We start from the raw sequence: 72089 nt of genomic DNA, 5'->3' as shown, positions 1-72089 counted from the left end.
CATAATCTTTTCCTCAAAGAAGTTCATGAATTTATCACTGCTAAAGTGAAAGTCATCTTCTCTTGGGGAATGCTGCTTTTTAGTTAGCTTTGCAACAGTATCAAAAAGGAATTTCGGATTGTTCTTATTTTCCTCAATTAAGTTAGAAAAATAGGATGATCGAGCAGCAGTAAGGGCTCTTCGGTACTGCACGGTACCGTCCTTCCAAGCTAGTCGGAAGACTTCCAGTTTGGTGTGGCGCCATTTCCGTTCCAATTTTCTGGAAGCTTGCTTCAGAGCTCGGGTATTTTCTGTGTACCAGGGAGCTAGTTTCTTATGAGACATTTTTTTAGTTTTTAGGGGTGCAACTGCATCTAGGGTATTGCGCAAGGTTAAATTGAGATACTCAGTTAGGTGGTTAACGGATTTTGTCCTCTGGCGTCCTTGGGTAGGCAGAGGGAGTCTGGAAGGGCATCAAGGAATCTTTGTGTTGTCTGTGAATTTATAGCACGACTTTTGATGTTCCTTGGTTGGGGTCTGAGCAGATTATTTGTTGCAATTGCAAACGTAATAAAATGGTGGTCCGATAGTCCAGGATTATGAGGAAAAACATTAAGATCCACAACATTTATTCCATGGGACAAAACTAGGTCCAGCGTATGACTGTGACAGTGAGTGGGTCCAGAGACATGTTGGACAAAACCCACTGAGTCGATGATGGCTCCGAAAGCCTTTTGAGTGGGTCTGTGGACTTTTCCATGTGAATATTAAAGTCACCAAAGATTAGAATATTATCTGCAATGACTACAAGGTCCGATAGGAATTCAGGGAACTCAGTGAGAAACGCTGTATATGGCCCAGGAGGCCTGTAAACAGTAGCTATAAAAAGTGATTGAGTAGGCTGCATAGATTTCATGACTAGAAGCTCAAAAGACGAAAACGTCATTTTTTTTTGTAAATTGAAATTTGCTATCGTAAATGTTAGCAACACCTCCGCCTTTGCGGGATGCACGGGGGATATGGTCACTAGTGTAGCCAGGAGGTGAGGCCTCATTTAACACAGTAAATTCATCAGGCTTAAGCCATGTTTCAGTCAGGCCAATCACATCAAGATTATGATCAGTGATTAGTTCATTGACTATAATTGCCTTTGAAGTAAGGGATCTAACATTAAGTAGCCCTATTTTGAGAAGTGAGGTATCATGATCTCTTTCAGTAATGACAGGAATGGAGGTGGTCTTTATCCTAGTGAGATTGCTAAGGCGAACACCGCCATGTTTAGTTTTGCCCAACCTAGGTCGAGGCACAGACACGGTCTCAATGGTGATAGCTGAGCTGACTACACTGACTATGCTAGTGGCAGACTCCACTAAGCTGGCAGGCTGGCTAATAGCCTGCTGCCTGGCCTGCACCCTATTTCATTGTGGAGCTAGAGGAGTTAGAGCCCTGTCTATGTTGGTAGATAAGATGAGAGCACCCCTCCAGCTAGGATGGAGTCCGTCACTCCTCAGCAGGTCAGGCTTGGTCCTGTTTGTGGGTGAGTCCCAGAAAGAGGGCCAATTATCTACAAATTCTATCTTTTGGGAGGGGCAGAAAACAGTTTTCAACCAGCGATTGAGTTGTGAGACTCTGCTGTAGAGCTCATCACTCCCCCTAACTGGGTAAATAACTCTCTTGGTAAATAATGTGGTCTACAGCTTATCATGAGATACTCTACCTCAGGCAGGCAAAACCTTGAGACTTCCTTAGATTTCGATCACCAGCTGTTGTTTACATAGATATATATAGACCTCCACCCCCTTGTCTAACAAGAGGCCGCTGTTCTATCCTGCAGAAAAAGTTTAAAACCCACCAGCTGTATGTTAATCATGTCGTTGTTCAGCCACGACTCGGTGAAACATAAGATATTACAGTTTTTAATGTCCCGTTGGTATGATATACGTTCTCGTAGTTAGTCTGTTTTACAATAGATTGATTGTTCGTTGACTAATAGGACCGATGGTGAAGGTAGATTACCCTCTCGGCGACGGATCCTAACAAGGCACCCGGATCTTCGTCCACGATACCTCCGTCTCTTTCTGCTGCAAATGACAGGGGTGAGGGCCTTGTCGGGCGTCGGAAGTAAATCCCATCCAACTCATTGAAGAAAAAGTATTCCTCCAGTACGGGGTGAGTAATCGCTGTCCTGATATCTATAATCTCTTTTCGGTCATGAGACATGGTGGCAGAAACATTATGTACAAAATAACTTACAAATTACGCAAAAAAATATACACAATAGCACAATTGGTTACAGGATCATAAAAACGCAGCCATCTCCATTTGACCATTCTCGTTCACGGATGAATCCCTGTTTCAACTGTACGGGGCAGCTGGCAGAGTGCGTGTATTGCGTTGTGTGGGTGAGCAGTTTGCTGATGTCAACGTTGTGAACAGAGTAGGGCTGTTATGGTGACTGTATTACTGCCACACCGGCGGTCACAAGTCATGACTGCAATCCAATGCCACATGACCGTTTAGTCACCGTAATTAGGCTTCTCCAAGCTTTGATGCTGCTGATGGTCATTAGTAGCCTACCAAACTTGCTAAATGTCTGCTACTCACTACTCTATTGTCCCTCTAATCACTCTGACATCAATGCAAATGTAATGGAAAATCTAATCAAACACTTCATGAGAACCCATGAGCTCATGTTGCGCAACATTTCTATAGGCAATGCATAAGAAAACAGAGTGATGGCCTCTAATAAAAAGAGGAGGATCAGCTTTATATAGGCTATGCCTTCTATATTTATTTCTCAACTTTCCTAATATTAAGCATGTTGCTTCTCTTTACAACAGTAGAATAGCGTACCTGGCTGGCATGAAAATAAACATCAGGGGAAAGTGTCCTCCGTTTGCTATTTAAGTTTATAGATTACTTTTTTTCCCATGCTGCTCCTGTGTTGATACAGGTGCATGATAATTGGCCATTCTAAATCCAACAAATTTCACACATATATTATTTTGTAATCAAGAATAGTCTGATGGCTGACAATATTAGCCTATCACTTGTGAATTATATACTGTATTATCACTTGTGAATGATGCCCAGCATAAGAAACAATGCCTTTTCTTTGTGATTAAAAAAAATCATAGTCACACATGTAGCCCAGCCTATAGGCCTACATGTTTTGATAAGGTTTGTATCAGAACTTAAGTGCTGAAATAACTTCTTAGAATTAAGCAGATTAACCTGCTTTACAACGGGTGTAGAGTCTAACTGGCATACATGTATGAGTTTCAAGTTTGGGGAAATCAATTTCACCTTAAAAATGCATCATTTTATTAAAAGCATTACTTGCATAATCGCATTTTGGTCACCTTTGATAATGGTGTTTTTCTGCTAATGGAACATTCACACTTATAGCCTACTGCCATATGTGCATTGCCGCGCTTATAATGTGAAGAAATAGTTTAATAGTATATCAGCATTTTTAGATAAATGTTCTGATCTGTTGCATCAGGCTCATTGCTTAAAACAGGTTTTTTTTACGCTAGTGGTTGTATTAATTTGGGATGTATCGCATCCCACAACTGCCCCAGACTATGGGAACAGCAGCAGCACTCAGGGAGAAGGGAACAACAGCAGCACTCAGGGAGAAGGGAACAACAGCAGGGAGAAGAGAACAACAGCAGGGAGAAGGGAACAACAGCAGGGAGAAGAGAACAACAGCAGGGAGAAGGGAACAACAGCAGGGAGAAGGGAACAACAGCAGCACTCAGGGAGAAGGGAACAACAGCAGGGAGAAGGGAACAACAGCAGGGAGAAGGGAACAACAGCAGCACTCAGGGAGAAGGGAACAACAGCAGCACTCAGGGAGAAGGGAACAACAGCAGGGAGAAGGGAACAACAGCAGCACTCAGGGAGAAGGGAACAACAGCAGGGAGAAGGGAACAACAGCAGGGAGAAGGGAACAACAGCAGGGAGAAGGGAACAACAGCAGCACTCAGGGAGAAGGGAACAACAGCAGCACTCAGGAGAAGGGAACAACAGCAGGGAGAAGGGAACAACAGCAGCACTCAGGGGAAGGGAACAACAGCAGAACAACAGCAGGAGAAGGGAACAACAGCAGCACTCAGGGAGCAGGGAGAAGGGAACAACAGCAGGGAGAAGGGAACAGCAGCAGCACTCAGGGAGAAGGGAACAACAGCAGCACTCAGGGAGAAGGGAACAACAGCAGGGAGAAGGGAACAACAGCAGGGAGAAGGGAACAACAGCAGCACTCAGGGAGAAGGGAACAACAGCAGGGAGAAGCAGGGAACTCAGCACTCAGGGAGAAGGGAACAACAGCAGCACTCAGGGAGAAGGGAACAACAGCAGCACTCAGGGAGAAGGGAACAAACAGAAGCACAGCAGGGAGAAGGAACAACAGCAGCACTCAGGGAGAAGGGAACAACAGCAGGGAGAAGGGAACAACAGCAGCACTCAGGGAGAAGGGAACAACAGCAGGGAGAAGGGAACAACAGCAGGGAGAAGGGAACAACAGCAGCACTCAGGGAGAAGGGAACAACAGCAGGGAGAAGGGAACAACAGCAGGGAGAAGGGAACAACAGCAGCACTCAGGGAGAAGGGAACAACAGCAGCACTCAGGGAGAAGGGAACAACAGCAACAGGGAGAAGGGAACAACAGCACTCAGGAGAAGGGAACAACAGCAGGGAAGGGAACAACAGCAGCACTCAGGGAGAAGGGAACAACAGCAGGGAGAAGGGAACAACAGCAGGGAGAAGGGAACAACAGCAGCACTCAGGAGAAGGGAACAACAGCAGCACTCAGGGAGAAGGGAACAACAGCAGCACTCAGGGAGAAGGGAACAACAGCAGCACTCAGGGAGAAGGGAACAACAGCAGGGAGAAGGGAACAACAGCAGGGAGAAGGGAACAACAGCAGCACTCAGGGAGAAGGGAACAACAGCAGCACTCAGGGAGAAGGGAACAACAGCAGGGAGAAGGGAACAGCAGCAGCACTCAGGGAGAAGGGAACAACAGCAGGGAGAAGGGAACAACAGCAGGGAGAAGGGAACAACAGCAGCACTCAGGGAGAAGGGAACAACAGCAGGGAGAAGGGAACAACAGCAGGGAGAAGGGAACAACAGCAGCACTCAGGGAGAAGGGAACAACAGCAGCACTCAGGGAGAAGGGAACAACAGCAGCACTCAGGGAGAAGGGAACAACAGCAGCACTCAGGGAGAAGGGAACAACAGCAGGGAGAAGGGAACAACAGCAGCACTCAGGGAGAAGGGAACAACAGCAGCACTCAGGGAGAAGGGAACAACAGCAGGGAGAAGGGAACAACAGCAGCACTCAGGGAGAAGGGAACAACAGCAGCACTCAGGGAGAAGGGAACAACAGCAGGGAGAAGGGAACAACAGCAGGGAGAAGGGAACAGCAGCAGCACTCAGGGAGAAGGGAACAACAGCAGGGAGAAGGGAACAACAGCAGCACTCAGGGAGAAGGAAATTATAATTATTATATTCATCACAATGGCCACTGGCTGCAAAAGGCCTGGATTTTTTTAGGGGACATTACAAACAAACAAAGGGGATGTCACCAGGACAATTTGGAGGCATTATCAAGTGCTTGTCAAATTGTGAATGAGAGAGACTGATAAAGTGCACAAATGAAAGCAGAGCTCATTCCTTTCATGCGTCTTTTTCAAAATCATCGTTAGAGTCGCATCATGCAGCCGTAGAATGTATTAAACATATGTCCCAACATTTGTATCGCAACTAAAGTTACATACAGTAGATAGTTCTAAAGGGCTAAGGGACTTAATAATATCACAACTCAGGATAAGACCCAGATGTAGACACAGGAAGCAGACAGTTTGAATCGCAGATGTTTATTACACAACAGGCGGCAGGCAAACGGCAGGTCAAGGCCAGGCAGAGGTCTGTTATCCAAGGCAGCATCAATCAGGGACAGAACGGCAGGCAGGCTCAGGGCAGGCAGAATAATCAGAACTAGAAAACAGAAACTAGAGATACTGGAAAACAGGAAAATATGCTGATAGGACTTGACAAGACAAATTGGCAACAGACAAACCGAAAACACAGGTATTAATACACAGGGGATAATGGAGGAAAATGGGAAACACCTGGTGGGGGGTGGAGATACCTGGTGGGGGGGTGGAGACACCTGGTGGGGGGGTGGAGACACCTGGTGTGGAGATACCTGGGGGGGTGGAGACACCTGGTGGTGGGTGGAGACACCTGGTGGGGGTGGAGACACCTGGTGGGGGGTGGAGACACCAGGTGGGGGGTGGAGACACCTGGTGGGGGGTGGAGACACCTGGTGGGGGGTGGAGACACCTGGTGGGGGGTGGAGACACCAGGTGGGGGGTGGAGACACCTGGTGGGGGGGTGGAGACAAGTACAAGACAGGTGAAACAGATCAGGATGTGACAAATACAATTGTATTCCAGCCACATGTGAAGCCCCATGGGAAATAAATATGAAAAGTTTAAGTGGAGAGGAAGAAAAACAAACCAAAAATGCTGTAAACTGCTGTTACATCTTGCTGTCAGGATTACAATTCACCTTTCACCTTGGAGTTTCTACTATAAACTCACAGACAGGGTAACAAATTTGGAGGTTGCCACATGAGTAGGACAATGAGTCAAGAGAAGGAAACGTTGTTGGATGAAATCGAACAGAGTTTATGGACTTTAACTGAGGACAATTTACAGAACCTGTGTGTAAATTGTGGAATACGAGGTGTAGATGACTGTAATCTTTTACTATAACTATGTAATAAGGCATTTGACTTCCATATATGGCCTGAACTGAAGTGGCTCACATCTCACCTCTTCTGATGTCAGAGCTGTTTCTTTCTTCTGATGTGAAAGGAGGTGATCCATAGGAGTTCCACAGCTGTCCCAGTTTATCTTGACTGTTAATCTGCAGTCCCAGTTTATCATGACTGTTAATCTGCAGTCCCAGTATATCTTGACTGAAGTAAAAGTTAAGAGTCATCACGCATTGCAGCACAAACTGATTGAAGATTACTGTGAAATGTCTTGGCTGCTTCAGTAGAAACTCTGAGGATTCTGTAAAAACTCTGCCTTCAAGTCCCAGCCAGTTGGTGCCAATGACGCAAGTGTACAGAGAACCCAGCGGAGAGGCAGGAGCAGGACGAAAAGTGGAGGCTCCTCAACCCAGCAGAGAGGTGTGCCCAGCCACAGAAAGGCACACACCACAGAGAGAGAGTGGAGTGAGTATGACGATTCATAAAGACTTTAAAATCCATGGACAGATCAGAATCAGAAAGATAAGTTCAGCTTCAGCAGCCTAGAACATCAGATTGAAAATGGACTGAGAAGAGAATACAATGAATTAGACATCCTAGAAGCAGTAATCAGAGCTGTGAGCGCAGGGCTTAAGATAAGGAGTTATCTGGAGGGAAAAACACACAGTACACACTAAGACAAATCATGAGGACACATTATGCAGAGACGGACGCCACTGAACTGTATCACAAGTTGACTAAGGCAACACAAGAGCCGGGAGAGTCTGCCTTGGACCTCCTGGTCCCAGTCTTCCTCCTGAGACAGAAAGTGTTATCAGCCTCTGCTCGTGCCCAGTCAGGACTGAAATATGAGTCTTCCTCCTGAGACAGGAAGTGTTATCAGCCTCAGCTCGTGCCCAGTCAGGACTGAAATATGAGTCTTCCTCCTGAGACAGGAAGTGTTATCAGCCTCAGCTCGTGCCCAGTCAGGACTGAAATATGAGTCTTCCTCCTGAGACAGGAAGTGTTATCAGCCTCAGCTCGTGCCCAGTCAGGACTGAAATATGAGTCTTCCTCCTGAGACAGGAAGTGTTATCAGCCTCAGCTCGTGCCCAGTCAGGACTGAAATATGAGTCTTCCTCCTGAGACAGGAAGTGTTATCAGCCTCAGCTCGTGCCCAGTCAGGACTGAAATATGGCACAGTTAGTCAAGAGCCAATACCTGTAGGCCATCATTACAGGATTAACAAATGATAATGTCAGGGCAGAGATTTATTTTTAATTTTTAATTTTACCTTTATTTAACTAGACAAGTCAGTTAAGAACAAATTTTTATTTTCAATGACGGCCTAGGACCAGTGGGTTAACTGCCTGTTCAGGGGCAGAACGGCAGATTTGTACCTTGTCAGTTCAGTTCCGGTTACTAGTCCAACGCTCTAACCACTAGGTTACCATGCCGCCCCAAATTTGTCACTCCCTTTGGTTCTTCCTGCCTGATAACCTTCCCTATATCCATCACTCTCTTTGGTTCTTCCTGCCTTATCATCCTCCCCTATATCCATCACTCTCTATGGTTCTTCCTGCCTGATCATCCTCCCCTATATCCATCACTCTCTATGGTTCTTCCTGCCTGATTACCTTCCTTATATCCATCACTCTCTTTGGTTCTTCCTGCCTGATTACCTTCCCTATATCCATCACTCTCTTTGGTTCTTCCTGCCTGATCATCCTCCCCTATATCCATCACTCTCTTTGGTTCTTCCTGCCTGATAACCTCCCCTATATCCATCACTCTCTTTGGTTCTTCCTGCCTGATAACCTCCCCTATATCCATCACTCTCTATGGTTCTTCCTGCCTGATCATCCTTCCCTATATCCATCACTCTCTATGGTTCTTCCTGCCTTATCATCCTCCTCTATATACATCACTCCCTTTGGTTCTTCCTGCCTGATCATCCTCCCCTATATCCATCACTCTCTTTGGTTCTTCCTGCCTGATCATCCTCCCTATATCCATCACTCTCTTTGGTTCTTCCTGCCTGATAACCTCCCCTATATCCATCACTCTCTTTGGTTCTTCCTGCCTGATAACCTTCCCTATATCCATCACTCTCTTTGGTTCTTCCTGCCTGATAACCTCCCCTATATCCATCACTCTCTTTGGTTCTTCCTGCCTGATAACCTCCCTATATCCATCACTCTCTTTGGTTCTTCCTGCCTGATAACCTCCCCTATATCCATCACTCTCTTTGGTTCTTCCTGCCTGATAACCTTCCCTATATCCATCACTCTCTTTGGTTCTTCCTGCCTGATAACCTCCCCTATATCCATCACTCTCTTTGGTTCTTCCTGCCTGATAACCTCCCTATATCCATCACTCTCTTTGGTTCTTCCTGCCTGATAACCTCCCTATATCCATCACTCTCTTTGGTTCTTCTCCTCCCCTATATCCATCCTTTGGTTCTTCCTGTCTGATAACCTTCCCTATATCCATCACTCTCTTTGGTTCTTCCTGCCTGATAACCTTCCCTATATCCATCACTCTCTTTGGTTCTTCCTGCCTGATCATCCTCCCCTATATCCATCACTCTCTTTGGTTCTTCCTGCCTGATAACCTTCCCTATATCCATCACTCTCTTTGGTTCTTCCTGCCTGATAACCTTCCCTATATCCATCACTCTCTTTGGTTCTTCCTGCCTGATAACCTTCCCTATATCCATCACTCTCTTTGGTTCTTCCTGCCTGATCATCCTCCCTATATCCATCACTATATCTCTTTGGTTCTTCCTGCCTGATAACCTTCCCTATATCCATCTTTGGTTCTTCTCTGATTTGGTTCTTCCTGGTTCTTCCTGCCTGATAACCTTCCCTATATCCATCACTCTCTTTGGTTCTTCCTGCCTGATAACCTTCCCTATATCCATCACTCTCTTTGGTTCTTCCTGCCTGATAACCTCCCCTATATCCATCACTCTCTATGGTTCTTCCTGCCTGATAACCTTCCCTATATCCATCACTCTCTTTGGTTCTTCCTGCCTGATAACCTTCCCTATATCCATCACTCTCTTTGGTTCTTCCTGCCTGATAACCTCCCCTATATCCATCACTCTCTATGGTTCTTCCAGCCTGATAACCTTCCCTATATCCATCTCTCCCTTTGGTTCTTTCCCCAGAGATGTATTGATTCTGTTGCGTTGTTTCATGTCTGTCAGCTACCCGTGTTTCATGTCTGTCAGCTACCCGTGTTTCATGTCTGTCAGCTACCCGTGTTTCATGTCTGTCAGCTACCCGTGTTTCATGTCTGTCAGCTACCCGTGTTTCATGTCTGTCAGCTACCCGTGTTTCATGTCTGTCAGCTACCCGTGTTTCATGTCTGTCAGCTACCCGTGTTTCATGTCTGTCAGCTACCCGTGTTTCATGTCTGTCAGCTACCCGTGTTTCATGTCTGTCAGCTACCCGTGTTTCATGTCTGTCAGCTACCCGTGTTTCTTGTTTTGTTCCCTGTGTTATGTGTTATTAAAGTCACTCCCTGTACTTGCTTCCAGACTCCCAGTGGTATAATGGTTATGTGTTATTAAAGTCACTCCCTGTACTTGCTTCCAGACTCCCAGTGGTATAATGGTTATGTGTTATTAAAGTCACTCCCTGTACTTGCTTCCAGACTCCCAGTGGTATAATGGTTATGTGTTATTAAAGTCACTCCCTGTACTTGCTTCCAGACTCCCAGTGGTATAATGGTTATGTGTTATTAAAGTCACTCCCTGTACTTGCTTCCAGACTCCCAGTGGTATAATGGTTATGTGTTATTAAAGTCACTCCCTGTACTTGCTTCCAGACTCCCAGTGGTATAATGGTTATGTGTTATTAAAGTCACTCCCTGTACTTGCTTCCAGACTCCCAGTGGTATAATGGTTATGTGTTATTAAAGTCACTCCCTGTACTTGCTTCCAGACTCCCAGTGGTATAATGGCGCCGGAGGTGATGGCGTTTTACGGGCTCCTAACCAACTGTGCTATTTTGTTTGTTTATTTTCATTTATTTTTACTAATTTTGTTGCTGCTACCGTCTCTTATGACCGAAAAGAGCTTCTGGACATCAGAACAGCGATGACAAAGGTTTTTTTCTTTAATTAGTCCGACGTGAAGGATATACTGCTTTGTTGAGACAAAGCCCTAATCCCTGTCACCAGTATGAAGAAAAGACACAGAAAGGGAGAGGACGGCAAGGTGCCTTGTAAGAATTTGCCAACAGTAGGTAAACCACCATTACCCTCAATAGTATTGGCCAACGTGCAATCATTGGAAAGCAAACGGGATGAAACGATTAAGACTATCCTACCAACGGGACATAAACACTTTAATATCTTGTGTTTTCACCAAGATGTGGCTGAACGACGACATAGATAATATAGAGCTGGCTGGGTTGTCCATGCATCAGCAGGACAGAGCAGCTATGTCTGGTAAGATGAGTTGCGGAGGTGTGTGTCTATGTCTATATAAGATGAGTAATAACTGCTGGTGCGCAATGACTAATATTAAATAAGTCTTGAGGTATTGCTCACCGAAGGTAGAATGTATTCATCTATATTCCTCTGGTCTGTGTATGGAAAAACGATGGGAGTTTATGACTTTGTGTTGAATTTCTTTCTTTCTTTATTTGACTGTTATTTTACCAGGTAAGTTGACTGAGAACACATTCTCATTTACAGCAACGACCTGGGGAATAGTTACAGGGGAGAGGAATACAGTGGATTGAACAAGAAGACTGTTCTGGACAGGCATCCCAAAACCCATATACAGGAAATACTTGATGGTTTGGAGGAAACTCATGATTTACAGTTGTACATCAATGAAAGGCATATCACCAAGGCTTTGTAGGGGAGGAGAACAGAAAATACACTGCCTAAAGCATTCCTTGGATTTTTTATGAATGGATCAGAATTCCCTTTGGCTTATCAAACAGTCCATCTGCCTTCGAACGAAGCATGGAGGAAAGTCTAGAGGGCACAAGATAATCTGTACACCATATTTGGATGATTTATTTTTATATGGGAGGAGGCTCATCAGACAGGCTCCGCCCCACCAGGAAGTTATATGGGTGGATGCTCATCAGACAGGCTCCACCCCACCAGGAAGTTATATGGGTGGATGCTCATCAGACCGAGATGAAGTGCAGGTGCATCAAAGCTGGGACCGAGAGACTGAAAAACAGCTTCTATCTCAAGGCCATCAGACTGTTAACCTGTTGCTTCTACCCGGGACGCTTGCGTCCCAACTAGAGCTCTGGAAATGCAAATGCGCTACGCTAAATGCTAATAGTATTAGTTAAAACTCAAAAGTTCATTAAAATACACATGCAGGGTATCGAATTAAAGCTACACTCGTTGTGAATCCAGGCAACAAGTCAGATTTTTAAAATGCCCGAAAGCATGAGAAGCTATTATCTGATAGCATGCAACACCCCAAAAGACCCACAGGGGACGTAAACAAAATAATTAGCATTTCGGCGTTACACAAACCGCACAATAAAATAGAAAACATTCATTACCTTTCACCATCTTCTTTGTTGGCACTCCTAGATGTCCCATAAACACTATTTGGGTCTTTATTTCGATTAAATCGGTCCATATAAAGCCTAGATATCGTTATATGTAGACTGTGTGATAAACGAAAAAAAACATCGTTTCAAAACGTAACGTCATTTTTTTAATTCAAAAAGTCAACGATAAACTTTCACAAAACACTTGAAATACGTTTGTAATGCAACTTTAGGTATTAGTAAACGTTAATAAGTGATAAAATTCATCAGGAGGCGATGTAAAGATCATTAGCTGTCCGTCTGGAAAAATGTCCGGCTAGAAACTCAACGAAAATATCCGGTCCTAGGAGTTAGATATGGTGTCCTGTATGTGTTTGACCAAGAAAAAACTCGAAGGAAATGACAAGACTCTAGACACCCTGTGGAAGCTGTAGGTACTGCAACCTCAGTCAATTAATTGTGGTTCACGTTCATCAATGGGTTCAAGTAGCGCATGGATATATTTTCCCCATTTTCAGTGATCAGTTTTTCCTGTGCTTTTCGATGTAAATGCCGTTCTGGTAAAGCCACAGCAGTGATTTAACCAGTTTTTTAAACGTCTGAGTGTTTTCTATCCACACAGACTAAGCAAATGCATATACTATATTCCTGGCATGAGTAGCAGGGCGCTGAAATGTTGCGCGATTTTTAACAGAATGTTCAAAAAAGTAGAGGGTCGACTGAAGAGGTTAAACAGCCACCACTAACATTGAGTGGCTGCTGCCAACATACTGACTCAACTCCAGCCACTTTAATAATGGGAATTGATGGGAAATGTAAAACATATCACTAGCCACTTTAAACAATGCTACCTAATATAATGTTTACATACCCTACATTATTCATCTCATATGTATATGTATATACTGTACTCTATATCATCTACTACATCTTTATGTAATGCATGTATCACTAGCCATTTTAACTATGCCACTTTGTAGACATACTCATCTCATATGTATATACTGCACTCAATACCATCTACTGTATCTTGCCTATGCCGCTCTGTACCATCACTCATTCATATATCTTTATGTACATATTCTTTATCCCCTTACACTGTGCCTATAAGGTAGTAGTTTTGGAATTGTTAGCTAGATTACTTGTTGGTTATTACTGCATTGTCGGAACTAGAAGCACAAGCATTTCACTACACTCGCATTAACATCTGCTAACCATGTATATGTGACAAATGACATTTGATTTGATTTGATTTGAACTTATATGGGAGGATGCTCATCAGACAGGCTCCGCCCCACCAGGAAGTTATATGGGAGGATGCTCACCAGACAGGCTCCGCCCCACCAGGAAGTTATATAGGAGGATGCTCATCAGACAGGCTCCGCCCCACCAGGAAGTAGATCTAGATTGGCTAGTCCACCTGTGCTTGCTGACCCAGATTTCCAGGACCCTTTTATTCCGCACGTTGATGCCTCTGAAGAGGGAGGTGTGTTACACCAAGGACAAAGTGGTAAACTGACAGTCATTGGATATGTCTCCTCACCCTGACACAAACAGAGAGAAACTATCACCTTCACTCTGGGAAACTGGAATTCTTGGCCCTCAAAATGGGCAGTGACTGAGCGGTTCTGAGATGACCTCCTTCATGCTCCCTCTGTGACAGTGTACAAGGATAATAACCTTCCTCCTTCATGCTCCCTCTGTGGATAATAACCTTCCTCCTTCATGCTCCCTCTGTGGATAATAACCTTCCTCCTTCATGCTCCCTCTGTGGATAATAACCTTCCTCCTTCATGCTCCCTCTGTGGATAATAACCTTCCTCCTTCATGCTCCCTCTGTGGATAATAACCTTCCTCCTTCATGCTCCCTCTGTGGATAATAACCTTCCTCCTTCATCTGTGGATAATAACCTTCCTCCTTCATGCTCCCTCTGTGGATAATAACCTTCCTTCTTCATGCTCCCTCTGTGGATAATAACCTTCCTTCTTCATGCTCCCTCTGTGGATAATAACCTTCCTTCTTCATGCTCCCTCTGTGGATAATAACCTTCCTCCTTCATGCTCCCTCTGTGGATAATAACCTTCCTCCTTCATGCTCCCTCTGTGGATAATAACCTTCCTCCTTCATGCTCCCTCTGTGGATAATAACCTTCCTCCTTCATGCTCCCTCTGTGGATAATAACCCCTTCACATACACTATGTAAGAACTACAGTGAGACTGACCGGTCATCGTTGGGTAGCAAAGCTGTCTGAACTTCAATGTCACTGAATTATTGTCCTGGAAAGGTAAACACTGACTGAAACTTTCTGTCAAATTCTCTTTTGCTGAACATGGAAGACAGAGCACAGAGAAACACTCACCTGAGACGGTAAAAGCAACACTCAATAAGGTTCAGGCACAACGGCATGACTGTGTCTCTTGGATGTCCACAGTCCCACTAAGGCCATCAGTGCAAGAGGAGCTGTCAAGGTCGGGGTTACAGACTGACTGTCTCCATACCATCTCATAAAGGCTCAGTTAAATAATGCAGCTGTATGGAGGGGTATTGGAACTGAAAAGGCGAAGGACTCAAGCCAAAACCAACAGAATGTCAACAGCAGTCAAGCCAAGTTAAACAGTTACTGCAAGAGTGGAACAGGCTCCGTGTCTCACCAGATGGATTATTACAAAGGAAAACAGCAAAAAGGACACAAGTTGACGTATCATGTCAGTACAGAACACTGATTTACAAGGAACTTACACACTGAAATGGCCCATCTAGGAACAGGAGGAGTGTTGAGCACGAGAAGGCATTTATTGGCCGCGCATGCAACATGACATTGAACACTTTATCACTAAAGTGTGTAAGTGTGTCAAGCAAAAGAAACCCAGTGTAATAACTAGGGCCCCAATGCAACATGTACGAGCTACAGCTCCTTTTCAGATGATTTCTATTGACTATGTTTATTTGGAGAAAAGCAGAGGGGGCTACGAGTCTATTTGAGTTATTTTAGATCACAAGCCCCCAGCACAAAATAAGTCAGCAAAACAACTGCATCAAAAAGCTCTGTGGATTTTTTCCCAGAGTTATTTACTTATTTTCCACCATAATTTGCAAATAAATTCATTAAAAATCCTACAATGTGATTTTCCTAATTTTGTCTGTCATAGTTCAAGTGTACCTATGGTGGAAATTACAGGCCTCTCTCATCTTTTTAAGTGGGAGAACTTGCACAATTGGTGGCTGACTAAATACTTTTTTGCCCCACTGTACCTTAACGTAATCCTGAGGCCCATTGTCGTACCATTCATCCGCTGCCTTCACCTCATGTTTCAGCATTATAATGCACTGCCACATGGCGCAACGATGAAATACTACAACCCCCCAAAGGGAAGCGATTCCTAAACCTTCCGTTACAAAGCCATCACCTACAGAGAGATGAACCTGGGGAAGAGTCCCCTAAGCAAGTTGGTCCTGGGGCTCTGTTGACAAACACAAACATACCCCACAGAGCCCCAGGACAGCAACACAATTAGACCCAATAAGAAGATCAATACTTGGCACGTTGGAAAGAATTAACAAAAAAACAGAGCAAACTAGAATGCTATTTGGCCCTAAACAGAGAGTAGACAGTGGCAGAATTCCTGACCTCTGTGATTGACCCACAAATAAGGAAATCTTTGACAATGTACAGTGAGCATAGCCTTGATATTGAGAAAGGCCGCCGTAGGCAGACATGGCTCTCAAGAGAAGACATGCTATGTGCACACTGCCCAGAAAATGAGGTGGAAACTGAGCTGCACTTCCTAACCTCCTGCCCAATATATGACCATGTTAGAGACACATAATTCCCTCAGATTACACAGACCCACCAAGAATTAGAAAACAAATCCAAATTTGATAAACTTCCTTATCTACTGAGTGAAATTTAGAAGGTAACTACACCCTGCACTGCCCTCTAGTGTTAGAGAAGGTAACTACACTCTGCACTGCCCTCTAGTGTTATAGAAGGTAACTACACCCATGCACTGCCCTCTAGTGTTATAGAATGTAACTATACCCTGCACTGCCCTTTTCTATTTCAGACTTTAATCACATAATTGGTACTATATATGAGGAAATTATTCTAGCTGTTAAAGAACATGTTCTTCCTTCTCTCCCAGGTAGTTACTCCCAGTACTGGACACCAGACAACCATATTGGTACATGATGGGTAGTCTCTGAAGCACAACACTAATATTTATGAGAAGTATGTTACAGAGGGGACTGTTACTGAGAGGACTGTTACTGAGAGGACTGTTACTGAGAGGAACGTTACTGAGAGGAACGTTACTGAGAGGACTGTTACTGAGAGGACTGTTACTGAGAGGACTGTTACTGAGAGGAATGTTACTGCCAGTGGGGACATGTTACTGAGAGGACTATTACTGAGGGGACTGTTACTGAGAGGACTGTTACTGCCAGTGGGGACATGTTACTGAGAGGACTGTTACTGAGAGGACTGTTACTGAGAGGACTGTTACTGAGGCGACTGTTACTGAGAGGACTGTTACTGCCAGTGGGGACATGTTACTGAGGGGACTGTTACTGAGGGGACTGTTACTGCGAGGACTATTACTGAGAGGACTGTTACTAAGAGGAATGTTACTGAGAGGTCTGTTACTGAGAGGACTGTTACTGCCAGTGGGGACATGTTACTGAGAGGACTGTTACTGAGAGGACTGTTACTGAGAGGACTATTACTGAGAGGACTGTTACTGAGAGGACTGTTACTGAGAGGACTATTACTTATGGGACTGTTACTGAGAGGACTGTTACTGCCAGTGGGGACGTGTTACTGAGAGGACTGTTACTGAGAGGACTGTTACTGAGAGGACTATTACTAAGGGGACTGTTACTGAGAGGACTGTTACTGCCAGTGGGGACATGTTACTTAGAGGACTGTTACTGAGAGGACTGTTACTGAGGGGACTGTTACTGAGAGGACTGTTACTGCCAGTTGGGACGTGTTATTGAGGGGACTGTTACTGAGGGGTCTGTTACTGAGAGGACTGTTACTGAGAGGACTGCTACTGCCAGTGGGGACTGTTACTATGAGGACTGTTACTGAGAGAGGCTGTTACTGAGAGGACTGTTACTGAGAGGACTGTTACTGAGAGGACTGTTACTGCCAGTGGGGACATGTTACTGAGAGGACTGTTACTGAGAGGACTGTTACTGAGAAGACTATTACTGAGAGGACAGTTACTGAGAGGACTGTTACTGCCAATGGGGACATGTTACTGAGGGGACTGTTACTGAGAGGACTGTTATTGAGAGGACTGTTACTGAGAGGACTGTTACTGAGAGGACTGTTACTGAGAGGAATGTTACTGCCAATGGGGACGTGTTACTGAGAGGACTGTTACTGAGGCGACTGTTACTGAGAGGACTGTTACTGAGAGGACTGTTACTGAGAGGACTGTTACTGAGAGGACTGTTACTGCCAGTGGGGACCAGTTACTGAGGGGACTGTTACTGAGAGGACTATTACTGAGGCGACTGTTACTGAGAGGACTGTTACTGCCAGTGGGGACCAGTTAATGAGGGGACTGTTACTGAGGGGACTGTTACTGAGAGGACTGTTACTGAGAGGACTGTTACTGCCAGTGGGGACGTGTTACTGAGAGGACTGTTACTGAGAGGACTGTTACTGAGAGGACTGTTACTGCCAGTGGGGACATGTTACTGAGAGGACTGTTACTGAGAGGACTGTTACTGAGAGGACTGTTACTGCCAGTGGGGACGTGTTACTGAGAGGTCTGTTACTGAGAGGACTGTTACTGAGGCGACTGTTACTGAGAGGACTGTTACTGCCAGTGGGGACTAGTTACTGAGGGGACTGTTACTGAGAGGACTGTTACTGAGAGGACTGTTACTGAGAGGACTGTTACTGAGAGGACTGTTACTGCCAGTGGGGACATGTTACTGAGAGGAATGTTACTGAGAGGACTATTACTGAGAGGACTGTTACTGAGAGGACTGTTACTGAGAGGACTGTTACTGAGAGGACTGTTACTGCCAGTGGGGACGTGTTACTAAGGGGACTGTTACTAAGGGGACTGTTACTAAGGGGCCAGTGGGGACATGTTACTGAGGGGACTGTTACTGCCATTGGGGACGTGTTACTGAGAGGACTGTTACTGCCAGTGGGGACTGTTACTGAGAGGACTATTACTGAGAGGACTGTTACTGAGAGGACTGTTACTGAGAGGACTGTTAGAGGGGACTATTACTGAGAGGACTGTTACTGAGAGGACTGTTACTGAGAGGACTGTTACTGAGAGGACTGTTACTGAGAGGACTGTTACTGAGAGGACTGTTACTGCCAGTGGGGACATGTTACTGAGATGACTATTACTGAGGGGACTGTTACTGAGAGGACTGTTACTGCCAGTGGGGACATGTTACTGAGAGGATTGTTACTGAGAGGACTGTTACTGAGAGGACTGTTACTGAGAGGACTGTTACTGAGGCGACTGTTACTGAGAGGACTGTTACTGCCAGTGGGGACCAGTTACTGAGGGGACTGTTACTGAGGGGACTGTTACTGAGAGGACTGTTACTGAGAGGACTGTTACTGAGAGGACTGTTACTGCCAGTGGGGACGTGTTACTGAGAGGACTGTTACTGAGAGGACTGTTACTGAGAGGACTGTTACTGCCAGTGGGGACATGTTACTGAGAGGACTGTTACTGAGAGGACTGTTACTGAGAGTACTGTTACTGCCAGTGGGGACGTGTTACTGAGAGGACTGTTACTGAGAGGACTGTTACTGAGGCGACTGTTACTGAGAGGACTGTTACTGCCAGTGGGGACCAGTTACCGAGGGGACTGTTACTGAGAGGACTATTACTGAGAGGACTGTTACTGAGAGGACTGTTACTGAGAGGACTGTTACTGCCAGTGGGGACATGTTACTGAGAGGACTGTTACTGAGAGGACTGTTACTGAGAGGACTGTTACTGAGAGGACTGTTACTGAGAGGACTGTTACTGCCAGTGGGGACGTGTTACTGAGAGAACTGTTACGGAGAGGACTGTTACTAAGGGGACTGTTACTAAGGGGACTGTTACTGCCAGTGGGGACATGTTACTGAGAGGACTGTTACTGAGAGGACTGTTACTGAGAAGACTATTACTGCCAGTGGGGACATGTTACTGAGAGGACTGTTACTGCCATTGGGGACGTGTTACTGAGAGGACTGTTACTGCCAGTGGGGACTGTTACTGAGGGGACTGTTACTGAGAGGACTGTTACTGAGAGGACTGTTACTGCCACTGGGGACTTGTTACTGAGAGGACTGTTACTGAGGGGACTGTTACTGAGAGGACTGTACTGAGAGGACTGTTACTGAGAGGAACGTTACTGAGAGAACTGTTACTGAGAGGAATGTTATTGAGAGGACTGTTGCTGAGAGGACTGTTACTGAGAGGACTGTTTGAGAGGACTGTTACTGAGAGGAACGTTACTGAGAGAACTGTTACTGAGAGGACTGTTACTGAGAGGACTGTTACTGAGAGGACTGTTACTGAGAGGAACGTTACTGAGAGAACTGTTACTGAGAAGAACGTTATTGAGAGGACTGTTACTGAGAGGACTGTTACTGAGAGGACTGTTACTGCCAGTGGGGACATGTTACTGAGAGGACTTTTACTCAGAGGACTGTTACTGAGGGGACTGTTACTGCCAGTGGGGACGTGTTACTGAGAGGACTGTTACTGAGGCGACTGTTACTGAGGGGACTGTTACTGAGAGGACTATTACTGAGAGGACTGTTACTGAGAGGACTGTTACTGAGAGGACTGTTACTGAGAGGACTGTTACTGCCATTGGGGACGTGTTACTGAGAGGACTGTTACTGAGGGGACTGTTACTGAGAGGACTGTTACTGAGAGGACTGTTACTGAGAGGACTGTTACTGAGAGGAACGTTACTGAGAGAACTGTTACTGAGAGGAATGTTATTGAGAGGACTGTTACTGAGAGGAATGTTACTGAGAGGACTGTTACTGAGAGTACTGTTACTGAGAGGACTGTTACTGAGAGGACTGTCACTGAGAGGAACGTTACTGAGAGAACTGTTAGTGAGAGGAATGTTATTGAGAGGACTGTTACTGAGAGGACTGTTACTGAGAGGACTGTTACTGAGAGGACAGTTACTGAGAGGAACGTTACTGAGAGAACTGTTACTGAGAGGACTGTTACTGAGAAGAACGTTATTGAGAGGACTGTTACTGAGAGGACTGTTACTGAGAGGACTGTTACTGCCAGTGGGGACATGTTACTGAGAGGACTTTTACTCAGAGGACTGTTACTGAGGGGACTGTTACTGCCAGTGGGGACGTGTTACTGAGAGGACTGTTACTGAGAGGACTGTTACTCAGAGGACTATTACTGAGAGGACTGTTACTGAGAGGACTGTTACTGAGAGGACTGTTACTGAGAGGACTGTTACTGCCAGTGGGGACGTGTTACTGAGGGGAATGTTACTGAGAGGACTGTTACTGAGAGGACTGTTACTGAGAGGACTGTTACTGAGAGGACTGTTACTGAGAGGACTGTTACTGAGAGAACTGTTACGGAGAGGACTGTTTCTGCCAGTGGGGACGTGTTACTGAGGGGAATGTTACTGAGAGGACTGTTACTGAGAGGACTGTTACTGAGAGGACTGTTACTGGGAGGACTGTTAATGAGAGGACTGTTACTGAGAGGACTGTTACTGAGAGGACTGTTACTGAGAGGACTGTTACTGCCAGTGGGGATGTGTTATTGAGAGGACTGTTACTGAGGGGACTGTTACTGAGGCGACTGTTACTGACTGAGAGGACTGTTACTGACTGAGAGGACTGTTACTGAGAGGATTGTTACTGATGGGACTGTTACTGAGAGGACTGTTACTGACTGAGAGGACTGGGCAAACAGATGATCTGAGGTGGTTGAGTGGTGATTGGCCTTCTGGGTAAACAGGTGATTTGAGGTGGTTGAGTGGTGATTGGCCTTCTGGGTAAACAGGTGATCTGAGGTGGTTGAGTTGTGATTGGCCCTCTGGGTAAACAGGTGATCTGTGGTGGTTGAGTGGTGATTGGCCCTCTGGGTAAACAGGTGATCTGAGGTGGTTGAGTGGTGATTGGCCTTCTGGGTAAACAGGTGATTTGAGGTGGTTGAGTGGTGATTGGCCCTCTGGGTAAACAGGTGATCTGAGGTGGTTGAGTGGTGATTGGCCTTCTGGGTAAACAGGTGATTTGAGGTGGTTGAGTGGTGATTGGCCCTCTGGGTAAACAGGTGATTGAGTGGTGATTGGCCTTCTGGGTAAACAGGTGATCTGAGGTGGTTGAGTGGTGATTGGCCTTCTGGGTAAACAGGTGATTTGAGGTGGTTGAGTGGTGTTTGGCCTTCTGGGTAAACAGGTGATTTGAGGTGGTTGAGTGGTGATTGGCCTTCTGGGTAAACAGGTGATCTGAGGTGGTTGAGTGGTGATTGGCCTTCTGGGTAAACAGGTGATTTGAGGTGGTTGAGTGGTGATTGGCCTTCTGGGTAAACAGGTGATTTGAGGTGGTTGAGTGGTGATTGGCCCTCTGGGTAAACAGGTGATTTGAGGTGGTTGAGTGGTGATTGGCCTTCTGGGTAAACAGGTGATCTGAGGTGGTTGAGTGGTGATTGGCCCTCTGGGCAAACAGGTGATTTGAGGTGGTTGAGTGGTGATTGGCCTTCTGGGTAAACAGGTGATCTGAGGTGGTTGAGTGGTGAAGTGTTGTTCCCGGAGGTAAAAGTGTTTTAATTCACACACACACACACACACACACACACACACACACACACACACACACACACACACACACACACACACACACACACACACACACACACACACACACACACACACACACACACACACACACACACACACACACACACACACACACACACCTCCCTCTCTCACCGTCTGCCTCTACATGTTCTGTAATGATTAACTCCTTTTCTGCCTTCACGCTCTTCTCTTTCACTTCACAACGTCAACGTGCTTCTCATTCTGGACACACAGGAAGAGACACAGGAACACACGCAGGAACACACGCAGGAAGAGACACAGGAAGAGACACAGGAAGAGACACAGGAAGAGACACAGGAAGAGACACAGGAACACACACAGGAAGAGACACAGGAACACACGCAGGAAGAGACACAGGAACACACGCAGGAAGAGACACGGGAACACACACAGGAAGAGACACAGGAACACACGCAGGAAGAGGCACAGGAACACACACAGGAAGAGACACAGGAAGAGACACAGGAAGAGACGCAGGAAGAGACACAGGAACACACACAGGAAGAGACACAGGAACACACGCAGGAAGAGGCACAGGAACACACACAGGAAGAGACACGGGAACACACACAGGAACACATGCAGGACGAGACACGGGGAATTATATCACCAGTATGGAGGGATGATGACCTGGCTAGCGGCTCAACCACAACATAATTCAGGTTGTAAGAAGGTGAGTTATTATTTGACTGTATATGTTATATGCTTCGTAAACAAATAATGAATCGGCCAGAGTTCGTATTCCTGCCGTAATCAAATGCTTCTCATCGGCATGTGTTTGAGTAGGAAAAAGTCTGTCTGTAAAAGTGTAGACAAAGACTTGAATTCATAACTTGTCTCATTAATGATGTGAATACAGTGAGGGCTACTCATGTTGTTTTGAAAGAGTCTATCCTCTAAACTGGTGTGGTGTGGAGCAGGCAGGCAGGCAGGCAGGCAGGCAGACAGGCAGGCAGGCAGGCAGGCAGGCAGGCAGGCAGGCAGGCAGACAGGCAGGCAGACAGACAGGCAGGCAGGCAGGCAGGCAGGCAGGCAGACAGGCAGGCAGACAGGCAGACAGGCAGGCAGGCAGGCAGGCAGGCAGGCAGACAGGCAGGCAGGCAGGCAGGCAGACAGACAGGCAGGCAGGCAGGCAGGCAGGCAGGCAGACAGGCAGGCAGGCAGACAGGCAGGCAGGCAGGCAGGCAGGCAGGCAGACCAGTATAACGCCCCTCCGGCTACATGTTATTAAGAGCTCACAGGATTGGATGTTACAAACAGGGACAATTCATTTCTGTTGAAAGTACTGCTGCTGTTGACTCTGGAATGTTTCCGTTGGGTCCCTGGTTCCAAGGTCTTTTCTCTTAGGCTGAGAGGACGTACTGTGACTCTGAGAACACACAGTCCAAAGTTACAACACACAGGTTCAGGCAGAGCCAGGCCACTCCCTCTGAAGGAGTCTACCGACTGTGGCACGTATTAAATCTCTCAGCAGAGACAATATTTAGAGAAAGAGAGAGAGATAAAGAGAGGGAATGAGTGAGAGGGAGAGTTAAGAGGCTTCGTCTGGGTTAGTGTTTAGTGGGTTGCTCTATTCACTATGTTAAAGCATGGTCTGACTGACTGACTGTCTGATTGACTGTCTGACTGTCTGACTGTCTGACTGACTGTCTGACTGACTGACTGTCTGACTGTCTGATTGACTGTCTGACTGTCTGACTGACTGACTGATTGACTGACTGACTGACTGTATCGCTGGCAACTGTTGGTTTTAAATACTTTGGATTCCTTTCCAACAACCAGCACATGTTTAGACAGAGAGGGGAGGCATTAGGACACTGTTTTAGGCATCCCAAATGGCACCCTGTTCCCTATAAAGTGTGTAGATCTAGGTCGAAAGTAGTGCACTATAGAGGGAATAACATGCCATTTGGGAGAGTCTCAACTATCAGAACGCTGTCTGACACAACAACATTGCTCTGACCAACTAGAATACAGATGATTTCTGAAGTGGAAACAATGAAATGCACTGCAGCCATTTGTTTCAGACGTAGAAAGATTGTTAACGTGTTTCCTGGGTTAATAACACGGTTAATATTTGTCCTTGCAGGTGACTATCGGGTTTGAATCCATGACTCCGTGATGAATACACATGTAGTTATGAGAGACGGGCGAGTGCTGTCAAGGTATATGTCATTACTGTGTTTTACTGACTCTGTTGATTGTTCCATGATGATAGAATTACATGAAGGTCCGTACAGAAGGCTTGAGAAGGAATGAGAAGTCTAAATTCAAAGTTCAAAAGTCCAAGCGAGATACTGTATATACATAACAGCTAAGTGTGCTATAACAAAGGAGAGTTGTGCTTTCAGTTTTCACACTGTATATCTCAGCTGTTTATTATCTTGTGCTTCATATCCAAACTAATATCTTGGATGTTATTCCAGAATGTTTTGGCATTCTTACAATTCACTATTAAACATACACAGTTGAAATTGCAAGAGTTAATTCAACTCCTATGGAACAGTATTTTGGGGTTTATATGGTCCAACCCTTATATTGTGTTTAAAACTACTCTGGTCATGGTGTTGATATTTTTGGAGTTAAATGATAGTAAATGGAGCAAATATCAAACTCTCAGAGAGTTGATTAAATTTAACTCCCAACTGCCATTTGACTATTTTCAGTGTTGTTGTTGTTTTAAATGTAACCTTTATTTAACTAAGAAAGTCAGTTAAGAGTAAAATCTTATTTACAATGACTGCCTACCCCGGACGACACTGGGCCAATTGTTCGCCACCCTATGGGACTCCCAATCACGGCCGGATGTGATACAGGCTGGAATCGAACCAGGGACTGTAGTGACGCCTCTTGCACTGACATGCAGTGCCTTAGACTGCCACGCCAACCAACTCCCTTGCCATTTTACATTTTTCTGTGCCGTTTTAAATTAGGAATTAACACCAACAGAGTACATTTCTGTTTCAGTTGATTTCATTTTAGTTGTAAGGGTGTAAAGCCTTGTTTGAATATTTCTTAATGTGGCACATTAGGGTGGATTGCAATGTCATATCCAATCCGTGTTATATCTCGAGCTTTTAGATCACTCACAACAAATAGCTCCTGCTTTTACTCAACAACAAATATCAAATATCTTATTACTTTTAAATCACTCACAAGTTTCTCTTCAAATGCCTGTCACCATGTCAACTGGAACATTTATCTAACTAACGGTTTTCATGAATAAACCCACTTTCAGATTGGATTAGTAAAAAAAAAATGCTTTCTTACCTGTTTATGTAGCATGAAATCAAAAACATTCAACGTACATGTAAAAACACAGATATTGAAATAAACCATTTTTTAAAAATCTGCCTGCAACAGAGCATGCTGGGAAATACGACAATGAGGCCAATCCCACATCTGTGGTTAACTCCATAGATTTAACTCCCTGTCTCTGGTTACTTAATGGAGTTAAAAGTACTCCTTCCCAATGAACTCCCGTTATCAGCATTAATCATTAACATAGTGGTTAGAGCGTTGGACTAGTAACCGAAAGGTTGCGAGTTCGAATCCCCGAGCTGACAAGGTACAAATCTGTCGTTCTGCCCTTGAACAGGCAGTTAACCCACTGTCCCTAGGCAGTCATTGAAAATAAGAATGTGTTCTTAACTGACTTGCCTGGTTAAATAAAGGTAAAATAAAGAACTCCAGGCAATGTACCACTCTCTTGAGGGATTAGATTTACTCCCAATAGAGTCAATTGAACAATATTTTTTTAACTCTGATTTCAACTATCCTTGATTTACTGTGTACCTTGGTGTTTCTGACAGGGCTGAGTTCTTGTGTACCTTGGTGTTTCTGACAGGGCTGAGTTCTTGTGTACCTTGGTGTTTCTGACAGGGCTGAGTTCTTGTGTACCTTGGTGTTTCTGACAGGGCTGAGTTCTTGTGTACCTTGGTGTTTCTGACAGGGCTGAGTTCTTGTGTACCTTGGTGTTTCTGACAGGGCTGAGTTCTTGTGTACCTTGGTGTTTCTGACAGGGCTGAGTTCTTGTGTACCTTGGTGTTTCTGACAGGGCTGAGTTCTTGTGTACCTTGGTGTTTCTGACAGGGCTGAGTTCTTGTGTACCTTGGTGTTTCTGACAGGGCTGAGTTCTTGTGTACCTTGGTGTTTCTGACAGGGCTGAGTTCTTGTGTACCTTGGTGTTTCTGACAGGGCTGAGTTCTTGTGTACCTTGTGTTTCTGACAGGGCTGAGTTCTTGTGTACCTTGGTGTTTCTGACAGGGCTGAGTTCTTGTGTACCTTGGTGTTTCTGACAGGGCTGAGTTCTTGTGTACCTTGGTGTTTCTGACAGGGCTGAGTTCTTGTGTACCTTGGTGTTTCTGACAGGGCTGAGTTCTTGTGTACCTTGGTGTTTCTGACAGGGCTGAGTTCTTGTGTACCTTGTGTTTCTGACAGGGCTGAGTTCTTGTGTACCTTGGTGTTTCTGACAGGGCTGAGTTCTTGTGTACCTTGTGTTTCTGACAGGGCTGAGTTCTTGTGTACCTTGGTGTTTCTGACAGGGCTGAGTTCTTGTGTACCTTGTGTTTCTGACAGGGCTGAGTTCTTGTGTACCTTGTGTTTCTGACAGGGCTGAGTTCTTGTGTACCTTGGTGTTTCTGACAGGGCTGAGTTCTTGTGTACCTTGTGTTTCTGACAGGGCTGAGTTCTTGTGTACCTTGGTGTTTCTGACAGGGCTGAGTTCTTGTGTACCTTGTGTTTCTGACAGGGCTGAGTTCTTGTGTACCTTGGTGTTTCTGACAGGGCTGAGTTCTTGTGTACCTTGTGTTTCTGACAGGGCTGAGTTCTTGTGTACCTTGTGTTTCTGACAGGGCTGAGTTCTTGTCGTTGCTGAACACGTACAACTGTTTTCTGAAAGACAAGACCCAGCAGCATCTTGTCTTCTATGAGGTAGGTTGACCCTCGTTGAATTATTTACATATTTTACTTGCACCAAAGAAAACAACTAATAAAAACAAATCAAATATTTACTAATTAAATCAAACTTCAAAACTTCTGCAGTTTACATTTTAGTTCAAGTTTAATTTATTTGCATTTATTTGAAAATAAGAACTAATAAATACAAACACCGGTGTGGTGAAACCCAAGGGCTGATATGAAACCCAACCACAAAAAACTATATACACAAGTACAACAATTAAACACGTGTTTTACAACAGATAACACAAACAACTAATTATAAATGTATACATTTTTGTTTTATGTGAATGTGAGAGTTAGGCTATATGGAGGATATTACTGAGTAGTTTGGTTCATCAGGCTGACCTCCAGTCTTCATGGAGGATATTACTGAGTAGTTTGGTTCATCAGGCTGACCCCCAGTCTTCATGGAGGAGATTACGGAGTAGTTTGGTCCATCAGGCTGACCCCCAGTCTTCATGGAGGATATTACTGAGTAGTTTGGTTCATCAGGCTGACCTCCAGTCTTCATGGAGGAGATTACTGAGTAGTTAGGTCCATCAGGCTGACCCCCAGTCTTCATGGAGGAGATTACTGAGTAGTTTGGTTCATCAGGCTGACCCCCAGTCTTCATGGAGGAGATTACTGAGTAGTTTGGTTCATCAGGCTGACCCCCAGTCTTCATGGAGGAGATTACGGAGTAGTTTGGTCCATCAGGCTGACCCCCAGTCTTCATGGAGGATATTACTGAGTAGTTTGGTTCATCAGGCTGACCTCCAGTCTTCATGGAGGAGATTACTGAGTAGTTAGGTCCATCAGGCTGACCCCCAGTCTTCATGGAGGAGATTACTGAGTAGTTTGGTTCATCAGGCTGACCCCCAGTCTTCATGGAGGAGATTACTGAGTAGTTTGGTTCATCAGGCTGACCCCCAGTCTTCATGGAGGAGATTACTGAGTAGTTTGGTTCATCAGGCTGACCCCCAGTCTTCATGGAGGAGATTACTGAGTAGTTTGGTTCATCAGGCTGACCCCCAGTCTTCATGGAGGAGATTACTGAGTAGTTTGGTTCATCAGGCTGACCCCCAGTCTTCATGGAGGAGATTACTGAGTACTTTGGTTCATCAGGCTGACCCCCAGTCTTCATGGAGGAGATTACTGAGTAGTTTGGTTCATCAGGCTGACCCCCAGTCTTCATTGAGAAGATTACTGAGTAGTTTGGTTTGGTCAACTGTCTGGGACCTGGTAGAATCCATTGAAGGGTTTAGGTAAATTGGGACCTGGTAGAATCCATTGAAGGTTTAGGTAAACTGGGACCTGGTAGAATCCATTGAAGGGTTTAGGTAAACTGGGACCTGGTAGAATCCATTGGAGGGTTTAGGTAAACTGGGACCTGGTAGAATCCATTGAAGGGTTTAGGTAAACTGGGACCTGGTAGAATCCATTGAAGGGTTTAGGTAAACTGGGACCTGGTAGAATCCATTGAAGGGTTTAGGTAAACTGGGACCTGGTAGAATCCATTGAAGGGTTTAGGTAAACTGGGACCTGGTAGAATCCATTGAATGGTTTAGGTAAACTGGGACCTGGTAGAATCCATTGAAGGGTTTAGGTAATCTGGGACCTGGTAGAATCCATTGAAGGGTTTAGGTAAACTGGGACCTGGTAGAATCCATTGAAGGGTTTAGGTAAACTGGGACCTGGTAGAATCCATTGAAGGGTTTAGGTAAACTGGGACCTGGTAGAATCCATTGAAGGGTTTAGGTAAACTGGGACCTGGTAGAATCCATTGGAGGGTTTAGGTAAACTGGGACCTGGTAGAATCCATTGAAGGGTTTAGGTAAACTGGGACCTGGTAGAATCCATTGAAGGGTTTAGGTAAACTGGGACCTGGTAGAATCCATTGAAGGGTTTAGGTAAACTGGGACCTGGTAGAATCCATTGAAGGGTTTAGGTAAACTGGGACCTGGTAGAATCCATTGAAGGATTTAGGGAAACTGTCTGGGAGGTATGAGTATAATAATAATAATTGGCATATATTAATGTCGTAAATAGGGTAAATGAAGCTACAGTAAAGAGTTATGAAGCCTGATGAACCAAACCAGTAATCTTTCTGATGAAACCAACACATTTCTTCACTTCACTTCAGACTGAATGAGAATGATTTTCCCAGCATGCCTCCTCATGAATCTAGTGGATGTGCCTTGGTCCATTTCATTGCCACCAATTGAGATTCTGGCTCTTTTTTTTTTACAATCTTTCTTATTCTTACTAGTGAATACAATACAGTTAGATCTTTTTTATATTTAAATATAATTTGTTTTTCTGGAACCATTCAGAAATATGTCCATTCCTGAGTTGGTTTCATTAATTTTAGTGTGATAAATCCAGTTGGTTTCATTAATTTTAGTGTGATAAATCCAGTTGGCTTCATTAATTTTAGTGTGATAAATCCAGTTGGTTTCATTAATTTTGGTGTCATAAATCCAGTTGGCTTCATTAATTTTAGTGTGATAAATCCAGTTGGCTTCATTAATTTTAGTGTGATAAATCCAGTTGGCTTCATTAATTTTGGTGTGATAAATCCAGTTGGCTTCATTAATTTTAGTGTGATAAATCTAGTTGGCTTCATTAATTTTGGTGTGATAAATCCAGTTGGTTTCCTCAGCAAAGAGAATGGGAAGTACGGTAGAAGATACAGCAGCAAGGTCATGGAGATTAGGAATAACTAAGGTCCAATGATCACACCCTGTGGGACGCCACAGGATATCTTGGCCCTGGTACATGCACATCCATTTGCATAAACAAATGGTTCTCTATCATAAACATAACGACAGTGCATTCGGAAAGTATTCAGACCACATTTTGTTACATTACAGCCTTATTCTAAAATGGATTCAATATGTTTTTTTTCCCTCATCAATCTACACACAATACCCTATAATGACAAAGCAAAAACAAGTTTAGAATTTTATTGCTAATTTATATATATATAAAAAGCTGAAATATCTCATTTACATAAGTATTCAGACCCTTTACTCAGTACTTTGTTGAAGCACCTTTGACAGCGATTACAGCCTCCAGTCTTCTTGGGTATTACGCTACAAGCTTGGCACACCTATATTTGGGGAGTTTCTCCCATTCTTCTCTGCAGATCCTCTCACGCTCTATCAGGTTGGATGGGGAGCGTCATTGCACAGCTATTTTCAGGTGTCTCCAGAGATGTTAGATCGGGTTCAAGTCTGGGCTCTGGCTGGGCCACTCAAGGACATTCAGAGACTTGTCCCGAAGCCACTATTGCGTTATCTTGGCTGTGTGTTTAGGGTCGTTGTCCTGTTGGAAGGTGAACCTTCACCCCAGTCTGAGGTCCTGTGCGCTCTGGGGCAGGTTTTCATCAAGTTTCTCTCTGTACATTGCACTTTTCATCTTTCCCTTGATCCTGACTAGTCTCCCAGCCCCTATCACTGAAAAACATCCCTACAGCATGATGCTGCCACCACCGTGCTTCACCGTAAGGATGGTGCCAGGTTTCCTCCAGATGTGATGCCATTCAAGCCAAAGAGTTCCATCTTTCATCAGACCAGAGAATATTATTTCACATAGTCTGAGTCCTTTAGGTACCTTTTTGCAAACTCCAAGCGGGCTGGCCACTACCATAAAGGCCTGATTGATGGAGTACTGCAGAGATGGTTGTCCTTCTGGAAGGTTTTCCCATCTCCACAGAGGAAGTCTGTGAGAGTGACTATCGGTTTCTTGGTCACCGCCTTGACCAAGGCCCTTCTCCCCCGATTGCTATGTTTGGCCGGGCGGCCAGCTCTAGGAAGAGTCCTGGTGGTTTCAAACTTCTGTCGTTTAATAATGACGGAGGCCACTGTGTTTTTGAGGACCTTCAATGCTGCAGAACATTTTTGGTACCCTTCCCCAGATCTGTGCTTCGACAGAATCCTGTCTCGGAGCTCTACGGACGATTCCTTCGACATTGCATGGTGTTTGCTCTGACATGCGCTATCAACTGTGGAACCTTATAAAGACAACGGTGTGCCTTTACAAATCATGCAAAGGGTCTGAATTATTATGTAAATACGTTTTAATTTTTGTAATTTTTTGAAATGTTAAACACATTATTTAAACCTGTTTTCGCTTTGTCATTTTCGGGTATTGTGTGTAAATTGATGAGGATTTTCTTTTTTAAATGTAAAAAAATGATTGACTCCATTTTTAAATAAGGCTGAAACAAAACGTGGGAAGGGAAGGGGTCAGAATACTTTCAGAATGAGCTGTAGAATTATCTGTATAACCATGAAACTGTAGTAATGCAATTTGGAAAGTAATATTTCATGACCAACCAAACACTTTGGATCAATATCAAAATATGCCAAGAGCGTATTCATTGTTTTAAAGGGCAGTAAAGATTTTATCAACGAGTTGCAAAAGAGCCACATCTGTGGAGTGGTTTTTACCAAAACCATATCGGTTCTCATATAGAATACAGGGTTGATTTAAATGCTTCAACATTCTCTTATACACCATGTTTCTAGGATTTTAGAAAAACATAGTACTGATATGGGGAGGTAATTTGTAAAAAACAATCTGGGATCTATAGAGAGTGATAACTTTGGCAATTTTTAAATCTTTAGGAGCATTACCAGTTTGCAATGATTTGGTGAAAATATACATTCGAGGCTCAGCAATCGTGAGACACTGATTTCACCAAAGAGGCACCAATCTCATCATGACCTGCTGCTGATATCTCTATGTTACCAATTAGCTCCATCCCCTCCATTACACCAGGAGGATCAAACGGAAGCAGAGGAGCGACATGTCCCTTAATGTAATCCAGGAGATTTACATCAGTGCTCTATTTTCTTTGACAGAGAGGAACCAACATTCACAAAAAAAGTTTTTAAATTAACATGAAATACAGTCAAGATCACTATAGGTCTTATTTCCCACAATACATTGCCTATTTCTAGTTGTAGATGCCTATTTCTAGTTGTAGATGCCTATTTCTAGTTGTAGATGCCTATTTCTAGTTGTAGATGCCTATTTCTAGTTGTAGATGGCTAACAGTAGATTGATGATTTTCCAAGCTGAATTTATATATTATTTAAGGATTCTTGGAATAAGTTAGGAAAATATATTTTGGGGGAAAAATCTGAAGTAGGAGATTAAATTGGCTCATACACTTTTTGTAATTTGCAGAATTCAGGGGAGAGGAACTGCTTTTTTTCTTTTACAGAGAATGTTTTGTAAACCAAGGTTTCCTGAACCCTTCTGATGCTCTCTTACATGGTTTAACTAAGGGAAAGCAGTGGGGAAATACACAATTAAATGATGTGAGAAAAGTCAGGTAAAGCAGACTCCACATCAGCCTGATTATAAACATTTTACCATGAAATATCATCAATCAACATCTTAATGAGCTCACATTTACTTTAGTTAAATATTCTACCCTGTGGTCTTATAGATGAGGTGAACTGGTCAGTCTGTGGTCTTATAGATGAGATGAACTGGTCAGTCTGTGGTCTTATAGATGAGGTGAACTGGTCAGTCTGTGGTCTTATAGATGAGGTGAACTGGTCAGTCTGTGGTCTTATAGATGAGGTGAACTGGTCAGTCTGTGGTCTTATAGATGAGGGAATACAGATGAACTGGTCAGTCTGTGGTCTTATAGATGAGGTGAACTGGTCAGTCTGTGGTCTTATAGATGAGATGAACTGGTCAGTCTGTGGTCTTATAAATGAGGTGAACTGGTCAGTCTGTGGTCTTATAGATGAGGTGAACTGGTCAGTCTGTGGTCTTATAGATGAGATGAACTGGTCAGTCTGGGGTCTTATAGATGAGGGGGACTGGTCAGTCTGTGGTCTTATAGATGAGGTGAACTGGTCAGTCTGTGGTCTTATAGATGAGGTGAACTGGTCAGTCTGTGGTCTTATAGATGAGATGAACTGGTCAGTCTGGGGTCTTATAGATGAGGTGAACTGGTCAGTCTGTGGTCTTATAGATGAGGTGAACTGGTCGGTCTGTGGTCTTATAGATGAGATGAACTGGTCAGTCTGGTGTCTTATAGATGAGGTGAACTGGTCAGTCTGTGGTCTTATAGATGAGGTGAACTGGTCAGTCTGTGGTCTTATAGATGAGGTGAACTGGTCAGTCTGTGGTCTTATAGATGAGGTGAACTGGTCAGTCTGGGGTCTTATAGATGAGGTGAACTGGTCAGTCTGTGGTCTTATAGATGAGGTGAACTGGTCAGTCTGTGGTCTTATAGATGAGGTGAACTGGTCAGTCTGTGGTCTTATAGATGAGGGGATACAGATGAACTGGTCAGTCTGTGGTCTTATAGATGAGGGGATACAGGTGAACTGGTCAGTCTGTGGTCTTATAGATGAGGTGAACTGGTCAGTCTGTGGTCTTATAGATGAGGTGAACTGGTCAGTCTGTGGTCTTATAGATGAGGGGAACTGGTCAGTCGTTGGTCTTAGAGATGAGGTGAACTGGTCAGTCTGTGGTCTTATAGATGAGGTGAACTGGTCAGTCTGGGGTCTTATAGATGAGGTGAACTGGTCAGTCTGTGGTCTTATAGATGAGATGAACTGGTCAGTCTGTGGTCTTATAAATGAGGTGAACTGGTCAGTCTGTGGTCTTATAGATGAGGTGAACTGGTCAGTCTGTGGTCTTATAGATGAGATGAACTGGTCAGTCTGGGGTCTTATAGATGAGGTGAACTGGTCAGTCTGTGGTCTTATAGATGAGGTGAACTGGTCAGTCTGTGGTCTTATAGATGAGGTGAACTGGTCAGTCTGTGGTCTTATAGATGAGATGAACTGGTCAGTCTGTGGTCTTATAGATGATGGGATACAGATGAACTGGTCAGTCTGTGGTCTTATAGATGAGGGGATACAGGTGAACTGGTCAGTCTGTGGTCTTATAGATGAGGTGAACTGGTCAGTCTGTGGTCTTATAGATGAGGTGAACTGGTCAGTCTGTGGTCTTATAGATGAGGGGAACTGGTCAGTCGTTGGTCTTATAGATGAGGTGAACTGGTCAGTCTGTGGTCTTATAGATGAGGTGAACTGGTCAGTCTGTGGTCTTATAGATGAGGTGAACTGGTCAGTCTGTGGTCTTATAGATGAGATGAACTGGTCAGTCTGGGGTCTTATAGATGAGGTGAACTGGTCAGTCTGTGGTCTTATAGATGAGGTGAACTGGTCGGTCTGTGGTCTTATAGATGAGATGAACTGGTCAGTCTGGGGGTCTTATAGATGAGGTGAACTGGTCAGTCTGTGGTCTTATAGATGAGGTGAACTGGTCAGTCTGTGGTCTTATAGATGAGGTGAACTGGTCAGTCTGTGGTCTTATAGATGAGGTGAACTGGTCAGTCTGGGGTCTTATAGATGAGGTGAACTGGTCAGTCTGTGGTCTTATAGATGAGGTGAACTGGTCAGTCTGTGGTCTTATAGATGAGGGGATACAGATGAACTGGTCAGTCTGTGGTCTTATAGATGAGGGGATACAGGTGAACTGGTCAGTCTGTGGTCTTATAGATGAGGTGAACTGGTCAGTCTGTGGTCTTATAGATGAGGTGAACTGGTCAGTCTGTGGTGTTATAGATGAGGGGAACTGGTCAGTCGTTGGTCTTATAGATGAGGTGAACTGGTCAGTCTGTGGTCTTATAGATGAGGTGAACTGGTCAGTCTGTGGTCTTATAGATGAGGTGAACTGGTCAGTCTGTGGTCTTATAGATGAGGGGATACAGATGAACTGGTCAGTCTGTGGTCTTATAGATGAGGGGATACATCTCTGTGCCGTTAAAACCTAACCAACATGTTTACATCTCTGTACCGTTAAAACCTGACCAACGTGTTTACATCTCTGTACCGTTAAAACCTGACCAACGTGTTAACATCTCTGTACTGTTAAAACCTAACCAACGTGTTTACATCTCTGTACTGTTAAAACCTAACCAACGTGTTAACATCTCTGTACTGTTAAAACCTAACCAACGTGTTTACATCTCTGTACTGTTAAAACCTAACCAACGTGTTAACATCTCTGTACTGTTAAAACCTAACCAACGTGTTAACATCTCTGTAGTGTTGTACTGTTAAAACCTAACCAACGTGTTTACATCTCTGTAGTGTTGTACTGTTAAAACCTAACCAACGTGTTTACATCTCTGTAGTGTTGTACTGTTAAAACCTAACCAACGTGTTTACATCTCTGTACTGTTAAAACCTAACCAACGTGTTTAACATCTCTGTACTGTTAAAACCTAACCAACATACACTATATGTTATATTTGAAATGTTAAGACTAAGAACTGTGTTTATCTCCACTAGAGAGATGGAGAGGTGGTGTTCGAGGGATTCCTGAATATCTCCTGGGGAGTACGGCAGCCCATCAGGCTCAAAATACAGGATGACAAACATCAACCGATCACCAGCCTACTGTCACCTGACCCAGTCAGTCCAGTCAGTCCTCATGGACGCAAGAGGTTACCTTTGACCTTTATCATGCATTTTGTCAATACCACAGTCATAGTTAAAATGGAGTAATACAAGCATCACTCAGGCTAAACCCTCTCTATCTGTCAGGGGGATGACACGATGGGGGGAGTTTGAAGACCTCCATCAGATCAATGAGACAGAGGAGACCAACAAGCAGCATCCTGCAGAGGAGACCAGCAACCACACGACAGGTAACCTCACCTTAACTATAGCAACCACACGACAGGTAACCTCACCTTAACTATAGCAACCACATTACAGGTAACCTCACCTTAACTATAGCAACCACACTACAGGTAACCTCACCTTAACTATAACAACCACACTACAGGTAACCTCACCTTAACTATAACAACCACACTACAGGTAACATCACCTTAACTATAACAACCACACTACAGGTAACCTCACCTTAACAACCACACTACAGGTAACCTCACCTTAACAACCACACTGCAGGTAACATCACCTTAACTATAACAACCACACTACAGGTAACCTCACCTTAACAACCACACTACAGGTAACCTCACCTTAACAACCACACTACAGGTAACCTCACCTTAACAACCAAACTACAGGTAACATCACCTTATTAACTATAGCAACCACATTACAGGTAACCTCACCTTAACTATAGCAACCACACTACAGGTAACCTCACCTTAACTATAACAACCACACTACAGGTAACCTCACCTTAACTATAGCAACCACACTACAGGTAACCTCACCTTAACTATAACAACCACATTACAGGTAACCTCACCTTAACAACCACACTACAGGTAACCTCACCTTAACTATAACAACCACACTACAGGTAACCTCACCTTAACAACCACACTACAGGTAACCTCACCTTAACAACCACACTACAGGTAACATCACATTATTAACTATAGCAACCACATTACAGGTAACCTCACCTTAACAACCACACTACAGGTAACCTCACCTTAACAACCACACTACAGGTAAGCTCACCTTAACAACCACACTACAGGTAAGCTCACCTTAACAACCACACTACAGGTAACATCACCTTAACAACCACACTACAGGTAAGCTCACCTTAACAACCACACTACAGGTAAGCTCACCTTAACAACCACACTACAGGTAACCTCACCTTAACAACCACACTACAGGTAACCTCACCTTAACAACCACACTACAGGTAACCTCACCTTAACAACCACACTACAGGTAACCTCACCTTAACAACCACACTACAGGTAACATCACCTTATTAACTATAGCAACCACACTGCAGGTAACCTCACCTTAACAACCACACTGCATGTAAACTCACCTTAACAACCACACTGCAGGTAACCTCACCTTAACCACCACACTGCAGGTAACCTCACCCTAACCACATTACAGGTAACCTCACCTTAACAACCACACTGCAGGTAACCTCACCTTAACCACCACACTGCAGGTAACCTCACCTTAACTATAACAACCACACTACAGGTAACCTCACCTTAACAACCACACTGCAGGTAACATCACCTTAACTATAACAACCACACTACAGGTAACCTCACCTTAACAACCACACTACAGGTAACCTCACCTTAACAACCAAACTACAGGTAACATCACCTTATTAACTATAGCAACCACATTACAGGTAACCTCACCTTAACTATAGCAACCACACTACAGGTAACCTCCTCACCTTAACAACCACACTACAGGTAACCTCACCTTAACAACCACACTACAGGTAACCTCACCTTAACAACCACACTACAGGTAACATCACCTTATTAACACAACCACATTACAGGTAACCTCACCTTAACAACCACACTACAGGTAACCTCACCTTAACAACCACACTACAGGTAACCTCACCTTAACAACCACACTACAGGTAACCTCACCTTAACAACCACACAGGTAACCTCACCTTAACAACCACACTACAGGTAACATCACCTTATTAACTATAGCAACCACACTGCAGGTAACCTCACCTTAACAACCACACTGCATGTAAACTCACCTTAACAACCACACTGCAGGTAACCTCACCTTAACCACCACACTGCAGGTAACCTCACCCTAACCACATTACAGGTAACCTCACCTTAACAACCACACTGCAGGTAACCTCACCTTAACCACCACACTGCAGGTAACCTCACCTTAACTATAACAACCACACTACAGGTAACCTCACCTTAACAACCACACTGCAGGTAACATCACCTTAACTATAACAACCACACTACAGGTAACCTCACCTTAACAACCACACTACAGGTAACCTCACCTTAACAACCAAACTACAGGTAACATCACCTTATTAACTATAGCAACCACATTACAGGTAACCTCACCTTAACTATAGCAACCACACTACAGGTAACCTCACCTTAACTATAACAACCACACTACAGGTAACCTCACCTTAACTATAGCAACCACACTACAGGTAACCTCACCTTAACTATAACAACCACATTACAGGTAACCTCACCTTAACAACCACACTACAGGTAACCTCACCTTAACTATAACAACCACACTACAGGTAACCTCACCTTAACAACCACACTACAGGTAACCTCACCTTAACAACCACACTACAGGTAACATCACCTTATTAACTATAGCAACCACATTACAGGTAACCTCACCTTAACAACCACACTACAGGTAACCTCACCTTAACAACCACACTACAGGTAACCTCACCTTAACAACCACACTACAGGTAAGCTCACCTTAACAACCACACTACAGGTAAGCTCACCTTAACAACCACACTACAGGTAACATCACCTTAACAACCACACTACAGGTAAGCTCACCTTAACAACCACACTACAGGTAAGCTCACCTTAACAACCACACTACAGGTAACCTCACCTTAACAACCACACTACAGGTAACCTCACCTTAACAACCACACTACAGGTAACATCACCTTATTAACTATAGCAACCACACTGCAGGTAACCTCACCTTAACAACCACACTGCATGTAAACTCACCTTAACAACCACACTGCAGGTAACCTCACCTTAACCACCACACTGCAGGTAACCTCACCCTAACCACATTACATGTAACCTCACCTTAACAACCACACTGCAGGTAACCTCACCTTAACCACCACACTGCAGGTAACCTCACCTTAACTATAACAACCACACTACAGGTAACCTCACCTTAACCACCACACTGCAGGTAACCTCACCTTAACAACCACACTGCAGGTAAACTCACCTTAACAACCACACTGCAGGTAACCTCACCTTAACCACCACACTGCAGGTAACCTCACCTTAACTATAACAACCACACTACAGGTAACCTCACCTTAACCACCACACTGCAGGTAACCTCACCTTAACAACCACACTGCAGGTAACCTCACCTTAACAACCACACTGCAGGTAACCTCACCTTAACAACCACACTGCAGGTAACCTCACCTTAACAACCACACTGCAGGTAACCTCACCTTAACAACCACACTGCAGGTAAACTCACCTTAACAACCACACTGCAGGTAACCTCACCTTAACAACCACACTGCAGGTATTCCCCTTCAGTTCATTGCCACTAAAGCCATCAGTTGAATGAATAGTTGATTGAAGGTCTAAATTAATCTCCAATTAATGTCTCCATAGAGAATTGAACTAAATTTGCTGTACGGTGTCCATAGTAGGACAACGTCATTTTAACGAATGACACATGAGACAGTTGCAACTCCTGCTGAGACTGAAACATCTCTTGCTGAGACTAAAACAACTCCTGCTGAGACTGTCCTAATATGGATACCGTACACCTATTCTGTCTCAGGATACAGGGGTTATTGAAAGCTCTGTATTATAAGGTTGTGATATGTCAAGCCTTGTCCGATCGTGATTATTTGCCCATAAAACATTATGATGTGTAATATATATATATATGTATATTTCGTACCAGTCAAAAGTTTTAGAACACCTACTCAATCATGGGCTGTTCTTTATTTGTACTATTTTCTACATTGTAGAATAACAACGAAGGCATCAATACTATGAAATAACACATGGAGATATGTAGTAACCAAAAAAGTGTTAAAACAAAACCAAATATATTTTAAATTCTTCAATGTAGCCACCCTTTACCTTGGTGACAGCTTTGCACACTCTTGCATTCACATTCTCTCAACCAGCTTCACCTGGAATGCTTTTCGAACAGCCTTGAAGGAGTTTCCACATATGCTTGGATGCTTTTCCTTCACTCTGCGGTCCAATTCATCCCAAACCATCTCAATTGGGTTGAGGTTGGGTGATTGTGGAGGCCTAGTCATCTGATGCAGAGCTCAATCACTCTCCTTCTTGGTCAAATTGCCCTTTCAAGGACTGGAGGTGTGTTTGGGGTCATTGTCCTGTTGAAAAACAAATGGTAGTCCCACTAAGCGCAAACCAGATGGGATGGCATATTGCTGCAGAATTCTGTGGTAGCCATGCTTATTAAGTGTGCCTTGAATTCTAAATAAATCACTGTGTCACCATCAAAGCACCCCCACACCTCTTCCTTCACGGTGGGAACCATACATGTGGAGATCATCCGTCCACCTACTCTGCGTCTCACAAAGATTCTGCGGTGAACCAACATTTTTTTATTTGGACTCATCAGACCAAATGACAGGTTTTCACAGGTCTAATGTCCATTGTTCGTGTTTCTTGGCCCAAGCAAGTCTCTTCTTATTATTGGTGTCCTTTAGTAGTGGTTTCTTTGCAGCAATTCGACCATGAAGGCCTGATTCACACAGTCTCCTCTGAACAGCTGATGTTGAGATGTATCTGTTACTTGAACTCTGAAAAGCATTTATTTGGGCTGCAATCTGAGGCTGGTAACTCTAATGAACTTATCCTCTGCAGCAGAGGAAACTCTGCGTCTTCCTTTCCTGTGATGGTCCTCATGAGAGCCAGTTTCATCATAGCGCTTGATGGTTTTTGTGAATGCCCTTTAAGAAACTTTCAAAGTTCTTGACATTTTCCGTATTGACTGACCTTCATGTCTTAGAGTAATGATGGTCTGTCGTTTCGCTTTGCTTATTTGAGCTGTTCTTGCCATAATATGGACTTGGTCTTTTACCAAATATGGCTATCTTCTGTATACCACCTCTACCTTGTCACAACACACCTGATTGGCTCAAACGCATTAAGAAGGAAAGAAATTCCACAAATGAACTTTTAACAAGGCACACCTGTTAATTGAAATGTATTCTAGGTGACTACCTCATGAAGTTGGTTGAGAGAATGCCAAGAGTGTGCAAAGCTGTCATCAAGGCTACTTTGAAGAACCTAATTATTATTATTTATTTATTTTTCTATTTTTTTGGTTACTACATGATTCAATGTGTTATTTCATAGTTTTGATATCTACACTATTGTTCTACAATGTAGAACATAAAGAAACCCTTGAATGAGTAGGTGCATTTTGACTGGTACTGTATATTTACACCACTAGTCAAACGGTTAAGAACAACTAAAAGGGAAGGGGAGCAACTGTCCATTTTTAAGTGAGAGGGGACGCAACCACTGGGCAGGGATGAGTTGGCTGAGGGGAGTGAGGAATGGGAGAAGGTCTCCAGAGATGGCCTGGAGAAGAGGGGATGATCTGTGTGAGTGAAACCAGTGGACTCAATAGGATGTGAAGGAGTAAAAGATATCGTCAATCTTTTCTTCAAAGTCATTGACTAAAAGTCACCTGCAGAGAGGGAGGGGGAGATTAAGGATGGAGGAGAAGGTAGAAAATAGTTTCAGGGTAGAACCATGACATTTAATGGTAGAAAGTGGCTTTAGCAGCAGATACAGGGGAACAGAAGGTAGACAGGAGGGAGTGACAGGATGATAGGTCCTCTGGAAGTTTAGTATTTTCTCAGCAGCCCGCAGCCCTGTTCTGTAAGCTTCACAATGAGTCACTCAGCGACGTAGCGGAAGGCCGAGCCAGCTGGGAGCCAGCCGGGAGCGAGCCGGGAGCCAGCTGGGAGGAAAGGGGAGAGTGCGAGTCATAAAATGCGGAATGGGAGTTGAGTAGGGTCAAAACAGAGAACAGGGACCTGGAGGGGGTTACAGTGAGATGAATAGGAGAACAGAGACCTGGAGGGGGGTTACAGTGAGATTAGTAGGAGTACAGAGACCTGGAGGGGGGTTACAGTGAGATTAGTAGGAGAACAGAGACCTGGGGGGGGGTACAGTGAGATTAGTAGGAGAACAGAGACCTGGAGGGGGTTACAGTGAGATTAGTAGGAGAACAGAGACCTGGAAGGGGTTACAGTGAGATTAGTAGGAGAACAGAGACCTGGAGGGGGTTACAGTGAGATTAGTAGGAGAACAGAGACCTGGGGGGGTGTAGTGAGATTAGTAGGAGAACAGAGACCTGGAGGGGTTACAGTGAGATTAGTAGGAGAACAGAGACCTGGAAGGGGTTACAGTGAGATTAGTAGGAGAACAGAGACCTGGAGGGGGGGGTGTAGTGAGATTAGTAGGAGAACAGAGACCTGGAGGGGGGTTACAGTGAGATTAGTAGGAGAACAGAGACCTGGAAGGGGGTTACAGTGAGATTAGTAGGAGAACAGAGGTCTGGAGGGGGGTTACAGTGAGATTAGTAGGAGAACAGAGACCTGGAGGGGGGTTACAGTGAGATTAGTAGGAGAACAGAGACCTGGAGGGGGTCACAGTGAGATTAGTAGGAGAACAGAGACCTGGAGGGGGGTTACAGTGAGACTAGTAGGAGAACAGAGACCTGGAGGGGGTCACAGTGAGATTAGTAGGAGAACAGCCTCTAGTAAAGATGAGATGAAGAGAATTGCCTGTCTTGTGAGTTGGAGGGGATTGGGAAAGGGTGAGGTAATATCGCCCAACTCTACTGTCCAGGGAGCTACAGGAGTTATGAAAGCTGCACGCTGCGTCCCACCCCCACAAAGCAGAAGACGGAGGTGGAGGAGGAGCAGTCCAACCTGATCCGCTGTATGAGTGATGCTTCCTTGGTGAAGAGGAGGGTGAAGAGGAGTCCCTCACAGAGAGAGAGGAACAGGCAACACTGCTTCTCCATCAACGGACACTTCTATAACTACAAGGTAACTGACCTGATCATTACCTATCTAGGAAATGATTTGATCCATCAAATTTTTCTCTTTCTTTCTTTCTTTCTTTCTTTCTTTCTTTCTTTCTTTCTTTCTTTCTTTCTTTCTTTCTTTCTTTCTTTCTTTCTTTCTTTCTTTCTTTCTTTCTTTGCATGCTGGGAGTGTTTAGTGCATGCTGGGAATTTTATGAGTGGTGTCTGGAGTTAGATCGCCTGTGTTATCTTTCTTGTTTCTTTTCTTTTCTATGAATGATGATGTTTTTTTGTGGTAGAGGCTTTTGGGAGATGCACAGAGGGTAACGCCTGACCCACTAATGCCTGACCCACTAATGTAGGGAGAGGTGGTCCTCATAACGCCTGGGCCCACTGATGTAGAGAGAGGTGGTCCTCGTAACGTCTGGGCCCACTGATGTAGGGAGAGGTGGTCCTCGTAACGCCTGGGCCCACTGATGTAGGGAGAGGTGGTCCTCATAACGCCTGGGCCCACTTATGTAGAGAGAGGTGGGCCTCATAACACCTGGGCCCACTGATGTAGGGAGAGGTGGGCCTCATAACACCTGGGCCCACTGATGTAGGGAGAGGTGGTCCTCGTAACGTCTGGGCCCACTGATGTAGGGAGAGGTGGGGCCAACAGTGGTAGAGCAGCCACAAGCACCTGTTGCTGAGGAACAAGTTGTCCATGTTGAGGGTACTGAATTGCTGCTTGTACCAGAGGGGAACATAGTGTCTGATGTTCAGCAGAAAAATATTGTTGGAGGAGGTAAGGAAGGATCTTGGGAGCCATTTCCCCAGACTGGTGATGAGATGCCCAGTACGAGTGATGGGGTACAGAAGAGGGTTCAGGTGGGGCTAGTCTCCCAGGTAGTGGAGGAGATTCCCAGTACGAGTGATGGGGTACAGAAGAGGGTTCAGGTGGAGCTAGTCTCCCAGGTAGTGGAGGAGATGCCCAGTACGAGTGATGGGGTACAGAAGAGGGTTCAGGTGGAGCTAGTCTCCCAGGTAGTGGAGGAGATGCCCAGTACGAGTGATGGGGTACAGAAGAGGGTTCAGGTGGGGCTAGTCTCCCAGGTAGTGGAGGAGATTCCCAGTACGAGTGATGGGGTACAGAAGAGGGTTCAGGTGGGGCTAGTCTCCCAGGTAGTGGAGGAGATGCCCAGTACGAGTGATGGGGTACAGAAGAGGGTTCAGGTGGGGCTAGTCTCCCAGGTAGTGGAGGACATGCCCAGTATGAGTGATGGGGTACAGAAGGGGGTTCAGGTGGAGCTAGTCTCCCAGGTAGTGGAGGAGATGCCCAGTACGAGTGATGGGGTACAGAAGAGGGTTCAGGTGGAGTCTCCCAGGTAGTGGAGGAGATGCCCAGTACGAGTGATGGGCTGCAAGTGGGGAGTGTTGAGAGGGATGTGTCAGATGGGAGTCAGACTGTGGCCTCAGTTGAGGAGGATCAGAAGAAGGATATGGCATCTCTATTGTTAAGATAGCAGTTGGTGATGACTCAATTTACAATGTAGATGAGCTAAATGGATTCCTGGATCAGACTTTGGGGAAATCTGTCAAATTGGCCGATTTTTGGGGATGTTGATAAGTTTGTGAGGTCAGCTGTGGTGTTACAGAAGACGGTGGGGTTTAGACCAGTTGAGTGTGAAGAGAAGAGTTTCCTCTTCCTGCTGTTACGGCAATAAAAGGTAGTGGGAAATATGGTCAGGTTCAGAGAAATGAGAAGAATGATGATGATCCTTTTAGGGTGGGTGTTTTTCTTCTGGCTTCTGGTTGTCTCTTTTCTATATTGACAATCAATTGCAAGGATCCTTAATCAACGTGGACAAACCAAGTGTGATATATAATAATCGTATAGTACATAGCAAACTCACTTGGAGTATAGTGGCTTTGAGAAGAGCCTTGCTTTTCGTTTTCAAACTGGGTGACCGAAGCAAAACGGCTATCTTTTACCTAGATATGCTTGGCATGAAGATTTTGGGTCACAAAGAGTTTGAAGAAGGATGTAAGGCAGCTTGTAAGGGCCCTTATGATGGAGAATAGAGCAAAGCTTTGGGCCAGAGAATGATGATGACTTTGTGGATGAACTGATCTACAATTATGGAGTGGGAGAATATCGCCTGGGCAATGACTTCTTGGGTTTGACTCTGCAGTCTAGCCAGGCTGTCAGCAATGCTAAGCAGCTTGGTTGGCCCCTCACTGAGGGGATCTGCTTGGTTGGCCCCTCACTGAGGGGATCTGCTTGGTTGGCCCCTCACTGAGGGGATCTGCTTGGTTGGCCCCTCACTGAGGGGATCTGCTTGGTTGGCCCCTCACTCACTGAGGGGATCTGCTTGGTTGGCCCCTCACTGAGAGGATCTGCTTGGTTGGCCCCTCACTGAGAGGATCTGCTTGGTTGGCCCCTCACTGAGGGGATCTGCTTGGTTGGCCCCTCACTGAGGGGATCTGCTTGGTTGGCCCCTCACTGAGGGGATCTGCTTGGTTGGCCCCTCACTGAGGGGATCTGCTTGGTTGGCCCCTCACTGAGAGGATCTGCTTGGTTGGCCCCTCACTGAGGGGATCTGCTTGGTTGGCCCCTCACTCACTGAGGGGATCTGCATGGTTGGCCCCTCACTGAGAGGATCTGCTTGGTTGGCCCCTCACTGAGAGGATCTGCTTGGTTGGCCCCTCACTGAGGGGATCTGCTTGGTTGGCCCCTCACTGAGGGGATCTGCTTGGTTGGCCCCTCACTGAGAGGATCTGCTTGGTTGGCCCCTCACTGAGGGGATCTGCTTGGTTGGCCCCTCACTGGCCCCTCAGGGGATCTGCTTGGTTGGCCCCTCACTGAGGGGATCTGCTTGGTTGGCCCCTCACTGAGGGGATCTGCTTGGTTGGCCCCTCACTGAGAGGATCTGCTTGGTTGGCCCCTCACTGAGGGGATCTGCTTGGTTGGCCCCTCACTGAGAGGATCTGCTTGGTTGGCCCCTCACTGAGGGGATCTGCTTGGTTGGCCCCTCACTGAGAGGATCTGCTTGGTTGGCCCCTCACTGAGGGGATCTGCTTGGTTGGCCCCTCACTCACTGAGGGGATCTGCATGGTTGGCCCCTCACTGAGAGGATCTGCTTGGTTGGCCCCTCACTGAGAGGATCTGCTTGGTTGGCCCCTCACTGAGGGGATCCCTGGCCCCTCACTGAGGGGATCTGCTTGGTTGGCCCCTCACTGAGAGGATCTGCTTGGTTGGCCCTCACTGAGGGATCTGCTTGGTTGGCCCCTCACTGAGGGGATCTGCTTGGTTGGCCCCTCACTGAGGGGATCTGCTTGGTTGGCCCCTCACTGAGGGGATCTGCTTGGTTGGCCCCTCTGAGAGGACTGGCCCCTCACTGGGGGATCTGCTTGGTTGGCCCCTCACTGAGAGGATCTGCTTGGTTGGCCCCTCACTGAGGGGATCTGCTTGGTTGGCCCCTCACTGAGAGGATCTGCTTGGTTGGCCCCTCACTGAGGGGATCTGCTTGGTTGGCCCCTCACTGAGGAGGATCTGCCCCTCACTGAGGGGGTTGGCCCCTCACTGAGGGGATCTGCTTGGTTGGATCCCCTCCCTGAGGGGATCTGCTTGGTTGGCCCCTCACTGAGGGGATCTGCTGGTTGGCCCCTCACTGAGGGGATCTGCTTGGTTGGCCCCTCACTGAGGGGATCTCTGGCCCCTCACTGAGAGGATCTGGGTTGGCCCCTCACTGAGGGGATCTGCTTGGTTGGCCCCTCACTGAGGGGTCATCTGCTTGGTTGGCCCCTCACTGAGGGGCTTGGTTGGCCCCTCACTGAGGGATCTGCTTGTTGGCCTCACTGGCCCCTCACTGAGGGGGATTGGCCCCTCACTGAGAGGATCTGGTTGGCCCCTCACTGAGAGGATCTGCTTGGTTGGCCCCTCACTGAGGGATCTGCTTGGTTGGCCCTGAGGGATCTCACTGAGGGGATCTGCTTGGCCCCTCACTGGCCCCTCACTGAGGGGATCTCTGAGAGGATCTGCTTGGTTGGCCCCTCACTGAGGGATCTGCTTGGTTGGCCCCTCACTGAGGGGATCTGCTTGGTTGGCCCCTCACTGAGGGATCTGCTTGGTTGGCCCCTCACTGAGGGATCTGCTTGGTTGGCCCCTCACTGAGGGGATCTGCTTGGTTGGCCCCTCACTGAGGGGATCTGCTTGGTTGGCCCCTCACTGAGGGATCTGCTTGGTTGGCCCCTCACTGAGAGGATCTGCTTGGTTGGCCCCTCACTGGGGGATCTGCTTGGTTGGCCCCTCACTGAGAGGATCTGCTTGGTTGGCCCCTCACTGGGGGGGGTTGGCCCCTCTGGGGATCTGGCCCCTCACTGAGGGGATCTGCTTGGTTGGCCCCTCACTGAGGGGATCTGATTGGTTGGCCCCTCACTGAGGGGATCTGCTTGGTTGGCCCCTCACTGAGAGGATCTCTTGGTTGGCCCCTCACTGAGGGATCTGCTTGGTTGGCCCCTCACTGAGGGGATCTGCTTAGTTGGCCCCTCACTGAGGGGATCTGCTTGGTTGGCCCCTCACTGAGGGATCTGCTTGGTTGGCCCCTCACTGGGGATCTGCTTGGTTGGCCCCTCACTGAGAGGATCTGCTTGGTTGGCCCCTCACTGAGGGGATCTGCTTGGTTGGCCCCTCACTGAGAGGATCTGCTTGGTTGGCCCCTCACTGAGGGGATCTGCTTGGTTGGCCCCTCACTGAGGGGATCTGCTTGGTTGGCCCCTCACTGAGGGGATCTGCTTGGTTGGCCCCTCACTGAGAGGATCTGCTTGGTTGGCCCCTCACTGAGGGATCTGCTTGGTTGGCCCCTCACTGAGGGGATCTCTTGGTTGGCCCCTCACTGAGGGGATCTGCTTGGTTGGCCCCTCACTGAGGGGATCTCTTGGTTGGCCCCTCACTGAGGGGATCTGCTTGGTTGGCCCCTCACTGAGAGGATCTGCTTGGTTGGCCCCTCACTTGGCCCCTCACTGAGGGGATCTGCTTGGTTGGCCCCTCACTGAGGGGATCTGCTTGGTTGGCCCCTCACTGAGGGGATCTGCTTGGTTGGCCCCTCACTGAGGGGATCTCTGGCCCCTCACTGAGGGGATCTGTTGGCCCCTCACTGAGGGGATCTGCTTGGTTGGCCCCTCACTGGATCCTGGAGGATCTGCTTAGTTGGCCCCTCACTGAGGGGACTGGCCCCTCACTGAGGGATCTGCTTGGTTGGCCCCTCACTGAGGGGATCTGCTTGGTTGGCCCCTCACTGAGAGGATCTGCTTGGTTGGCCCCTCACTGAGGGGATCTGCTTAGTTGGCCCCTCACTGAGGGGATCTGCTTGGTTGGCCCCTCACTGAGAGGATCTGCTTGGTTGGCCCCTCACTGAGGGGATCTGCTTGAGGGGGTTGGCCCCTCACTGAGGGGATCTGCTTGGTTGGCCCCTCACTGAGAGGATCTGCTTGGTTGGCCCCTCACTGGGGATCTGCTTAGTTGGCCCCTTGGCCCCTCACTGAGGGGATCTGCTTGGTTGGCCCCTCACTGAGGGGATCTGGCCCCTCACTGAGAGGATCTGCTTGGTTGGTTGGCCCCTCACTGAGGGGATCTGCTTGGTTGGCCCCTCACTGAGGGGAGGATCTGCTTGGTTGGCCCCTCACTGAGGGGATCTCTTAGTTGGCCCCTCACTGAGGGATCTGCTTGGTTGGCCCCTCACTGAGGGGATCTGCTTGGTTGGCCCCTCACTGAGAGGATCTGCTTGGTTGGCCCCTCACTGAGGGGATCTGCTTGGTTGGCCCCTCACTGAGGGGATCTGCTTGGTTGGCCCCTCACTGAGGGGATCTGCTTGGTTGGCCCCTCACTGAGGGGATCTGCTTGGTTGGCCCCTCACTGAGAGGATCTGCTTGGTTGGCCCCTCACTGAGGGGATCTGCTTGGTTGGCCCCTCACTGAGAGGATCTGCTTGGTTGGCCCCTCACTGAGGGGATCTGCTTGGTTGGCCCCTCACTGAGGGGATCTGCTTGGTTGTTTGAGTGTTTATTGTGTTGTGGGTTCCCAGACCCAATAAAGTTTTTTTTAAACTGTCTCTGTCTCTCTCCTCTGTTTCTCTCCTCTGTATCTCTCTCTCTGTCTCTCTCTGTCTCTCTTGTCTGTCTCTCTCGTCTCTGTCTCTCTCTCTGTGTCTGTCTCTGTTTCTCTCCCTTTCTCTGTCTCTGTCTCTGTCTTTCTATGTGTCTGTCTCTGTTTCTCTCTCTTTCTCTGTCTTTGTTTCTCTCTCTTTCTCTTTCTCTCTCTTTGTGTCTCTTGTGTCTGTCTCTGTTTCTCTCTCTCTCTGTCTCTCTCTGTCTCTGTCTCTCTCATCTCTCTCTCATCTCTGTCTCTCTCTCTTTCTCTGTCTTTGTTTCTCTCTCTTTCTCTGTCTCTCTCTTTGTGTCTCTTGTGTCTGTCTCTGTTTCTCTCTCTCTCTGTCTCTTTGTCTCTGTCTCTCTCGTCTGTCTCTCTCATCTCTGTCTCTCTCTCTTTCTCTGTCTTTGTTTCTCTCTCTTTCTCTGTCTCTCTCTTTGTGTCTCTTGTGTCTGTCTCTGTTTCTCTCTCTCTAGACGGCTATATTCACTCCAACCTATGGAACATCCACTAACGTCCGTATCAACAGCAAAATGACAACACATCAGGTCATATCACAGCTCCTTCAGAAATTCAAGGTGAATTATGTCAAATTACCAGGTTGTATTGTTGTTAGATCACTCGGGGGAAGTCTTCTGGTTGAGTTCTAATAGTATGTGTGTCTGGTTCACCGCTGTGCTTCCATGTTGTGTTGCAGATAGAAAATTATCCTAATGAGTTTGCCCTCTACTGTGTCCATCAAAGTGGAGGTACGTTGAGACATTCTCTTCCAGAACACAACTGATGCTGCAATCCTTCTGACATCATTAACACATTGGACGGGGTATAATTGGTTTAAACTGGGGCTCTCCAGGGTTCTCCATTGTTAGGGTTCTCCAAGGTTATGGTTCTCCAGGGTTAGGGTTCTCCAGGGTTAGAATTAATAGTGTCTGTTTCCTCCTATAGAGAAGAAGAAGCTGTCTGACTCAGATCTGCCGCTGTGGGAGAGGCTTGTTCAGGGCCCAGCAGAGAACATCATGAAGATTTTCCTCATGGACAGAGATGAAGAGGAAGTCAGCAACGATGTGAGTGTCTGCCCTTCAGCAGGGTTTTGAGGCCAGAATGAGTTTTGGACATTAGCCACACACAGTGTACTAACCCCCTGCCTATGACTAGCTCTGCTCTCTCCCCAGGTGGCCCAGTACCTCAACCTGGAGCTGCCCATCCTGGAGGGGGTTCTAGTGAAGCTGGAGGAAGAGGAGAACAGAGCGGTGCAGAGAATCACCACCAAGTGAGTTATGAAGGAGTTAAACTATCCTAACTGTTACCTAAAGTAGAGGGGGACCGAAACATTCAGACTAGGTTCTGGGTTAACATATACTGAATCAACCCTGTCAGGTCAACTGGGTCAATCTGGAATCTAAACCGTACTGTGTTTACTCTGTGTCACCTGTAGTTAAACAGTGATGTGTCACCTGTAGTTAAACGGTGATGTGTCACCTGTAGTTAAACGGTGATGTGTCACATGTAGTTAGACGGTGATGTGTCACCTGTAGTTAAACAGTGATGTGTCACCTGTAGTTAAACAGTGATGTGTCACCTGTAGTTAAACGGTGATGTGTCACATGTAGTTAAACAGTGATGTGTCACCTGTAGTTAAACGGTGATGTGTCACCTGTAGTTAAACAGTGAAGTGTCACCTGTAGTTAAACGGTGATGTGTCACCTGTAGTTAAACAGTGATGTGTCACCTGTAGTTAAACGGTGATGTGTCACCTGTAGTTAAACAGTGATGTGTCACCTGTAGTTAAACGGTGATGTGTCACCTGTAGTTAAACAGTGATGTGTCACCTGTAGTTAAACAGTGATGTGTCACCTGTAGTTAAACGGTGATGTGTCACCTGTAGTTAAACAGTGATGTGTCACCTGTAGTTAAACAGTGATGTGTCACCTGTAGTTAAACGGTGATGTGTCACCTGTAGTTAAACAGTGATGTGTCACCTGTAGTTAGACGGTGATGTGTCACCTGTAGTTAAACAGTGATGTGTCACCTGTAGTTAGACGGTGATGTGTCACCTGTAGTTAAACAGTGATGTGTCACCTGTAGTTAGACGGTGATGTGTCACCTGTAGCTAAACGGTGATGTGTCACCTGTAGTTAAACGGTGATGTGTCACCTGTAGTTAAACGGTGATGTGTCACCTGTAGTTAAACAGTGATGTGTCACCTGTAGTTAAACAGTGAAGTGTCACCTGTAGTTAAACAGTGATGTGTCACCTGTAGTTAAACAGTGATGTGTCACCTGTAGTTAAACAGTGAAGTGTCACCTGTAGCTAAACAGTGATGTGTCACCTGTAGTTAAACAGTGAAGTGTCACCTGTAGCTAAACAGTGATGTGTCACCTGTAGTTAAACAGTGATGTGTCACCTGTAGCTAAACAGTGATGTGTCACCTGTAGTTAAACAGTGAAGTGTCACCTGTAGTTAAACAGTGATGTGTCACCTGTAGTTAAACAGTGAAGTGTCACCTGTAGTTAAACAGTGATGTGTCACCTGTAGTTAAACAGTGATGTGTCACCTGTAGTTAAACAGTGATGTGTCACCTGTAGTTAAACGGTGATGTGTCACCTGTAGTTAAACAGTGATGTGTCACCTGTAGTTAAACGGTGATGTGTCACCTGTAGTTAAACAGTGATGTGTCACCTGTAGTTAAACAGTGATGTGTCACCTGTAGCATAACGGTGATGTGTCACCTGTAGCATAACGGTGATGTGTCACCTGTAGCATAACGGTGATGTGCTGTTTTTGTGTCCTATAGGTACAACCAGCAGCAAATAATCTTGTCTCAGCTTCTCAGCTCCAAGATCACCAAGACCGAGACAGAGGTCTGAGGAGTGGACTTCACACACACTGGACTTCACACAACACATACCAGAACAACAGCACACAGAATACATGAAGGGACATAATGTCCAGGGAAGAGGATGTTCAAGATTAAACTAATAGCTGTGTCCCAAATGGCACCCTATTCCCTATATAGTGCACTAGTTTAGATCAGAGCCCTATTCCCTATATAGTGCACTACTTTAGATCAGAGCCCTATTCCCTATATAGTACACTACTTTAGACCAGAGCCCTATTCCCTATATAGTGCACTACTTTAGACCAGAGCCCTATTCCCTATATAGTGCACTACCTTAGACCAGGACGTTGCGCTGTATAGGGAATAGGGTGGCATTTGGGACTCAGGCATACTACAACATAACTAAACCTGAAAGACTGCAGGAGGAAACAGATGTCCAGGGAAGGTATTGTTCAATGTCAACCTGAAAGACTGCAGGAGGAAACAGATGTCCAGGGAAGGTATTGTTCAATGTCAACCTGAAAGACTGCAGGAGGAAACAGATGTCCAGGGAAGGTATTGTTCAATGTCAACCTGAAAGACTGCAGGAGGAAACAGATGTCCAGGGAAGGATTTGTTCAATGTCAACCTGAAAGATGATGATCAGTGATGAACTGAAAGCAACAAGTAGAAAAAAGTTAAATATGGAAATATTTTTCAATGAACCTGATGCATCTAATAGCCCTCCACCTACACAGCTAAACTAGTAGTCATCCCTCCACCTACACAGCTGAACTAGTAGTCATCCCTCCACCTACACAGCTGAACTAGTAGTCATCCCTCCACCTACACAGCTGAACTAGTAGTCATCCCTCCACCTACACAGCTGAACTAGTAGTCATCCCTCCACCTACACAGCTGAACTAGTAGTCATCCCTCCACCTAGACAGCTGAACTGGTAGTCATCCCTCCACCTAGACAGCTGAACTAGTAGTCATCCCTCCACCTAGACAGCTGAACTAGTAGTCATCCCTCTACCTAGACAGCTGAACTAGTAGTCATCCCTCTACCTACACAGCTGAACTAGTAGTCATCCCTCTACCTACACAGCTGAACTGGTAGTCATCCCTCCACCAACAACGGTTGAAATAGTAGTTATCCCTCCACCTAGACAGCTGAACTAGTAGTTATCCCTCCACCTACACAGCTGAACTAGTAGTCATCCCTCTACCTACACAGCTGAACTGGTAGTCATCCCTCCACCAACAACGGTTGAAATAGTAGTTATCCCTCCACCTAGACAGCTGAACTAGTAGTCATCCCTCCACCTACACAGCTGAACTAGTAGTCATCCCTTCATCTACACAGCTGAACTGGTAGTCATCCCTCCACCTACACAGCTGAACTAGTAGTCATCCCTTCACTAAGACAGCTGAACTAGTAGTCATCCCTCCACCTACACAGCTGAACTAGTAGTCATCCCTTCACCTACACAGCTGAACTAGTAGTCATCCCTCTACCTACACAGCTGAACTAGTAGTCATCCCTCCACCTACACAGCTGAACTAGTAGTCATCCCTCTACCTACACAGCTGAACTAGTAGTCATCCCTCCACCTACACAGCTGAACTGGTAGTCATCCCTCCACCAACAACGGTTGAACTAGTAGTCATCCCTCCACCTACACAGCTGAATTAGTAGTCATCCCTTCATCTACACAGCTGAACCTGTAGTCATCCCTCCACCTAGACAGCTGAACTAGTAGTCATCCCTCCACCTACACAGCTGAACTAGTAGTCATCCCTCCACCTACACAGCTGAACTAATAGTCATCCCTCCACCTAGACAGCTGAACTAGTAGTCATCCTTCCACCTAGACAGCTGAACTGGTAGTCATCCCTCCACTAAGACAGCTGAACTAGTAGTCATCCCTCCACCTACACAGCTGAACTAGTAGTCATCCCTCCACCTACACAGCTGAACTAGTAGTCATCCCTCCACCTACACAGCTGAACTAGTAGTCATCCCTCCACCTACACAGCTGAACTAGTAGTCATCCCTCCACCTAGACAGCTGAACTAGTAGTCATCCCTCCACCTACACAGCTGAACTGGTAGTCATCCCTCCACCTAGACAGCTGAACTAGTAGTCATCCCTCCACCTACACAGCTGAACTAGTAGTCATCCCTCCACCTACACAGCTGAACTAGTAGTCATCCCTCCACCTACACAGCTGAACTGGTAGTCATCCCTCCACCTATACAGCTGAACTAGTAGTCATCTCTCCAACCTACACAGCTGAACTAATAGTCATCCCTCCACCTACACAGCTGAACTAGTAGTCATCCCTCCACCTACACAGCTGAACTAGTAGTCATCCCTCCACCTACACAGCTGAACTAGTAGTCATCCCTCCACCTAGACAGCTAACAGCTAGCTCCTGAATGAGTTGTCATCCCTCCACCTACACAGCTGAACTGGTAGTCATCCCTCCACCTAGACAGCTGAACTGGTAGTCATCCCTCCACCTAGACAGCTGAACTAGTAGCCATCCCTCCACCTACACAGCTGAACTAGTAGTCATCCCTCCACCTAGACAGCTGAACTAGTAGTCATCCCTCCACTAAGACAGCTGAACTAGTAGTCATCCCTCCACCTACACAGCTGAACTAGTAGTCATCCCTCCACCTAGACAGCTGAACTAGTAGTCATCCCACCACCTACACAGCTGAACTAGTAGTCATCCCTCCACCTAGACAGCTGAACTAATAGTCATCCCTCCACCTAGACAGCTGAACTAGTAGTCATCCCTCCACCTAGACAGCTGAACTAGTAGTCATCCCTTCACCTAGACAGCTAACAGCTAGCTCCTGAATGAGTTGTCATCCCTCCACCTACACAGCTGAACTGGTAGTCATCCCTCCACCTAGACAGCTGAACTAGTAGTCATCCCTCCACCTACACAGCTGAACTAGTAGTCATCCCTCCACCTACACAGCTGAACTAGTAGTCATCCCTCCACCTAGACAGCTAACAGCTAGCTCCTGAATGAGTTGTCATCCCACCTAGACAGCTAACTCCTGTTTCTGTAATAGAGGCGTGACAACACAACAAATAAATGCTAGCTAGCTGCCAGTTTGTACACTGGTTTGTTACTGTTGAATCATGAAGTGATTCAGTCATTTTTCAAGAACACGCGGCTAGCTAACTAACTGGCTAGTGGAGGTGTTTTGATCACTAACATCATGGCTGGAATGTACTTTTGACCAATCAGATTACTTGTCCCAGACTAACTGTTTAATAAGCCCTATAAAGTGATTGTCTGATCATAGCAAAGATTATAATTACCCAAGATTGGCCAGCGGCGTCATTGACATTGGGAGGTTCCTCCAGATGTTTTTCTGGAGGTCGTACATATATTTTCAGCTTCCTGTGATTACAGGATGTGACTTAACTGGGGGTCATAGGGGTGGTTTTGAAGAGTTTAAAATATTTGTGACCAGGGGACAGTTTTGACCCGACATATGCAGTCTGAATTCAATCTGCCCAAAAAGGATTGGTCCTAATTGTCTTACAGTACCAGAGGCGTCTATACTGTATGTCCCCACCACCTTCTTCAAAATAGTTTCCATTCTTAACCAAAATCCTGGAGAAATTGGTTTTCATACAGCTGAATGATTTTTAAAGTGCCAACTGTATTTTTGACAAATACCAATCTGGTTTTGCAGCCCACCACAGCACAGAGACAGCCTTAGTTAGCGGCAAATGATCCTAGAGCCAAAACAGATGCCAAACAGCTCTATGTCCATTAGCTCTTGTATTTACATGGCGCATTCCTCACTGTTGACCATGATGTCCTTCTGGACAGACCGGAGAGGTGGTTTGGACTCTCCAGTACAGAGGTGGGTTGGACTCTCCAGTACAGAGGTGGGTTGGACTCTCCAGTACAGAGGTGGGTTTAGCACCTTGTGTACCGGTCAATAATTTTTCGTCAACCTTGGTGAACATAACTCAGAGAATATACAAACTGTGTTAGTGATTTAAATACTTGAATGGCTCAACTTCCTACAGCTAAATCAAGACAGGTAATTGTTGTTGTAGACAAAGCACAGAGAGAATCTCAACGCACATTTTAATTCACAGGCAATAAAGACAAAACACCAGTTAAAAAAACTAGCTGTTATTTTAGATTCTGAACTCTGTTTTGAATCACACTTTAGGAATGTGACCAAACTAGCTTTTTACCACCTGAGGAACATTGCCAAGGTGCAGCCGTTTCTCTCTCAGGCTGATACAGAGAGACTCATCCATGCTTTTATTACAAGCAGGCTTGACTACTGTAATGCTCTCCTGTCTGGTCTACTCAAGAAAGCCATTGGTCAACTGCAAAACATACAGAATGCTGCAGCGCGGGTACTGACCAAGACTAGACGGAGAGAACACATTACACCAGTTAGGTCTCTGTACTGTAAAACATACAGAATGCTGCAGCGCGGGTACTGACTAGAAGGAGAGAACACATTACACCAGTTAGGTCTCTGTACTGTAAAACATACAGAATGCTGCAGCGCGGGTACTGACCAAGACTAGACGGAGGGAACACATTACACCAGTTAGGTCTCTGTACTGTAAAACATACAGAATGCTGCATCGAGGGTACTGACCAAGACTAGACGGAGAGAACACATTACACCAGTTAGGTCTTTGTACTGTAAAACATACAGAATGCTGCAGCGCGGGTACTGACCAAGACTAGACGGAGAGAACACATTACACCAGTTAGGTCTCTGTACTGTAAAACATACAGAATGCTGCAGCGCGGGTACTGACTAGAAGGAGAGAACACATTACACCAGTTAGGTCTCTGTACTGTAAAACATACAGAATGCTGCATCGAGGGTACTGACCAAGACTAGACGGAGAGAACACATTACACCAGTTAGGTCTTTGTACTGTAAAACATACAGAATGCTGCAGCGCGGGTACTGACCAAGACTAGACGGAGAGAACACATTACACCAGTTAGGTCTCTGTACTGTAAAACATACAGAATGCTGCAGCGCGGGTACTGACTAGAAGGAGAGAACACATTACACCAGTTAGGTCTCTGTACTGTAAAACATACAGAATGCTGCAGCGCGGGTACTGACCAAGACTAGACGGAGAGAACACATTACACCAGTTCTCTGCACTGGCTGCCTGTGAGTTTTAGAATTAATTTAAAGATTATTCTAACCCCAATACACACATGCACTTAAGTTATGTACCCAGTAGGTCCCTCAGGTCCTCTGGTACTGGCCTTTTAACTATCCCAAAGCCTCGGACCAAGAGACAAGGAGAGGCAGCCTTTAGTTATTATGCCCTCAGTCTCTGGAATAGTCTGCCAGAGAACCTGAGGGGGACCAAGAGGCATGGAGAGGCAGCCTTTAGTTATTATGCCCCCAGCCTCTGGAATAGACTGCCAGAGAACCTGAGGGGGACCAAGAGGCATGGAGAGGCAGCCTTTAGTTACTATGCCCCCACCCTCTGGAATAGACTGCCAGAGAACCTGAGGGGGACCAAGAGGCATGGAGAGGCAGCCTTTAGTTACTATGCCCCCACCCTCTGGAATAGACTGCCAGAGAACCTGAGGGGGACCAAGAGGCATGGAGAGGCAGCCTTTAGTTACTATGCCCCCACCCTCTGGAATAGACTGCCAGAGAACCTGAGGGGGACCAAGAGGCATGGAGAGGCAGCCTTTAGTTACTATGCCCCCACCCTCTGGAATAGACTGCCAGAGAACCTGAGGGGGACCAAGAGGCATGGAGAGGCAGCCTTTAGTTACTATGCCCCCAGCCTCTGGAATAGAATGCCAGAGAACCTGAGGGGGACCAAGAGACAAGGAGAGGCAGCCTTTAGTTACTATGCCCCCACCCTCTGGAATAGACTGCCAGAGAACCTGAGGGGGACCAAGAGGCATGGAGAGGCAGCCTTTAGTTACTATGCCCCCACCCTCTGGAATAGTCTGCCACTGTGGATATTTTTAAAAGAGATCAAAACACACAATTTTAGCTTTGATTTTCCTTAGGGTGATTTTTGAGTCGTTCAGGTTGTATTGTTATTCTTTAGTTGTTTTAAATAGCACATTGTGTTGCATTCCACGTCTGAAATGTGCTGTATAAATAAAGTTTGATTAGATTTGACCTGTCTGTCTCTGTGTCCGTCTGTCTGACTGAGACTTTCACCAATTTCAGCTTTATCGAGATTATTTTGTTGCCTTGAATGCAATGTTTTGATGAGAGAAAAGCGTGTCGTGGGAATATAGAGGATAGTTTGAGGAAATATTGACGGACAAGAAGTTTGAAGTTTAATCAGTACCACGTGACACACATGGTATACAGGTTCCTTCTGGACAGTCAGAAATAATAAAAGATGAGAATAGGAACATAAAGCTAGTTCCATTCATCCCGGATAAAAAGAGTCCTATTCAGACTCAGGAGGTGTGGTGTCACTTGAGGAGGCGTCACTTGAGTGGGTTGAGTCTGACGTGCTCTTCCTGTCCGGGTTAGGCCTGGATGGATGGGAGCACGGTCCCAGTGATGTACTGGGCCGTCTTCACCACCTGCTGGAGGGCCACGGTCCTAGTGATGCACTGGGCTGTCTTCACCACCTGCTGGAGGGCCACGGTCCCAGTGATGTACTGGGCTGTCTTCACTACCTGCTGGAGGGCCACGGTCCCAGTAATGTACTGGGCCGTCTTCACTACCTGCTGGAGGGCCACTGTCCCAGTGATGTACTGGGCTGTCTTCACTCCCTGCTGGAGGGCCACGGTCCCAGTGATGTACTGGGCCGTCTTCAACACCCGCTGGAGGGCCACGGTCCCAGTGATGTACTGGGCCGTCTTCACTACCTGCTGGAGGGATGCGGTCCAAGTGATGTACTGGGGTGTCTTCACTACCTGCTGGAGGGCCACGGTCCCAGTGATGTACTGGGGTGTCTTCACTACCCGCTGGAGGGACGCGGTCCCAGTGATGTACTGGGTCGACTTCACCACCCACTGGAGGGCCTTGCGGTCATGGACAGAGCAATTCCTGTACCAGGTCGTGATGCAACTGGTCAGGACTCTCTCGATGGTGCAGGGATAGTATTTGGAGATGAACCTGGGGTGGCATGCTGAATTTCTTCAGCTGCCTTCGGAAGTAGAGACACTGTTGCGCCATCTTGACCAGAGTGGTGGTGTTGATGGTCCATGTAAAGTCCTCTGTGATGTGGATGACCAGGAACTTCAAACTGCTGACTCTCTCTACTGCAGAGAGTGGATCGGGGCATGTTACCTCCTCTGCTTCCTGAAGTCAACAATCAACTCCTTTGTTTTGTTGACATTGAGGGAGAGGTTGTCCACAATGCCAGTTTACTTACCTCCTTCCTGTAGGCTGACTCTTCGTTGTTGGTTATCAGGCCTAAACCTGTGGTGTTGTCAGCAAACTTAAACTGGCATTGTGGTGCCATGACAACCTCTCCCTCAATGTCAACAAAACAAAGGAGTTGATTGAATCACACTTTAGGAATGTGACCAAAATAGCTTTTTACCACCTGAGCCTATCTCTTAAAGGCTCCTAGGATCCATGAGTACAGGGATGGTCAGCCAGTCACTGGGAGGACAACTCAATTTGGGGAGATTATTACACGGTTTTAAATATCTCAATGGACCTTACAGGAAATCACACCACGAACTATCACCCTCGGGCACTTAAGGAAATTACGAATGTCATGGATATATTGGAATTAGTGGATATATGGAGACTTAAATATCCTGACCTAGTGAGAGATACATTGCCGAGGCTTTAATGAAGCTAGTCGTCTTGCCTGCTTTCTCATGTTATTCTCTCTGGCACCAAAAGTTTCAAATGTGTTGACAGAGGACAGAATGCAGTCAGACCATCAAATAATTGGTATACACATTACTCTTACAGAATTTCCGCAAGGATATTGGAAATGTAATCAAAGCCTGTTATGAACTAACATATATTAAATCAAAAAAGTGTTAAATATATTTAAAATAGCCATCCTTTGCCTTGATGACAGCTTTGCACACTCTTGGCATTCTCTCAACCAGCAACACCTGGAATGCTTTTCCAACAGTCTTGAAGGAGTTCCCACATATGATGAGCACTTGTTGGCTGCTTTTCCCTCACTCTGCAGTCCGACTCATCCCAAACCATCTCAATTTGGTTGAGGTCGGGTGATTGTGGAGGCCAGGTCATCTGATGCAGCACTCCATCACTCTCCTTGGTCAAATAGCCCTTACACAGCCTGGAGGTGTGTTGGGTCATTGTCCTGTTGAAAAACAAACGATAGTCCTACTAAGCCCAAACCAGATGGATTGGTGTATCGCTGCAGAATACTGTGGTAGCCATGCTGGTTAAGTGTGCCTTCAATTCTAAATAAATCACTGACCGTATCACCAGCAAAGCACCCACACAACATCACACCTCCTCTTTGCTTCATGGTGGGAACCACACATGCGGAGATCATCTGTTCACCTACTCTGCATCTCAACGACAAGGCGGTTGGAATCAAACATTTAAAAAAACATAACACCTCCTCACTGCTTTATGGTGGGAAATATACATGCGGAGATTATCTGTTCACTTTCGTCTCACAAAGACACAGTGGTTGGAACCAAAAATCTCCAATTTGGATTTCAGACCAAAGGACACATTTCCATCGTTATAATGTCCATTGCTCTTGTTTCTTGGCCCAAGCAAGTCTCTTCTTATTATTGGAGTCCTTTAGTAGTGGTTTCTTTGCAGCAATTCAACCATGAAGGCCTGATTCACACGGTCTCCTCTGAACAGCTGATGTTGAGATGTGTCTGTTACTTGAACTCTGTGAAGCATTTATTTGGGCTGCAATTTCTGAGGCTGGTAACTCTAATGAACGTATCCTCTGCAGCAGAGGTAACTCTGGGTCTTCCTGTCCTGTGGCGGTCCTCATGAGAGACAGTTTCATCATAGCGCTTGGTGGTTTTTGAGACTGCACTTGAAGAAATGTAAAAGTTCTTGAAATGTTCCGCACTGACCGACCTTCATGTCTTAAAGTAATGATGGACTGTCGTTTCTCTTTGCTTATTTGAGCTGTTCTTGCCATAATATGGACTTGGTCTTTTACCAAATAGGGATATCTTCTGTATACCACCCCTACCTTGTCACAACACACCTGATTGGCTCAAACACATTAAGAAGGAAATAAATTCCACAAATGAACTTTTAAAAAAGGCACACCTCTTAATTAAAATGCACATTCCAGGTGACTACCTCATGAAGCTGGTTGAGAGAATGCCAAGAGTGTGCAAAGCTGTCATCAAGGCAAAGGGTGGCTATTTGAAGAATCTCAAATATAAAATATATTTTGATTTGTTTAACACTGTGTTAGATATAACATGATTCCATGTGTGTTGTTTGATCGTTTTGATGTCTTCACTATTATTCGACAATGTAGAAAATAATAAAAATGAAGAACAACCCTGGGATGAGTAGGTGTGTCCACACTTTTGACGGGTACTGTTTATTTTGACTGTTTTTTTATTTTAATTTGTATTTATTTTTTACTTCAGTTTATTTGAGAAAATACTTTCTTAACACGTATTTTTCTTTCTTGGTTAATACGGGCTTGTAAGTAAGAATTTCACTGTAAGGTCAAAATAGTGCTGGTTTTTGTTGGTCACCCAATAGTGCTCTTGGCTGAACATATCAGCCTCTGTGCCTTGCAGTCCGCAGGGGAGTTGCCGTACCTTGATGTGATGCATCCCAACAGTCGCTGGTGCTCCTGTAGATCAATGTGAGGCCCTCGGGACAAAGGTTGAAGAGTCGCTGTCGTGCCTTCTTCACCACAGTGTCCGTGTGGTTTGACCATTTCAGCTTCTCTAAGATGTGTACACCGAAGTTATTGACGGTCTCCACGGTGATGAGGATGAGGTTGAGTCCAGCCTGGTTCCTGCTGAAGTCCACAATAAGCTCCTTTGTTTTGCTAACGTTGAGGGAGAGGTGGTTTACCTGGCACCACGCCATCAGAGTGCCTGCCTCCTCATTGTAGGCCGTCTCGTCGCTGTTGGTAATCAGGCCTACTACTGTTGTGTTGTCAGCGAACTTGGTGATGGAACTGTCTGAGGCCACGCAGTCCTACAGAGTGGGCATCTCTGTCCCAGTAGGGAACTATGTCATCTATGTCCCAGTAGGGAACTATGTCATCTCTGTCCCAGTAGGGAACTATTTCATCTCTGTCCCAGTAGGGAACTATGTCATCTATGTCCCAGTAGGGAACTATGTCATCTCTGTCCCAGTAGGGAACTATGTCATCTATGTCCCAGTAGGGAACTATGTCATCTATGTCCCAGTAGGGAACTATGTCATCTCTGTCCCAGTAGGGAACTATGTCATCTATGTCCCAGTAGGGAACTATGTCATCTCTGTGTCATGTCTCTGTCCCAGTAGGGAACTATGTCATCTCTGTCCCAGTAGGGAACTATGTCATCTCTGTCCCAGTAGGGAACTCTGTCATCTCTATCCCAGTAGGGAATTCTGTCATCTCTGTCCCAGTAGGGAACTATGTCATCTCTGTCCCAGTAGGGAACTATGTCGTCTCTGTCCCAGTAGGGAACTATGTCATCTCTGTCCCAGTAGGGAACTATGTCATCTCTGTCCCAGTAGGGAACTATGTCATCTCTATCCCAGTAGGGAACTCTGTCGTCTCTGTCCAAGTAGGGAACTATGTCGTCTCTGTCCCAGTAGGGAACTCTGTCATCTCTGGTCTTGTTGGGAACTCTGTCATCTCTGTCCCAGTAGGGAACTATGTCATCTCTGGTCTTGTTGGGAACTCTGTCATCTCTGTCCCAGTAGGGAACTATGTCATCTCTGTCCCAGTAGGGAACTATGTCATCTCTGTCCCAGTAGGGAACTATGTCATCTCTGTCCCAGTAGGGAACTATGTCATCTCTGTCCAAGTAGGGAACTCTGTCATCTCTGTCCCAGTAGGGAACTCTGTCATCTCTGTCCCAGTAGGGAACTATGTCATCTCTGTCCCAGTAGGGAACTATGTCATCTCTGTCCCAGTAGGGAACTATGTCATCTCTCTCCCAGTAGGGAACTCTGTCATCTCTGTCCCAGTAGGGAACTCTGTCATCTCTGTCCCAGTAGGGAACTATGTCATCTCTGTCCCAGTAGGGAACTCTGTCATCTCCATCCCAGTAGGGAACTATGTCATCTCTGTCCCAGTAGGGAACTATGTCATCTCTATCCCAGTAGGGAACTATGTCATCTCTGTCCCAGTAGGGAACTATGTCATCTCTGTCCCAGTAGGGAACTATGTCATCTCTGTCCCAGTAGGGAACTCTGTCATCTCTGTCCCAGTAGAGAACTCTGTCATCTCTGTCCCAGTAGGGAACTATGTCATCTCTGGTCTTGTTGGGAACTCTGTCATCTCTGTCCCAGTAGGGAACTATGTCATCTCTGGTCTTGTTGGGAACTATGTCATCTCTGTCCCAGTAGGGAACTCTGTCATCTCTGTCCCAGTAGGGAACTCTGTCATCTCTGTCCCAGTAGGGAACTATGTCATCTCTGTCCCAGTAGGGAACTATGTCATCTCTTTCCCAGTAGGGAACTCTGTCATCTCTGTCCCAGTAGGGAACTATGTCATCTCTGGTCTTGTTCGGAACTATGTCATCTCTGTCCCAGTAGGGAACTCTGTCATCTCTGTCCCAGTAGGGAACTCTGTCATCTCTGTCCCAGTAGGGAACTATGTCATCTCTGTCCCAGTAGGGAACTATGTCATCTCTGTTCCAGTAGGGAACTCTGTCATCTCTGTCCCAGTAGGGAACTCTGTCATCTCTGTCCCAGTAGGGAACTATGTCATCTCTGTCCCAGTAGGGAACTATGTCATCTCTGTCCCAGTAGAGAACTCTGTCATCTCTGTCCCAGTAGGGAACTCTGTCATCTCTGTCCCAGTAGGGAACTCTGTCATCTCTGTCCCAGTAGGGAACTCTGTCATCTCTGTCCCAGTAGGGAACTATGTCATCTCTGTCCCAGTAGGGAACTATGTCATCTCTGTCCCAGTAGGGAACTCTGTCCTCTCTGTCCAAGTAGGGAACTCTGTCATCTCTGTCCAAGTAGGGAACTATATCCATCTCTGTACCAGTAGGGAACTATGTCGTCTCTGTCCCAGTAGGGAACTCTGTCATCTCTATCCCAGTAGGGCACTGTCATCTCTGTCCCAGTAGGGAACTATGTCATCTCTGTCCCAGTAGGGAACTATGTCATCTCTGTCCCAGTAGGGAACTATGTCATCTCTGTCCCAGTAGGGAACTATGTCATCTCTGTCCAAGTAGGGAACTCTGTCATCTCTGTCCCAGTAGGGAACTCTGTCATCTCTGTCCAAGTAGGGAACTATATCCATCTCTGTACCAGTAGGGAACTATGTCGTCTCTGTCCCAGTAGGGAACTCTGTCATCTCTATCCCAGTAGGGAACTCTGTCATCTCTGTCCCAGTAGGGAACTCTGTCATCTCTGTCCCAGTAGGGAACTATGTCATCTCTGTCCCAGTAGGGAACTATGTCATCTCTGTCCCAGTAGGGAACTATGTCATCTCTGTCCAAGTAGGGAACTCTGTCATCTCTGTCACAGTAGGGAACTATGTCATCTCTGTCCCAGTAGGGAACTATGTCATCTCTGTCCCAGTAGAGAACTCTGTCATCTCTGTCCCAGTAGGGAACTCTGTCATCTCTGTCCCAGTAGGGAACTCTGTCATCTCTGTCCCAGTAGGGAACTCTGTCATCTCTGTCCCAGTAGGGAACTATGTCATCTCTGTCCCAGTAGGGAACTATGTCATCTCTGTTCCAGTAGGGAACTCTGTCATCTCTGTCCCAGTAGGGAACTCTGTCATCTCTGTCCCAGTAGGGAACTCTGTCATCTCTGTCCCAGTAGGGAACTATGTCATCTCTGTCCCAGTAGGGAACTATGTCATCTCTGTCCCAGTAGGGAACTCTGTCGTCTCTGTCCAAGTAGGGAACTCTGTCATCTCTGTCCAAGTAGGGAACTATATCCATCTCTGTACCAGTAGGGAACTATGTCGTCTCTGTCCCAGTAGGGAACTCTGTCATCTCTATCCCAGTAGGGCACTGTCATCTCTGTCCCAGTAGGGAACTATGTCATCTCTGTCCCAGTAGGGAACTATGTCATCTCTGTCCCAGTAGGGAACTATGTCATCTCTGTCCAAGTAGGGAACTCTGTCATCTCTGTCCCAGTAGGGAACTCTGTCATCTCTGTCCAAGTAGGGAACTATATCCATCTCTGTACCAGTAGGGAACTATGTCGTCTCTGTCCCAGTAGGGAACTCTGTCATCTCTATCCCAGTAGGGAACTCTGTCATCTCTGTCCCAGTAGGGAACTATGTCATCTCTGTCCCAGTAGGGAACTATGTCATCTCTGTCCCAGTAGGGAACTATGTCATCTCTGTCCCAGTAGGGAACTATGTCATCTCTGTCCAAGTAGGGAACTCTGTCATCTCTGTCACAGTAGGGAACTATGTCATCTCTGTCCCAGTAGGGAACTATGTCATCTCTGTCCCAGTAGAGAACTCTGTCATCTCTGTCCCAGTAGGGAACTCTGTCATCTCTGTCCCAGTAGGGAACTCTGTCATCTCTGTCCCAGTAGGGAACTCTGTCATCTCTGTCCCAGTAGGGAACTATGTCATCTATGTCCCAGTAGGGAACTATGTCATCTCTGTCCCAGTAGGGAACTCTGTCGTCTCTGTCCAAGTAGGGAACTCTGTCATCTCTGTCCAAGTAGGGAACTATATCCATCTCTGTACCAGTAGGGAACTATGTCGTCTCTGTCCCAGTAGGGAACTCTGTCATCTCTATCCCAGTAGGGAACTGTCATCTCTGTCCCAGTAGGGAACTATGTCATCTCTGTCCCAGTAGGGAACTATGTCATCTCTGTCCCAGTAGGGAACTATGTCATCTCTGTCCCAGTAGGGAACTATGTCATCTCTGTCCAAGTAGGGAACTCTGTCATCTCTGTCCCAGTAGGGAACTCTGTCATCTCTGTCCAAGTAGGGAACTATATCCATCTCTGTACCAGTAGGGAACTATGTCGTCTCTGTCCCAGTAGGGAACTCTGTCATCTCTATCCCAGTAGGGAACTCTGTCATCTCTGTCCCAGTAGGGAACTATGTCATCTCTGTCCCAGTAGGGAACTATGTCATCTCTGTCCCAGTGGTGAACTATGTCATCTCTGTCCCAGTAGGGAACTATGTCATCTCTGTCCAAGTAGGGAACTCTGTCATCTCTGTCACAGTAGGGAACTATGTCATCTCTGTCCAAGTAGGGAACTATGTCATCTCTGTCCCAGTAGGGAACTATGTCATCTCTGTCCCAGTAGGGAACTCTGTCATCTATGTCCCAGTAGGGAACTCTGTCATCTCTGTCCCAGTAGGGAACTATGTCATCTCTGTCCCAGTAGGAAACTCTTTTATTTTATTTTATTTTTATTTTACCTTTATTTAACCAGGCAAGTCAGTTAAGAACAAATTCTTATTTTCAATGACGGCCTAGGAACAGTGGGTTAACTGCCTGTTCAGGGGCAGAACGACAGATTTGTACCTTGTCAGCTCGGGGATTTGAACTTGCAACCTTTCGGTTACTAGGCTACCCTGCAGCCCCAAGGGGAGTCATCTCTATCCAAGAGTAAAATGAATCTGGTCATCCACTGATAACATTTCCCCCAAAATCATATAATTAAAAACCACAAAAAATAGGTCCTTAAATAATGTCAGTTGAAAACAATTTTATTAGAAACAAAATCACATCAAATCCTAAAAGAAATCTAAGCACTTTTGAAAAGTCAAGTCATTCAATGATGAAGCATTTCGTTGTAGCGTAACTCTGTAGATAGTCATTGTCATGTTCAGGTAGTCAGTGGTGACTGGTCTAGAGTCAGTGTTACTTATTACAGGAGGAAGAGGACAGATCATGTAGTTGTTGGTTGAAACTGATCTGGAGTCAGATTTGCTTCTGGCAAGAGGAGTTGGAGATCTCGTACTTTTCATTGCGAGGGTTAAACCACACCTCAAACGTACATGTCAGGCGCTGTAAAACAAACGATTACGTCACATTAATGTCAATAATCTGTATAGACACTGTGATTTATGAGGCCAATATTACACGGTGTATTGGATGTATAGCCTGAGTACCAGACCTGTCTGTGCTATTGTTACAAACGTGTCTGGGACAGGACATGGAGTGGAATGGTACCGTTCTGGTACCACCAGGTCACTATATGTACTGCATACTGTAAAATGGTCATTTTGTTTTACTTACGTAATTATAAGGCTCTAATGCCCAGCTCAGTATCTGCATTAAGTGCTTAAATCTCTCCATTAAAGGAAAGAACTGCTAAATTTGGAGCTTTCCAATGCAGAAGCACTTATTTCATAATTACACTTATGTAACACCACATGGCACCCTATTCCCTAAGTAGTGCACTACTCTGGTCAATAGTAGTGCACTGTATAGGGAATAGGGTGCCATGTGGGACATACGTCCAGTTTCTAAATCCCATACAGTATATCTGTATAATCTTTGCTCTGTATATCCATAAGTAACCTTTTTCCCCAGAACACAGGACTCCACGTCTGAGTTGTGCTCTGCCTTGAGGCACTTGGTCTTCCCGATGATCACCTCGATCCTATAGTTGATCACGTTAGTCACCTGTTTGGGTCATATAAAGGAGAGCCTAAGTAAGAAACAACCATACCACCTGTTGACATCAGCTTTTTAGTTGAATAAATTAACTAATAACAAGAGATGTTTGTACAATTATATACAATTAATGTTATATATGAATTGCAGAAGTTGTGTAAATGACTTTACCACTTAAAGGGAGGCAGTTAGAAGTATAGGACAGTGTCCCAAATGAAAAAGGTAGTGCACTCTAGGGTTAATAGGAGGGCATTTAGGATGTAGCCTAGAGGAAATAGGGGACTATTTAGGATGTAGCCTAGAGGAAACAGGGGGCCATTTAGCATGTAGCCTGGAGGAAACAGGGGACCATTTAGGATGTAGCCTAGAGGAAATAGGGGACCATTTAGGATGTAGCCTAGAGGAAATAGGGGACCATTTAGGATGTAGCCTAGAGGAAATAGAGGACCATTTAGGATGTAGCCTAGAGGAAATAGGGGACCATTTAGGATGTAGCCTAGAGGAAATAGAGGACCATTTAGGATGTAGCCTAGAGGAAATAGAGGACCATTTAGGATGTAGCCTAGAGGAAATAGGGGACCATTTAGGATGTAGCCTAGAGGAAATAGGGGACCATTTAGGATGTAGCCTAGAGGAAATAGGGGACCATTTAGGATGTAGCCGAGAGGAAATAGGGGGCCATTTAGGATGTAGCCGAGAGGAAATAGGGGACCATTTGGGATGTAGGCTAGAGGAAATAGGAACCATTTAGGATGTAGCCTAGAGGAAAAAGGGGACCATTTAGGATGTAGCCTAGAGGAAAAAGGGGACCATTTATGATGTAGCCTAGAGGAAATAGGGGATTAAATAGGGCATTTAGCATGTAGCCTGGATAATACTGTCACCTGAGTCTCAGCGGAGATCACATTGATCAGTCTGAAGAATTTCCTGGCATTAGACTGGGTGTTAAAGTGGTCCACAGCAGCTTTAGCAGTGATCTGCACCTCCAGGCTCTCTGGGTCTCTGCTGAACCAGCCACCCAGAAGCTGGATGTTCTCTACAACCACAACACTCAGTTACATGGAGCTGAACATGTCTAGCAGCAAGTGGAACAGCGTCACTGCGCTCACTTAGCAGTATTGCTCATTCTGGAAGATGTTTGTTGGTGGGGTGGACCGATAGCAGAGGCAATAATCACTACAGGACTAGTAAAGGGTTAGTACTACTCTAACACAGGACTAGTAAAGGGTTAGTACTACTCTAATACAGGACTAGTAAAGGGTTAGTACTACTCTAATACAGGACTAGTAAAGGGTTAGGGTTAGTACTACTCTAATACAGGACTAGTAAAGGGTTAGTACTACTCTAATACAGGACTAGTAAAGGGTTAGTACTACTCTAATACAGGACTAGTTAAGGGTTACTACTACTATAATACAGGACTAGTAAAGGGTTAGGGTTAGTACTACTCTAATACAGGACTAGTAAAGGGTTAGGGTTAGTACTACTCTAATATAGACTAGTTAAGGGTTAGTACTACTCTAATACAGGACTAGTAAAGGGTTAGTACTACTCGAATACAGGACTAGTAAAGGGTTAGTACTACTCTAATACAGGACTAGTAAAGGGTTAGTACTACTCTAATACAGGACTAGTTAAGGGTTAGTACTACTCTAATACAGGACTAGTAAAGGGTTAGGGTTAGTACTACTCTAATACAGGACTAGTAAAGGGTTAGGGTTAGTACTACTCTAATACAGGACTAGTAAAGGGTTAGTACTACTCTAATACAGGACTAGTTAAGGGTTACTACTACTATAATACAGGACTAGTAAAGGGTTAATACTACTCTAATACAGGACTAGTAAAGGGTTAGTACTACTCTAATACAGGACTAGTTAAGGGTTAGTACTACTCTAATACAGGACTAGTAAAGGGTTAGGGTTAGTACTACTCTAATACAGGACTAGTAAAGGGTTAGTATTACTCTAATACAGGACTAGTAAAGGGTTAGTACTACTCTAATACAGGACTAGTAAAGGGTTAGTACTACTCTAATAAAGGACTAGTAAAGGGTTAGCACTACTGTAATACAGGACTAGTAAAGGGTTAGTACTACTCTAATACAGGACTAGTAAAGGGTTAGTACTACTCTAATACAGGACTAGTTAAGGGTTAGTACTACTCTAATACAGGACTAGTTAAGGGTTAGTACTACTCTAATACAGGACTAGTAAAGGGTTAGTACTACTCTAATACAGGACTAGTAAAGGGTTAGTATTACTCTAATACAGGACTAGTAAAGGGTTAGTACTACTCTAATACAGGACTAGTAAAGGGTTAGTACTACTCTAATAAAGGACTAGTAAAGGGTTAGCACTACTGTAATACAGGACTAGTAAAGGGTTAGTACTACTCTAATACAGGACTAGTAAAGGGTTAGTACTACTCTAATACAGGACTAGTAAAGGGTTAGTACTACTCTAATACAGGACTAGTTAAGGGTTAGTACTACTCTAATACAGGACTAGTTAAGGGTTAGTACTACTCTAATACAGGACTAGTAAAGGGTTAGGGTTAGTACTACTCTAATACAGGACTAGTAAAGGGTTAGTACTACTCTAATACAGGACTAGTAAAGGGTTAGTACTACTCTAATACAGGACTAGTAAAGGGTTAGTACTACTCTAATACAGGACTAGTAAAGGGTTAGTACTACTCTAATACAGGACTAGTAAAGGGTTAGTACTACTCTAATACAGGACTAGTAAAGGGTTAGTACTACTCTAATACAGGACTAGTAAAGGGTTAGGGTTAGTACTACTCTAATACAGGACTAGTAAAGGGTTAGTACTACTCTAATACAGGACTAGTAAAGGGTTAGTACTACTCTAATACAGGACTAGTAAAGGGTTAGTACTACTCTAATACAGGACTAGTAAAGGGTTAGTACTACTCTAATACAGGACTAGTAAAGGGTTAGTACTACTCTAATACAGGACTAGTAAAGGGTTAGTACTACTCTAATACAGGACTAGTAAAGGGTTAGCACTACTCTAATACAGGACTAGTAAAGGGTTAGCACTACTCTAATACAGGACTGGTAAAGGGTTAGCACTACTCTAATACAGGACTAGTAAAGGGTTAGTACTACTCTAATACAGGACTAGTAAAGGGTTAGTACTACTCTAATACAGACTAGTTAAGGGTTAGTACTACTCTAATACAGGACTAGTAAATGGTTAGTACTACTCTAATACAGGACTAGTAAAGGGTTAGGGTTAGTACTACTCTAATACAGGACTAGTAAAGGGTTAGTACTACTCTAATACAGGACTAGTAAAGGGTTAGTACTACTCTAATACAGGACTAGTAAAGGGTTAGTACTACTCTAATACAGGACTAGTAATGGCGTGTGTGTGTGGTATTGTTTCCCTCTTTTTCCCTGACCCTTACTGGGCTCGAACCAAGGATCTTCTGTCTCACAAACACATGTGACTGCCCGTTTGACATCATAGTCAATTACACTAAATAAAACGCAACGCTTGGAAAACATGATTGGAGACATTTCAAGCAGTGAGGTTAGGAAGCTAACTCCTGTACTAAAGTAGGAGCAGTCAGTAAAAACAGAACAGCAACACAGTCCAACTCCTCTGACTCATAGGAACCAGAGAGCTGAGTGGGCAGGATGGCGTCAATATTGTGGTAAAAAGGGAAAATAACCAGCCGCAAATTGAGTCACTTCTGCCTTCTGCTCAACTCAACATATGACATCAACTGCTCTGATATTTCTGAGACTCATTCATGTCTGGACAACAGACAGTTTTTTTTAAAACACCTTAGAATGGCATTTGGGGATTCGAAAAAAAGTTGAGGCCAAAAATGTATGTACCAATTGTTTGGATTGTATATATTTTTCTTAAAGTCCAAATTGGCACCAATTCCGGATTGCCCCATTAGATGTTTCACGTCCACCAGAGCAAGCTTTTAACACACTATGTCTTGTTAGTTCTGTTGACATCAACATTTTTAATGAATCATCAAATGAACTGGGTTTGGATGAAGGAATTGAACCATTTCATGTTGAACCACCCCTGTTTGGGGTTCATTAGTAAAGTACACACTCATTCCAATGTCAAGTTTGTAGTTACATTTCCTATAGCATCATTCATAACTACAAAAATCTCTGAAACTGGAAACACTTATCTCCCTCACTAGCTTTAAGCACCAGCTGTCAGAGCAGCTCACAGATTACTGCACCTGTACACAGCCCACCTATAATTTAGCCCAAACAACTACCTCTTTCCCAACTGTATTTAATTTATTTATTTATTTTGCTCCTTTGCACCCCATTATTTGTATTTCTACTTTGCACATTCTTCCATTGCAAAACTACCATTCCAGTGTTTTACTTGCTATATTGTATTTACTTTGCCACCATGGCCTTTTGCCTTTACCTGCCTTATCTCACCTCATTTGCTCACATTGTATATAGACTTGTTTATACTGTATTATTGACTGTATGTTTGTTTTACTCCATGTGTAACTCTGTGTCGTTGTATGTGTCGAACTGCTTTGCTTTATCTTGGCCAGGTCTCAATTGTAAATGAGAACTTGTTCTCAACTAGCCTACCTGGTTAAATAAAGGTGTTCTCAACTGGCCTACCTGGTTAAATAAAGGTGTTCTCAACTTGCCTACCTGGTTAAATAAAGGTGTTCTCAACTAGCCTACCTGGTTAAATAAAGGTGTTCTCAACTAGCCTACCTGGTTAAATAAAG

The 72089-nt window shown here is 45.5% G+C and overlaps 2 protein-coding genes across 3 annotated transcripts in view; one reads left to right on the top strand and one right to left on the bottom strand.

The window, feature by feature from the left end:
- Positions 1-22226: 22226 nt before the first annotated feature.
- Positions 22227-57780, top strand: rassf6 (Ras association domain family member 6). Of its 2 annotated transcripts, none has more exons than XM_029650300.2 (11): positions 22227-22805; positions 24222-24297; positions 26986-27064; positions 35407-35561; positions 35662-35765; positions 42471-42673; positions 49257-49358; positions 49478-49529; positions 49726-49844; positions 49936-50050; positions 51575-51663. In XM_029650300.2, exons 2-10 carry the CDS (start codon positions 24254-24256, stop codon positions 49999-50001), a joined length of 924 nt encoding a protein of 307 aa, XP_029506160.1. In that variant the 5' UTR covers positions 22227-22805; positions 24222-24253; the 3' UTR covers positions 50002-50050; positions 51575-51663. The 2 variants fall into 2 exon arrangements, with proteins under 2 accessions (XP_029506160.1, XP_029506159.1); XM_029650299.2 differs by having other exon boundaries at positions 22243-22805; positions 49953-50050; positions 51575-57780.
- Positions 57781-66402: 8622 nt separating this feature from the next.
- si:busm1-57f23.1 (uncharacterized protein LOC368621 homolog) overlaps positions 66403-72089 on the bottom strand; it is a 6694-nt gene continuing 1007 nt past the window's right edge. The window contains exons 3-5 of the mRNA XM_065017143.1: positions 68216-68367; positions 67236-67340; positions 66403-66719 (exon numbers count right to left, since the gene is read on the bottom strand). Coding sequence (XP_064873215.1) covers positions 66633-66719; positions 67236-67340; positions 68216-68367 — 344 coding nt within the window. The 3' untranslated portion in view covers positions 66403-66632. The remainder of the gene's footprint in view (positions 66720-67235; positions 67341-68215; positions 68368-72089) is intronic.

This window comes from Oncorhynchus nerka, linkage group LG4, assembly GCF_034236695.1.
Source record: "Oncorhynchus nerka isolate Pitt River linkage group LG4, Oner_Uvic_2.0, whole genome shotgun sequence".
In the NCBI taxonomy this organism is placed as follows: domain Eukaryota; kingdom Metazoa; phylum Chordata; class Actinopteri; order Salmoniformes; family Salmonidae; genus Oncorhynchus; species Oncorhynchus nerka.
The sequence above is the reverse complement of the archived record's forward strand: the minus strand, read 5'-3'. Positions and strand labels throughout refer to the sequence as shown.

What these genes read in the sequence shown, in the direction of transcription:
- rassf6 (XM_029650299.2), top strand. Translation starts at nt 24,254, where the DNA reads ATGAATACACATGTAGTTATGAGAGACGGGCGAGTGCTGTCAAG. An exon ending in AGTCCTCATGGACGCAAGAG is followed by an intron (nt 35,562 to 35,661) that starts GTTACCTTTGAC and finishes TCTATCTGTCAG; the next exon opens with GGGGATGACACGATGGGGGG. An exon ending in GACCAGCAACCACACGACAG is followed by an intron (nt 35,766 to 42,470) that starts GTAACCTCACCT and finishes TCTACTGTCCAG; the next exon opens with GGAGCTACAGGAGTTATGAA.